This window comes from Citrus sinensis, chromosome 5, assembly GCF_022201045.2.
Source record: "Citrus sinensis cultivar Valencia sweet orange chromosome 5, DVS_A1.0, whole genome shotgun sequence".
Lineage (NCBI taxonomy): Eukaryota > Viridiplantae > Streptophyta > Magnoliopsida > Sapindales > Rutaceae > Citrus > Citrus sinensis.
This window is the reverse complement of record NC_068560.1, coordinates 21,355,787-21,412,895: the sequence shown is the minus strand read 5'-3', so window position 1 is coordinate 21,412,895 and position 57,109 is coordinate 21,355,787. Positions and strand designations below refer to the sequence as shown.

General features: G+C 35.0%; 5 protein-coding genes, 1 long non-coding RNA gene, 2 other non-coding genes and 1 pseudogene across 10 annotated transcripts; 4 read left to right on the top strand and 5 right to left on the bottom strand.

The window, feature by feature from the left end:
- Positions 1-8,128: 8,128 nt before the first annotated feature.
- Positions 8,129-10,416, top strand: LOC102613927 (protein BUD31 homolog 2). Of its 2 annotated transcripts, none has more exons than XM_006471532.4 (4): positions 8,129-8,291; positions 9,293-9,394; positions 9,507-9,694; positions 10,072-10,416. In XM_006471532.4, the coding sequence occupies exons 2-4, from the start codon at positions 9,301-9,303 to the stop codon at positions 10,225-10,227; spliced, it is 438 nt and encodes a 145-aa protein (XP_006471595.2). In that variant the 5' UTR covers positions 8,129-8,291; positions 9,293-9,300; the 3' UTR covers positions 10,228-10,416. The 2 variants fall into 2 exon arrangements, with proteins under 2 accessions (XP_006471595.2, XP_006471594.2); XM_006471531.3 differs by lacking the exon at positions 8,129-8,291 and adding an exon at positions 8,359-8,684.
- Positions 10,417-11,176: 760 nt separating this feature from the next.
- TRNAD-GUC (transfer RNA aspartic acid (anticodon GUC)) lies at positions 11,177-11,248 on the bottom strand. The gene has a single exon. It is a non-coding gene; the product is annotated as a tRNA-Asp (tRNA).
- A 4,229-nt stretch (positions 11,249-15,477) lies between these two features.
- On the bottom strand, positions 15,478-17,006 carry LOC102614414 (uncharacterized). 2 transcript variants are annotated; one of them, XM_015528276.3, is made up of 3 exons: positions 16,566-17,006; positions 16,436-16,480; positions 15,478-16,335 (listed from the first exon to the last, which is right to left on the bottom strand). In XM_015528276.3, exons 1-3 carry the CDS (start codon positions 16,897-16,899, stop codon positions 16,190-16,192), a joined length of 525 nt encoding a protein of 174 aa, XP_015383762.2. In that variant the 5' UTR covers positions 16,900-17,006; the 3' UTR covers positions 15,478-16,189. The 2 variants fall into 2 exon arrangements, with proteins under 2 accessions (XP_015383762.2, XP_006471596.2); XM_006471533.4 differs by having other exon boundaries at positions 15,478-16,332; positions 16,566-16,999.
- A 9,445-nt stretch (positions 17,007-26,451) lies between these two features.
- On the bottom strand, positions 26,452-29,455 carry LOC102614700 (uncharacterized). Its single transcript, XM_052441197.1, has 6 exons — positions 29,312-29,455; positions 27,853-27,920; positions 27,537-27,706; positions 27,133-27,424; positions 26,848-27,008; positions 26,452-26,760 (listed from the first exon to the last, which is right to left on the bottom strand). Exons 1-6 carry the CDS (start codon positions 29,453-29,455, stop codon positions 26,690-26,692), a joined length of 906 nt encoding a protein of 301 aa, XP_052297157.1. The 3' UTR covers positions 26,452-26,689.
- A 1,029-nt stretch (positions 29,456-30,484) lies between these two features.
- On the top strand, positions 30,485-32,767 carry LOC102615003 (uncharacterized). Its single transcript, XM_006471535.4, has 6 exons — positions 30,485-30,628; positions 30,736-30,868; positions 31,268-31,437; positions 31,680-31,962; positions 32,068-32,228; positions 32,323-32,767. The coding sequence occupies exons 1-6, from the start codon at positions 30,601-30,603 to the stop codon at positions 32,478-32,480; spliced, it is 933 nt and encodes a 310-aa protein (XP_006471598.2). The 5' UTR covers positions 30,485-30,600; the 3' UTR covers positions 32,481-32,767.
- LOC102619572 (uncharacterized) lies at positions 30,493-47,056 on the top strand (annotated as a pseudogene).
- On the bottom strand, positions 36,450-38,383 carry LOC127902091 (uncharacterized). Its single transcript, XM_052440559.1, has one exon. The coding sequence runs from the start codon at positions 38,256-38,258 to the stop codon at positions 37,296-37,298; it is 963 nt and encodes a 320-aa protein (XP_052296519.1). The 5' UTR covers positions 38,259-38,383; the 3' UTR covers positions 36,450-37,295.
- A 3,377-nt stretch (positions 47,057-50,433) lies between the features above and the next one.
- LOC127902099 (uncharacterized) lies at positions 50,434-52,985 on the top strand. The gene is made up of 2 exons (XR_008054577.1): positions 50,434-51,525; positions 52,803-52,985. It is a non-coding gene; the product is annotated as an uncharacterized LOC127902099 (long non-coding RNA).
- A 663-nt stretch (positions 52,986-53,648) lies between these two features.
- LOC112497805 (small nucleolar RNA R71) lies at positions 53,649-53,755 on the bottom strand. Its single transcript, XR_003064787.2, has one exon. It is a non-coding gene; the product is annotated as a small nucleolar RNA R71 (small nucleolar RNA).
- Positions 53,756-57,109: the final 3,354 nt, after the last annotated feature.

The window sequence follows — 57,109 nt, the reverse complement described above, 5'->3', positions numbered from 1 at the left end:
CCCCGCCGACAACCATGAATCTCTTGAGTTGGAACGTTTGGGGGCTGGGGAAAGACCGAACGTTCCGTAAAGCCCAGCACCTCTTGCAAGAGCATAAGCCGAAAATCCTTTTTCTGAGTGAAACAAAGATGACGGTGAAGCAAATGCAAGAGAAAGCGAATAAGTTACATTTTCAGAATTGCTTTGCTGTTAGTAGAGAAGGTTTGGGAGGTGGTTTGGCCTTATTGTGGAGCTCTGAGGTAACCGTGGATATAAAGTCCTACAGCAAGCACCATGTGGATGTAGTTATTTACGGTGAGAATGGCAGATACTGGAGATGTACGGGAGTGTACGGCCATCCGGAAGCAGAATAAAAAAAAGCATACGTGGGAGTTATTAAGAAGGTTAGCCGCTCTTTCTTCCTTGCCTTGGTTGTGTTTTGGTGACTTCAATGATGTGCTGGACCCAATCGAAAAATCAGGGGGGAGGGATAGGAGAGTGAACTCGGTGAATAATTTCCGGGAGGCAATGAGGGATAGTGACTTAAGGGATTTGGGAAGCACAGGGTATCCATATACATGGTCTAACCGGAGTTTCGGCTCTAACTTTATAGAGGAGAGACTCGATAGATTCCTCTGTAAAAGTAGATGGGGAAGTTGTTTTCAGAATAAGGCAGCAAAAAATTTGATCTCCTGGAGCTCGGACCACAACCCAATTCTGATAGAGGTAATAGAGAAGGGTGAAGAAAGAAGATACACAAAAAGGACTTTTCCTAGAGTCCATTACGAAGATATGTGGAGCTCATATGAGAAGTGCAAAGAAATTGTTATGCATGAGTGGTCGAAATCGTGCCGTTGGGAGGAAGGCAATCCAGCTGAAATGCTAAAAAAGAAATTAAAAGAGTCCCTGGCAGAGCTGAAGATCTGGAGTAAAAACGAATTCGAATAAAGGAAGAGGAAGCTGAAGCAACTGACGAATAAGCTAGAAGAGATAAAGAAGGGGCTCGGGCAATCTAGCGGGGGAAATGAGGTACAAAACATGGAAAACCAGATTGATAACATCCTTTTAGATGAGGAAATTTACTGGAGGCAAAGATCGAGGGCAGAGTGGCTGAAAGAGGGGGATAAAAACATGAAGTTTTTTCATTCAAAAGCTTCGGCAGGAAAGCGAAAAAACAGAATCAGTGGCCTAGAAGATGAAACAGGAAAGTGGATAGAAGATGCTGAAAAGATTGAACAGATGATTGGCGTTCACTTCACGAACATGTTTACCTCATCAAACCCTTCATCTAACCAAATCGAGGCAGCAGTGTCCGGGCTGAACTCAAAGGTCACAGTGGAAATGAAAAACTCTATGGACCAACCTTTCACAGAGGAGGAATTAGCGGAGGCTCTAGCTCAGATGGGTCCGACGAAAGCCCCCGGTCCGGATGGTTTCCCAGCAGCCTTCTTCCAAAAACACTGGAGCTCAGTGAAAGAAGGAGTAATCAGAACATGTCTGCACATCTTGAATGAGGGAGGTAACCTAGCCCCCCTTAATCATACTTACATTGCTCTAATCCCAAAGGTGAATAAGCCTAAGAAAGTGTTTGAATTTAGGCCCATTAGTTTATGCAATGTCATCTATAAACTTATTGCAAAAACATTGGCCAATAGACTTAAACATGTGTTAAATGACATCATATCACCCACCCAGAGTGCTTTTGTCCCCAATAGGCTCATTACCGATAATGTTATCATAGGATATGAGTGTTTGAACAAGATTAGACAAAGCAAGGGTAAAAAGAAAGGGCTTGTAGCTCTGAAATTAGACATAAGTAAAGCTTATGATAGGGTGGAGTGGGACTTTGTCAAATGCACAATGCACAAACTAGGTTTCTCAGAAAAATGGGTGAGTTTGATCATGTCATGTATCTCTACAGTAAGGTTCTTTGTGCTAATGAACGGAGCGGCAAAAGGTCTCATCCTTCCCGAAAGAGGATTGAGACAAGGATGCCCCCTTTCGCCTTACCTTTTCATTATGTGCGCAGAAGTCTTTTCTAATTCATTATGTGCGCAGAAGTCTTTTCTAACATGTTGAAGCAAGCAGAAAACCAGAGCCTCATCCATGGGTTGAAATTCAGCAGAGACATTTCAGTTTCTCATCTCCTGTTCGCTGATGACAGTTTGGTATTTTCAAGGGCCTCAACCACTGATTGTAAAAACTTAAAGAATATCTTTGATTGCTAGGCGGCAGCCTCGGGTCAGGAGTTTAACTACGATAAATCTTCCATGCTTTTCAGCTCGAGCACAAGTCAGAGTCAAAGGGAGGAGATCAAAAGCATCTTTGGGCTGAATGTTGTGTCAAAACATGAGAGATATCTGGGTCTACCTTCTATGGTGGGGAGGAAAAAAATCAGCTTCTTCAACGACATAAAATTAAGAGTGTTAGGCAAGCTGTCCAGTTGGCAGCACAAATGCTTCTCCAGCAGGGGCAAGGAAGTCCTTATCAAAGCAGTGGCACAAGCTGTGCCAGCTTACGCAATGAGCGTGTTCAGAATTCCCCAAGGTCTCTGTGATGACTTTGAAAAAGCTATAGCTAAGTTTTGGTGGGGCTCCTCTAATAAACACAAGGGCATACACTGGGCTAGGTGGGAAAGGATGTGCCACGCAAAGATTATAGGGGGATTGGGCTTCAGGGATTTTTCGAGTTTTAATCATGCTCTTCTAGCAAAACAGGGTTGGAGGTTACTGCACAATCCAGAATCTTTAATGGCCAAAATCCTAAAAGCTAAATACTTTAGTCACAGTGGTTTCATGGAAGCTAAGCTCGACTCAAAACCTTCGTTTGTGTGGAGAAGCATTATATGGGGTAGGGAGCTGCTTCAGGAGGGATTGAGATGGAGAATAGGCCAGGGAACCAAAATCTCAGCCTGCAGCAAAATTTGGTTGAGGAATGTAGGCAGCTGTACTTCAATACCCCCTTCAAACTTACTCAAAGATGTTGTGGTGGCTGATCTCATTAATGACATAAACCAGTGGAAAGAAGATAAGATTGCCCAGCTCTATCCCAAGGAGATCTCAGAAAGGATTGTAAAGCTCCCTCTCCCGAAAACCCCTCAAGAAGATATTTTGATTTGGAGATTTGATAAGCACGGAACCTATTCGGTTAAAAGTGGCTATCAATTGGCAGTCCAACTTAAGTTTCCGGAAAACCCAGGTTGCTCTGATATTTCTAAATCTCAATGGAAAGTCATCTGGTCAACCGAAATTCCAGAAAAGGTTAAGATCTTTATGTGGAGGGCTGCCAAAAATTTGCTTCCAACCGCCAATAACCTTTGGAAGAAAAAAGTGGTGCCATCCCTCATTTGTCAACGATGTTTTTGCAAAAGTGAAGACCCCTGCCATGCACTGATGGTCTGCAAAGCTGCGCGCAAAGTTTGGAAGCTGACAACATTTTATGATGATGTGAAACAGATGGCTCACCAAGACATGTTAAGTGCACTCCAAGAACTAGCCTTAAGCAAGGGGAAGGAGGACTTGGCACAGATTATTGCTGTTTGCTGGGCAATTTGGCGTGACAGAAATCTTTCAGTTTTGGAAGGTAATCAAAATAGCCCACAAATAACAGCTGCAAGAGCAACAGCCATTGTGGAATCTTATAGGAGGATCAAGCAGCCAAAAAACCCAGCCATGCTCACACAGAGGCAATCAGAGAATAAGAACTGGAAACCTCCCCCAAAGAATTGGTTCAAGGTAAATGTTGATGCTGCTGTTAAAATGTCAGATTTGCAAGCTGCTCGTCAGGCAAAGTGTGTGCCTTTCATTATTGAATCTGACTCGCTGGAAGTGGTGGATCTATCAAAGAACAGGAAGAGAAGCATGGCTGAAATAAGCTGGACAATCAAAGAAATACAATCAAGCCTGAAGAACCAGAGTCAATCCTCAATTCAGTTTGTTCCAAGACTGTGTAATTCCATTGCCCATTCTATAGCAAAAGTTGCTTTAGAATATGAGCACCCAGTTCTATGGCTGGATGATTTTCCAGCAAGAATCTTGTTGACTCTTTCAAAGTTTCTTTAATCGAAAGCTTTACTTTCCCATCAAAAAAAAAAAAAAACAATGAACTTTTCATGTTGTTAAAACATAGAACTTAAAAGACAACATCTTGATCAACAGCTTGCAGTTGCCTGTTGTTGAAAGTGTTTAACAACGTACATTACACGTTGTTAAATCTTATTCTTCTTGTAGTGAACTTAGATAACTATCATTTGTAAAGATTTCATTTTGCAAGTGTATGCTTCATTTTGTAAGTGTATGCTCTTACGATACATGAATTATATCTCCAAGTTATTGAGGTTTTGATCGTTTATATGAATCTCACCATGCGATAACTCAAAGATATAATAAATGAATGCAAGTTCACTACCCACTCAGAATTAATATCAATTAAGCTTATTTAAATTATAATCAATGACATTTATTGAATTGTAGTCCAGTTCAATATGTAATTCATATTAGATATACATATTAACTATTTTACTTGAAGTCTCTACTTTAATAATCAAGATAAAATCAATTACAATAGAAGTAGAAATGTTACGGCCTTAAATAGTAAATGTCCCTTCTAGTATTGACATCATATGCTCAATACATAAATCACATATTTTATAAATAACGGCTAATAATGTATACTCCAATAAATAATGAATATATAAATTTTATTGTGTTCAGTAATTATTATTTACCAGAGTTCTACAGACGTCAATTTGTATTTGATCGAGTTGTTACTTGTTAGGTTGGTAGTGGCTAGAAAATGAGTAGGTTCTTTCGTGTTACTTTGCAAAGATGCTTAGAATGCTAAAAAAATCTCATGAAGTTCATCAAAGGTGACGGGTATATCGAGCTTGAATAGCAAGAATCAGTTCTTTGTACTCATCTACTAATCCATCCAAAATCTTCTCTGTGAGATCATCGTCGTTTATTGGTGTTCCTAGTATAGGAAGTTCATTCACGATCATTATCGTGAATGCACTATAAAATTCATAATACTTATGAATAAATTGTAAATAATATAGAGTCGTCTAATTGAATATAGAGTGGTTTATAATTTTATAGTGCGTTCACTAAACAAGAATCGAAATTAGATAGAAACATAATGAGTTAGAATCAGAATAGTCAGAATCAAAATGAGAAATTGGAATCATAATAATTTATTTACGTGAACTACAGGAATCGTAATTAGAATGAGTTGTACTACCTTTTATATGTTTACTTTGTCTTAGAATAAAAATCAAAATGGGTTAAATTGTAACAAATTACTATAAAATCCTTAATTAATTTTTATCATAATTAATTTTTATTTTAATTATTGTTATGGTTTTTATTATTTAAAAATTAATTTTTAATAATAATTCTCGTTAATTATTATCATTAACAATTTAACAAAAGAAATTATTATTAATTATTGTTAATAGATTAATTAATTATAATACCTTTTACTAATGTTAATAATAATAATAATCTACTTAAAAATTATAATTATATTTATAATTATAATAATTAAATTCGTTTTACCGAATAATGTTTAGATTCTTTAAATATAATTATAATAATTATATTTATAATTATAATAATTATATTATAATAATTATAATTTATTTAATAATTATTATATTTTTTACTTCAATGGAGGTTGTTTTGGGAATTTAAAATTAGAGGGGGGCGAATTGGTACTCTCAGAGTTTTAATAAAATAAAACAGAGTACAAGGGGTTAAATGCAATTTTACAATTTAAAAAGTTTTATGATACTTATGAATAAATTATAAATAATATAGAGTATAGGAGGTTCAACGAAATTTTACAGGACAGTTGTAGGTTACATTAACGAGTGCAATGACTAAAATAGATAAATAAATAATTATTAGTTAAATTGTTATCTATTACAGTTTATAGGTTAAACTTATTATACCGTATAAACACAGGAGTTTTTATGTTCTTAAACTCTTTCATAACAGTTCAAATAAAAAAATAAGTCAATGTTGCAATGATGGATGAAGAAAAAGTATAAATGGAAGAATTTGGAAAAGAAAAAGTAGGTTTTTTTTTTATTTTATGGAGAAAAGAAAAAGTAGTTAATATTGCATTGATGGAGAAAGAAGATGTGCCAAGGGAAAAATTCCAAACGGAATTAGTAAGTTTAAGTTTTGTTTTTTAAAAAGTAAAATTTAATTAAAAAGTTGTTTGTTCATGTGGATTAATTTATGGTTTGTCTAGTTTTATGCGATCTTTTTATGGTTTCATTTAATAATTTTCTGTTGGGAATTAATTTTTCTTTTAGTGAAGTAAGTCAAATCTTTCTAGAGCATATATGTTAAAACTATTTTGAGTATTTGGCTACTAACGTTTTCGTAGGCATGATTTTTTTCTTTGATATGTTAAATTTATTTATTTAATTTATATATAATATTTGAAAATTTACAAAATGAAGGCTTTGATAACATGTTGGCCTATGAGCTGGTAACAATTAATTTTTTTAAGTTAAAACAAACAAAAATCTAGAAAAGAAAAAGAAAAGAAAATATTATAAATATTAAATAGACAAGGGTAATTTTGGTATTTATGGGGTAGGTTTACAAAATAAATTCATTTTAATTTTTTTTAATGGGGTGGGTTAATCAATGGGGTGGTCTTACAGAAAAGAAGGGGGAAATATCATAAACTTAGGCGGACCCAAATAATTAACTTAACGCATTAGATATTAGCTATTACTTCCAACTAGTAAAAGAGATATGCCGCGTTTGATTTTCTAGAGATTTTCCATCCACGTTTAATTGGAGACACATTAGATATTAACTATTACTTCCAACTAGTAGAAGAGATATGCCGTGTTTAATTTTCTGGAGATTTGCCATCCACGTTTAATTTTCTCCAATATTTTATCAATATTTTTATCTTCTATGGAAATTGTAAACGAAGAAAAGATGATGAAAAAAAGACTCAAGATATGCCATCCACGTCTAATTTTCTCCAATTTTTTATCAATATTTTTATCTTTTATGGAAATTGTCAACGAAGAAAAGATGATGAAAAAAAGACATGGAAATAGTTCTTTTGCAAAAATAAAGAGAACTTTTAATGATGTCTGATATGTGCTTCATGCAAGACGTAAGTAGTGTAGTGACTTTGTGCAAGAGAGATTATCGTGAAAATTTATTACATATGATTGAATCAAGGTATTTATTTTTATATAAAATTTGTATTGCTTTTTCCTTTCCACGTCTTAAAACAAAATCATATTAATGCGGATTGGAACCGCTGTTTTGCACATATCAAGGAGCCCCCTCGCCGATAATAACCATTAATTTATGATGATGTCATTAGGCTAATTTAGGCATTTTAGATGCTAACACCACACCAATGGACCTTTGGTCCAGTGGGAGAATCCTTGCACTTAGAATAATGAGTGTAAGGGTTCGAGCCTCCATGAAAGTATTTATGGGGCTTATTTACAATCCTTCCTCAATTATCAGATAATTGAGTGGAGCCAGTCGGACAGCCCTCGAATTTGGGCAGCGCTTCAGAGGAGTACATGCCACGATGAAGGTCCCAATTGTAGAATCTGTTTGTAAATATTAATTGTAATACCTACAGTCCTGTGTAACAGTATTCAAAAAAAAAAAAAAAAAGATGCTAACACCACAAATTTAAAACAACCACCATAAGCAATTCATTCTAGACTTAGTGAAAGATCGAAAATTACTTGAAACTTTGAAAATTATCGATCCATGTAAAATTACTTTAAATCTTATAAAATTATTTTTAGTTTACTTAAAATTTATAATGTGTATCAGAGGGTTCTTTTACTATTAGCAATATCATTGTTTAATAATTAGAAACTTGTAAAGAGATAAAATAATTTTTTTTTTAATTTTTTTTAAAATAATTAACTTAGTTAATGAAAATAATCAGTTGATTGATATAAAATTAAAATTTAAGATGGTGTCGAGGTATATCAGAAAAATCTCGGTAGCTCCTTGAGGTGATTTATCAATAATTTTCGTTAATTTATTATTAATAGAATTTTTAAACGTGGCGATATTTTTATTGGCGGTTTCATATGTGTCAATGTGTACTCGATTACACCTTAACAATATTCGTGAATACAGTATATACAACTTCTTAAAGGGAGCACCGCACTCTCATCTCATCGTGCTTGTGCGCCATCGATACGACACCATTTCATTCACTCATCCGAAAGTATTAATAATCGCCGCCGCCTCCGCCTCCGCCTCCATCCAGACTCGCCGTCTCCGACAACCGGGAAACTCAAGGTCAGATGCGGTTTTCCAATATTTCAATCTCTTTCATTGTGATCTGACGTCTGATTATTATGTATAGCTTTAACTTTGAGAAGATTCACAGAGAGAGAAAAAAAAAAAGAGTTTCGGGTTCGGTTCGGTTTAACACTAAACCCGGTCGGTTCAAACCAACCGAATTGAAAATATATATGCATCCATATAAGGCAAAAAACCGGAACGCAATCCCTAGTCCCCCTTCTCTTTCTTCTTCTTTATCGTGAAAGAGAGAGAATACCTGCGCCCACGCTGCAGCCGCTCCGCCGCCGCTAACAAACGCCGACGGTGACGCCAACTCCCGCGCTCACGGTCTAGTTTCTCTAACCCTAAGCTAACAAAACAATCCGAGGATAATACGTAGCTGAACAGGTTAGTGGAAACACCATATGTATAGTTTTGTCTTTTTAAAGATTTTTATTAGTATTTCCGATGCAATTGTTGGTATGATGAAGCAGCTTTGAAGGAAAATTGGATTCAATCAATTTCCTCGACCCTTTGAAACCTTTGAAACTAACAAGTTGAAATAATGTTAAATCACTCGCCAAAAATTAGCTAGATTGGGATTCTCCGTGCTTCATTGTGATCTTTTGATTTTTGAGGAACAGCAGCAGCCTTTGGATCTTGGTATTAATTGAGGTTGCGAATTCGACAACCACGGTTGTAGACTTTTTGGCTTGTATTGTGATTTTGAATGTTCGTGATTGAGATTGCAGTCTCTGCTAGTGTAGCAAAATGCTACTTTTGCTGTGAAATTCTTTTTGTGTTCTTATGTTCAAACTAACTCTGCTGCTTATTTCTCAGATATTAGTATCCCTTGATTTCTTGTTCGATTATACTTCGTATGTAACTTATATTTGACGGACACTTGCTTTGTCTTTGTTCTATAATCTACCTAATGGCATTAAGGACTTATTAGGAGAAAATCTTGGTAGTTGTATTAAATTTCTTTTTCTTCTGGTTTGTGGCTTTGCTGGCAGGTAGAAAAATGCCAAAGGTAAAGACAAACCGTGTCAAGATTCCGGAGGGATGGGAATTGATTGAGCCTACACTTCGTGAATTACAGGCAAAGATGAGAGAAGGTTGCTGTCTTCACACTCAGCAAAGTTTGCTGAATTTCTTTAAAAAATTTTAATAACTTTAATTTTCTGAATTCGTGAAACTTACAATTGTATGTCTAATCTTATTGGACAGCCGAGAATGATCCCCATGATGGCAAGAGGAAATGTGAGACATTGTGGCCTATTTTTAAAATAGCACATCAGAAGAGCCGCTATATTTTTGACCTTTACTATCGAAGGAAGGAAATATCTAAGGAGCTATATGAGTTCTGCTTGGATCAAGGCTATGCAGACCGCAATTTAATTGCAAAATGGAAAAAGGTTTGTTTCATAATCTCTCTCTGAATTCATGCTTATATGAAGTATGTTCTTGTGTTCATCGTCCATGCATGGGACTGCATAGTTTTCCTCTTTATAACTAACAAAATTTCTTGGTAAGAATTTACTTAGTAATTAATGCAAAAAGTTAAAAATTGGATTTAGTTAGTGATAGATATTCATGTCAGGAAATTAGAATCTCTTTTCCATTGTAACATTGATAGGAATGTCTGGAGAATTGTACAAGAAATATTTGCAAGCTTATAAATTTTTTCTTCGCCGTCTCTTAGAGATGTTTATTCTCTTACCTCATTTTCTATTGAAAATATTGATGGATTCCCATTGTTATTTACCATTGTGATTTCTATTTGTTATTGCAGCCGGGTTATGAACGTCTGTGTTGCCTAAGATGCATGCAGCCGCGTGATCACAACTTCCAAACCACATGTGTGTGCCGAGTACCCAAGAACCTGAGGGAGGAGAAGGTTATAGAGTGTGTTCATTGTGGTTGCAGGGGCTGCGCAAGTGGTGATTAATCAACTGGTATCTGCTTCTTTTAATCGGCAAGTTGATGTTCTGAGTTTAGACTGTTTGCTACTTGATGTCAAATATAGCATAACAATCTCTGTAACTTTAGGTTGGTTTTGCAGACTTTGCTATTGCAAATGATTATGATATATCTAATCAAGCATGAAATGTGATTCCAAAATTTGGTTCCGACTTTATCATTAGAGAGTGGACTGTTTAGATGAGTGATAGCGTAACATCATAGACAAGAAATTCAAATAGTTTTGCACATGCTACGGTGATTATTATTGTGCTGCTATACTGTGTAGTTCTTATGGATTGAACACTACCCAGATATCAGTTGTAAACTCATCTAGGTAAAAAATAAAAAAGAGCCTATTATTATCTTTTTTTTTTTTTGTGGGGGGGGGGGGGGGGGGGGGGGACCTGGCTAATGATTTATAAACTGTTTGTTCGAAGAGAGTTTATTTGTGAATGATTCTTCACAACCGTCAATTCTGATCACAAAACATTTATTTTGGTGTAGAAACTAGGTAACGGCATGAATTATGTGTCCATGTTATCTTGAAGCTCACTCAATTTTACCATCATAGCTGAAAACTCTCTGGAAAATGAGGCAGATGCTGAGATATCAAAATTCTCTTCATCAATGATGTCCATCTTCTTTGTTTTGCTTTGAGTCGAGATAATCTTGATAAATTTAATTAGTTAAATTTCGTCTTATCATCCTTTAAAAAGGTGAAATAATATACGAGAAATAGCTTCTTTCGATTAAGGACGAATGGAGTTAAAACATCTTCCTTAATAAGATACCATGTCACTAACGCTGTTCTACAATTTTCTAATTGATTTTCTCTAGTTCTTCACACTTCTCGTGATGCGACATAACAAAAAATGCAATCCGTAAATCAATTTTGACAATGTAAAGCAGATCTTCAGGACAAAATTTTTCAAATTCGCCGTTGCCGGGGATCGAACCCGGGTCACCCGCGTGACAGGCGGGAATACTCACCACTATACTACAACGACTGTTGGTGACTTTTACTCTCAACTAATTGCTTTCATAGGATAACAATGGGAAAACAGTAGCTATTCCAGATTGCACAAAGAGAGTTCAATAAATATTCGGTAAATAAATATTCCATAAACTAATAACCCCCTTAAATAATAAATTCTTCCGCTTCCAATTTGGGCCAATGTACGAAAATAATAATTTCACTGAATGCATAAGATGATAATTTTTTTCGAATCCTTTATGGCCCAACGAAAATTAAATTAATAATTGATCAAATATAAAAAATATTAATAATAAACAAAATATAAAATTCATATTATTAAGGATTTTTTTTCTTGATAACTTATATTTTATTTCTTTTCTAAAGTATGCATCTAAAGTTGTTTGTTTTTTCTTTATTTCTAAATCGAACTCAGTCTCATCCTTAATTTTTTTGTAAAGAATGCATTATATGTGACGTATTTTTTTCTTGCTGTATAAAGTAAGTATTTGAAGTTACTGCTGCTTGAAAAACCTCTTTTACAGAAATATTTGGTAAACTATAACTATCATATGGATCATGATCATTATCCGTGGATGTATTCATTATCCCTTGAATAATCTCTTCATCAGTAGGAGATTCCATCACTGCATCATTTTCACAAGAATAATTCAAAAGATGCTCAATATCCATTGCATTTCTATAGCGTAAACCAAAAATAGCTTCATGTAATACGGATGTCTTCACCTTCAACAACCCGAGGCCACACCTTCATCTAATCGAATTTTACATCGTCAAAAACATTTTCCAAAAGTTGTTGTCTTCATGTATGAATTATCTTCATGATGAATCTTAGTTAAAAGAATAATACATGTACCAAGAAAACTCTGTATAAATTAATAAATATTCATTTATCGATAAATTAATAAATTATTCATTTGTTGATAATAAATAACCTCGCTAAAATAATATTTTTTCTTGATCCTAACAATATTCGTTTATTGAAGTTTTTACTGTAATTGATATCAGGGAATTGGATAATGTTTTTTGAAAATTACGAAATGAAAGCTGGTAGTGGGCTCTGCCATCATCACGGCGAAGGTAAGATTGAAATACTATAGGTGACTTATTTAATAATTTTGACAAAAAATATGTTTGGTAAATGTCTTAAAAGATATTTGGTTCATAAGTTACTTCATATTGATAGTAGTTTTTAGGATCATTTTGAAATTATGTGACCGTGAAATAAGTTGTTTTTACTATGTGGATGAAATAAATTGTTGATTTAAAAACAGCCTGCTGTTTGGTAAATTATATTGTTATATTCGCTATGAATTTAAAAAGTATGTGTTTGATAAGTTTTATTATATATATGTTGTTTTGTTATATAATCACCAAAATATACATAAGTTTAAATTGCTTTTATTTCTATATTAGGATTTATAAAAAAAAATGAGACATAACACTCTTTATGTTAAAATATTAAGTTGTAAGATGAACTTTAAAAATGTGTGGTGACTTATTTGATAAACTGGTTATTAAAAGCAATCATTTACCTATTTTAATAAGGCTACTGTCTAAATGGAGAAACTTACGAAATAAATAGTTTTTAAAAAAATTACCAAACATCATTTTTATAAATTTATTAAAAAAACCCCGTTTATAGTGTTTCAACTTTAATTCTAAAAGGGACCTTAGAAGCAAGTAAGGGATTACTTTTTATTGGTAGTTTATTAAATAAGTTACCAAAATATTTTAACCAAAAAATTATATCTTATTTTTTTACAAACCCTAATATATAAATAAAATACAATCTAAAATTATATCTATTTTAGTTATTATATATTACAAATAATATTTTAGTTGTTATATATTAAAAACAATATTTTCATAATGAAAATTATCAAACATAAGTGCTCTACTTTTCAAACTCACAGCAACTACAATAATACAGTTTATTAAATATTAAGTTACTTTGTACTAGCAACTTATTGTAAAAGCAACTTATTTTATCACTTACCACTAGGGGTGTTCTTGGATCGTATTTTACGGATTGAATATTAATCTATATCCGATCCATGATTTTGCGGATTATAAGTTTTCAATCCAATCTAATCCACGGATTGGTGAAATTTAAATTCAAATCCAATCCATACTTCTGCGGATCGGATGCGGATTTAATCCAATCCACCAATTTACGGATTGGTTTGTGACTAAAAGTTTTTAATTTTGTCAAATCCACGAACTAACTAAATAAAAAAAATTTAATATAAAAATAATTTTACTACCGATCAAATTTAAAATTAAATAAGATTTAAATAAATAAATTATTTGGATAAAGCTAGAAAATACATTTAAATTTTTAAAATATAATACACAAAAAAGAAAAAAATCTCGTTTGTTTTAATCAGTATATAGAAATTAACTGTTTAGGAAGTTATATTTGTTTATTTAATTAGTTTTATTTATATTATTATTGGATAATGTATAATATAGTGTTAATATAATTATATTTTAACTTATTTATTTACTAGTAAGTACTAATGCCAATTTATCAGTTTTATTTTTTAATTAAATAAATACATTTTATTTTTTTGCAGATTTACGGATTTTTACGGATTTACAGAAGTAGATCCATATCAAATCCACCGATTGCGGATTATCAAATTTTCAATCCAATCAAATCCAATTCACCAATCTACAGATCGAATTTTTACAAATCAGATGAATTTGATTGGATTATGAACACCCCTACTTACTACAACTTTAAATAGTCTATAGTCTCTCGAAGGAGATTAAAAAAATTGATTTTTACTTTACCTACCTCCACTTTTTGAAAAATAAAAATAGAATAATCCAGAATGCAAATACATGCTTCCAGATATGCTAAATGTTTCAATTTGTGGGAAATTTAATATAAATAAAACTAATTTATCATTGCTTTCAACTTAAGTACTTTATACAAGCAAAATTAATCAAACAAATTTGATGAATTAATGACAAGTCAAAACGATAATGGAACAAAGAAAGTAACAAGCTTTGTACGAGAATATTCTGATTTTCACTTTCACGAGAACATGTCGTTAGTTAAGCTCTCCCTTCGGCTCCACCCGTGATGACGGCGGAGCCCACCACCAGGGACCATTGTGTAATTTTACAAGAACATTATCCAATTCCTTACATCCCTATTTTTGAAAGGGAAGGTGTGATGAATGATGGGAGGCAACGTAGTTGATTTGGATGACGATGATGATAATGCAAAATTATTATTTTTTAATCATACACTCAATGATTTGGATAAACTAAACTATTTCATAACCTTCCAAGCTAAGAAAATTCTCACTACAGAAACTCTTGTGACTCACTCTATTGCTTTAAATTAAATTAAAATTTTAATATATTCCTAAAGTCTTGAATTTTGAATTAGATCCCGACCAAATTACCTGATTAAACCATTTAAAATTTTGAACTTAGATTGCTGGTAAAATTAATCAGCAAATAAATATTTTTCTTAAAAAAATAATTTTTTTGAAAATATAATTTCAAGATGAAAATGAAAAAATCTTCTGTAGTGCTACAAGTGGCACGTCCCATGTATGCCATTGTAAATTTGTAATGAATGGATTGGAAAAGGTCACTACATGAGAGGCTAGACAGACGCTATCGAACCTTTTGTTTTTTCTTTTTCTTTTTTTCCTTTTTTCCCCTTTAGAATATTTAATCGACTATGAGAATTATAATACTTTATTTTATTTTATTTTTTGTCACTAACCGTTGGACCTACTGCAATATTATTACATTTATGGTTCAATGAAAGTGATTACTGGGGCCAACAAAACCAATCAATCAAGCCTTTTACAACGACACATACTAATGCAGTTGTTTACGATGACACCTGTCACAAAACGGTTGCATGTGATGCAATGATCGAATCATGTGCATTATCAGCGACCTCCAGTACTGATTTTACCGTTTTGCCCATGTATAAAGTCAAAAGAAACGAGTAACGTAAGCGAGATGATTCCATGATCACCGACACTTTTTTTTGAGCACCAATAAATAGCTTTTGCCTTAAAACATCCAAAGGGTAAGCAAAGTAAAGCAATTCTCTCGAGTGTTACACAAAATTGCATATAACAAAACCTTAATTAACAAATTCTAGGGTTCAGGTGCTGTACCTCTACAGTCCAAGCATTATCAAATAATAAAATAATTAACAAAATTAATAAAGTTTAGTCATGCTCAAACTGTGCGGGCACGTAGTCACAAACAAAATTCAAAGCCAAAACTGGCCTTCTTTCTATTGTGGGACCCTCAGAATAAATCATTGTGCAACAATTTTTTTTAATTTTTATACAAAAGGCATGAAACAAAATAATATAATAGTCGGCATTCTAGTACACGTGTAATCAATTGGTGGTGGCATCACCAAGGAAACATGCATTCGACTGTTAGATTAAAAGAATCGCGTTCACGGCTGGGCCTGGAGAGCGTTAATGCGCTCCGTAGCAGCTGATACCACCAGCACAGCTTTCCAGCTGGCTACCCCAACCTGAACCAGCAGAACTCGAGGCTTTGCAGTAACGGTCCGCGCAAACAAAACATACAGCTGTATCCCAATCACTCTAGCTAACTTACGCCCATACTCCACCCAGAGCACATTAGCAATTATTGAAAGAATGACAACAGCTTTCATCTTATTATCATCATCATCAGCGACCTATTTATCATCTCTTTTATTTTTTTTTTCCTGAATAAAAACAGCTGAACAACTAAACAAGCGCCACATAAACATTAACATAGCCATATAAAAATAAACAAATTGACGTGCCAATTGAATTTACTACACGTGCGGGAAAAAAAATCGACGAGAGAAGAGCGCACGTGCGAGCCGAGTCGCGCGTGTGAACTCAGGAGAGCGAGATTGAGAAAAGAATTAGCTGGATGAAGCAGTTGGAGCAGCAGAAAATGCGAGCTAGAAATCGGCGATTTTTCGGTGAGGCCGAAATTTCGGAGATTGTTTTTCAATTTCTTGGATGTTTCTAAGGCTTCGAATCGCCAAAAAGTCGCCTCTCCGCAGCTCAATGAACCGGTTGACATCATCGATTTCCCCGGAATCTACTAAGACATTATAAAAATAAATTAATAAATAACAAAAACGGGAAAAATACTTGTAAAAAACAGAACGGGTGGCAGATTAAGCAATAAAGCTGCATTGTACCTCTCCGGTTTGAAGGCCGCTGGAATGCATGAAACTGAGCCAAATCTGAAACAAAGACGCAACGGTGAAGATCAAAGAAAACAAAAAAAATGAAAAATAAAGAAACTAACTAAGCTGTATGTACACCGACCCGAAGGAGAGGGAGAGTGAGAGGAGAAATAGAGGACGAGGAAGCAGAAGAGAGTAAGGAGAGGAATGAGGTGGATGAGCTTCTCAGGTCTTGAATGAGTTGACAATGACGACGACAGCGCCAGCGGTGGCGGCGACAGTGAGAATCGGCGAGGCTTTGTTGTTTTGCTCTCGTCGTCGTCGTTGTAGACTGTCGGTGAAGTAGCAGAAGAAGAAGAAGAAGAAGAAGGATGTAGTTCTGTTAAACGAAGGTCTTCTTTTGATGATCCTCCGCCGCCGCCGCCGCCATGGATGTGGAGCTTGGAGACCGGTGAGCCTAGCGATTGCCTTTGCATGGTTAGTGAGAGAGAAATGGAGAGAGATATTTTAGTCGCTGCGGTTCTGTTGTGCTCTGTGTTTCTTAATGTGAGCAGAGCATTCCATTTTTTGTTTTAGGGCAAATTCGGAAATTCTAGGCATCACATTTTTTTAATATATTAATTTTTTACATAATTTTATGACGTCATTAATGTATTTACTTTTACGAATTTTTTTAATCAACTCGTAAAAAAAAAAAAATGAACTGAGAGTCTGAGACAGCTATGCTCTCGTATTTTATTGAACTGTGGTGCCTAGTGGATAAAAAAAGAAATGGTCAAAGAAGTCAAATAGCCTCGGGAAGGATCTTTCTTTACTTTTTCTTTGTTTTGTGCTTTTCAAATTCAATCATTTTTTTTAATCTTTTTGTTATTGTCGATATGAAAAAGTAAAAACATAAAGCCTTTAACTACCTCTGAAAATTTTACCCAAAAAAGTTACCGCACCATAAAAATTAAAAAACAAAAATTCTTGAAAGAAAATAATTGGGAGGAGAAATGCTCGTACTCAACTAAGTTATTACTTCCCGGTAATTTTCTTTTTCTTTTACTTAAAACGACTTCGTCCTGTCGAAGTTTTTTTAAAAAGAAAAAATTCGACAACTTTTTGGATAACTTTTGAAATGGAAAGTGTCTTTGTTAACAAAGATGGCATGCAGGTTCAACCTTTTCTCACCTTCTTAGAAATCAATATTTTTAAAATCATTTTCGTTACTTAGGGGAAAAAGCAGTTGAGGCTACAAGTGGTATTTACACATATATTAACGCAATTAAATTGAATTATAATGTTAGTGTATTATTAGTTAATGTTGATTGATTATTGCAGGAAACTTGTTTTGTACCCAAATGGCAATAAGAGCAAGAATGTGATAGGCCACATTTCACTCTATTTAGGACTTCTTTGGAATTAATGTTGAGTAGTTATAACTTAAAAAATATAACACTAAAATGTTTAATAAATATCACATGTTGTATTTTAAAAGTTAAATTGATTTAATTTTACATTTATATGTTGAAAAATCTGCTATATCTTTATTAATTAAAAATTATATTTACTACATATTATTATTATTATTTTATTATGATTACATTTTTTTTCGTAACAACCATAGTTTTTATAAGTTACAACACCTCAATATAAAATAGGACCTTAACAATTTACATGCATAAGTTATTTTTTATTGGAAAATCTATACATTTTTTTCTTGGGTTTTTCCTTTATCAAAACCAAAAAGATTTACATTCACTATGCTAGGAAATTGAATAGTTTAAGTTTAACCTTGATCATATTTTCTAATAAGTTTCTACATTTTATAATTTTGATGATATTATTAGGGAAAAAAATTACCCATACCTCCAAAATATGTTTAAATGGTCACATAGATCCTATTACTTTCATAAATAGTCACATGAACTATTTTTTATTGTCACGATAAATACAAATACAAGTGTGTGTACATATATAATACAAATAAAAATATTATAATATGTATAATTAATAAAATTTTTGTGTGTGTGTAAAGAATATTATTTTTAGTATTAAGCTATTATCAAGAATCCCGAGTGATTTTTATTAATACTAAAATCTATTAATAAAAAAGTTGACTTTAAGATTTATACTAATATTAACATAACTAAGAAAATATTGTAAATAAAATAAAATAAATATTGTAAATTATTTTGAATGTTAAATGTAATCAATTTAAAATTATTTATCAAAGTTTTTTTACTATTATTAAACAATATATGACATATCAAAAATATTTAAAATAATTTATAGATTTTTATTATTTATGTATTATTCTATTTTAATTTTTTTATTTGTATTTATTGTAGAAATTTATTTAAAGTCAATTTTTTGTTGTAATAATCAAACGATCTTGTAGTGAAAAAGGGATTGTGTGACTATTTATGGAATCAAAAGGTCTATATGACCATTTAAGCAAATCTTGAGGGTGTTGGTGGCTTTTTCCCATATTTTTTTGAAAAAGAAATTATAACCTTCATTAATTAGAAGATTGAAACAAATACATGATGTTTTCCAGGAATGAACCAGTCCAAATAACAGACTCCCATAATCTAAAGTTAATTTATCTAAAGAGTGGGCAATGACATTACAAAGTCTTGGAATATATTGGACTTTAACATTACAAAAATCTTTGGCTAGATCCTAAATTTTCGAAATCACCTAGAAGACTTCAGTTTTATTGCTCTTCTTTTTGTTTAGGAGATTAGAAGCACCTTGAGAATCAGTTTCCACCATACTTGAAGACATAACAATAGTTCTTGCAACCTACAATCCCCATTCTATAGCCTTAGACTCGGCAAAGATTACATCTCCATGGAACTTAGATGTCTTTACTGTAGCAGCTATAAAGCTCCCATTAAAATCTCTTAACACAACTCCCAAACCTGCGACTTGCTTCTTAATATTTGTGGCTGCATCCACATTGATTTTAAGCCATCTTTGTGGAGGTGGTTTCCACAACCGCTGCTTAAGGATTAATTTGTTCTTTAGGTGTGATGAACTTGGAATTTTGACTCTCTTGTAAGAGTTCAAAACTTCCTCAGCTTTTGCCATGGAAACTAGAGGGTCCACCTTCTTTCCTTAAAAAAGATAAAGGTTATTTGCATGCCAAATTCACCAAAAACAAGCCGCCAACAATTTAAATTCTGTTCGATTTAGCATTTTTGCCATGCCTTGCAGCACATATGACATGCTTTGCTCTGCAAAAGTATAAATCTTGTCTACAAAAGAGACCATTTCCCATATCTTTGTAGTTGCTTTGCAAGGCACCAAAGCATGAGAGATGCTTTCCATAGTCTTTTTACAAAGCTGATAGGTGGGATCTGGTATTACTTCTTTACTCCAAAGATTTTCAATTAATGGTAACATGTTCTGGACAACTCTCCACATGAAGATTTTAATTTTTTCAGGTAAAATACTAGTCCAAATAGCCTTCCATATACCAAGTTCATTAACTAAATAGCTAGGGGAGTCCTGAAATTTTACTTTTTGGGCAATATGATATCCACTTTGATAGAATAATTGCCTTACTTATCATAGTGCCAAAGGATCTGATCTAGTTTTGGTCTTCGCGGAAGTGGAATTCTAACAATAGAATCTACATATTCCTTTTATAAAATGTTCGTACACTTTAGTCACATTTCAATTTTGATTAGAATCAATCAATGCAAATACCACAACCTCATAAGAAAGATTTAGAGTGGAGATTGGTCTGAATGTTTCTATTCTTGGGATCTAGTTGCTGTTGTGAATTTGTACTTTGTTTCCTAAACCAATCCTCCATTTGTTGCCCTTTTGGATTACAAGTCTCCCTCACAAAATACTTTTCCAAATAAAAGAAGGATTGGACCTTAGTTTTGCATGCAAGAAATTAGATTACCTAAAGTATCTTACTTGCACAACTCGGGCTATTAGTGAATCTGGAAACTGTAGAATCCTCCACCCTTGTTTGGCTATTAAAGCATGGTTGAAGCACGAGAATTCCTTGAATCCCATCCCACCTCTACATTTTGCTTTACTTATTCTCTTTGACTTAGCCCAATGAATGCCTCTCTTATCATCTTTAGATCCTCACCAGAATCTAGTTATAACTTTCTGGATATCTTCACACAGCCTTAGAGGAATTTTAAACACGCTCATGGCATAGGTTGGAACTACTTGAGTTATAGCTTTGATGAGGACCTCTTTGCCACCACAAGAAAAGTGCTTGTGCTGCCAATTTGAAATCTTACTTTTCACTCTGAGCTTTATATCATCGAAAAAGTTTCTTTTGTTTCTTTCAACCATGGATGGCAACATTCAAGTGAAAAATTCCTTTAAGAGCAACCACTTGATCAGCTTTGGTTTTACAACTAAAGAACATTGAGGATTTGTCTAGGTTGAAAAGTTGTCCTGAAGTAATGGTGTAGCAGTACAAAATTGCCTTAAGATGCTTGCAATCATTTACTGTTGCCCTCGTGAAAATTAGGTTGTTGTCAGCAAACAACAAGTAGGATACCATGATGGTGTTTCCAAATTTCACTCCATGGATATGGTTTTTGATTTTTTGCCTGCATCAGTAAGCTGGAAAACACCTCAACACACGAAATAAAAAGATATAGAGACAACAGACAACCCTGCCTAAGCCCTCTTTGAGGTTGTATTAGCCCTTTTGCAACCCCATTAATAAGTATAGAAAAAGATGTGGTAGTGATACATCTTATAATTAATTCAACCCAACAAGAGGAAAATCCTAGATTAAACATTGTTGCTTTTACAAATGATCACTCCACTTAATCATAAGCTTTACTTATGTCTAATTTTAGAGCCACTAGACCATTTTTTCCTTTGCTATGGCAAATTTTATGCATGCATTCATACCCAATAACAACATTGTCAGTTATGAGCCTATGAGAATAAAAGCACTTTGAGTGGGGGATATGATTATATTGAGTAATTGCTTACGTTTATTTGCAATGGTTTTTGCCACAATTCTATATATTATATTACAAAGACTTATGGGTCTGTACTCAATCATTTTTCTTGGTTTCTTTGCCTTTGGAATGAGAGCAATATATGTGTGATTGAGTGAAGCAATAGTACCTTTCTCGTTGAGGACAATGTTAGAGAACTCCCCATATGTGCTATTTGTATTGATCAGGTTCCCATTTAAGAACAACAAATCGAGACAATGTTAGAGAACTCCCCATATAAAAAATTGTTCCAAAATAACAAATTCTACTACCTTAAAAACCTTTGCCATTAAGAAAATTTACTAGATAAATAGGAACTACGATGCTATATGACTACATTGTATTTCTCCAAGAGCATGAGGTAGATATTGGCATGATGGAAGATGATCCGATCAATTTCTGTCAAGCCATACAAAGCTCTAACTCTTGGAATTGAATTGATGCCATAAATGAGGAGATAAAATCCATGAAGGACAGTGATGTATGGAATCTTGTCTCATTGCTAGAAGGTGCAAAACTTATTGGTCGCAAATGGATATTTAAGATCAAGAGGGAATCAAAAGATAATTTGGAGAGGTACAAGGTGCATTTTGTTGTAAAGGGCTTTACACAAAAAGAAAGTATCGACTATAAAGAGACTTTCTCTCTTATTTCTTTAAAAGACTCTTTGCGGATCATAATAGTATTGGTTGCGCATTTCAATCTTAAGTTATATCGGATGGATGTAAAGACAACGGTTTTCAATGGTGACACTGATTAGACGGTCTATATGGGCTAGCCATAAAATTTTATGTTAGGAGACTTAAATAATATGATTTGCAAACTTAAGAAATCCATCTTTTGCCTCAAGCAAGCATCTTGACAATAGTATTTCAAGTTCATTAAATGATTATCTCATTCGGTTTTGAAATGAATTTGTTCGACAATTGCATATACCATAAGTTCTGTGGAAGTAAGTATATTTTTTTGGTTTTATACGTTGATGATATTTTGCTTGCCAGCAGCAATATATGCTTATTGCACAACACCAAGAGATTTATAATCAAGGATTTTGAGATGAAATATCTTAGTGATGCCTTTTTTATATTAGGCATACATATACACCATGATCATACCCCGAGTATTCATGGATTATCACAAAAGAGCTATATCAAACGATTCTCAAGAGATATGAGATGCAAGATTACAAACTAGTTTATACCCTTGTGGTTAATAAAGACAGGTTTAGTCTCAATCAGTACTCTAAGAATAATTTTGAGGTAAAAAATACAGATGATTCCTTATGTGTCAGAAGTAGGAAGTCTAATATATACTTAGGTTGTATGCAACCAGATATTACATATGTAACTAGGATATTGGGCATATATATAAGTAATCCAGGAGTGGACCATTGGAAAGCAGTCAAACGAGTCTTGCGGTACTTACAGAGAACAAAAGACTACATGCTCACATATTGGAGGTCAGATCAGGTTGAGATCATTGGGTGTGTTAATTCTAATTTTGCTGCATGACAAGATTGTGTGAAATCTACTTCGGGTTACCTCTATTTTTTGGCTGAGGGTGTTGTTTCCTGAAAGAGTGTCAAATAGTATTTTATAGTCCTTTCTATGGTGGCAGCAGAGTTCATAACATGTTATAAGACATATAATCATAGAATATAGCTGCGAAATTTTACCATAGAGCTACGCATAGTAGATGGTATTGATAGACCACTTAAGTTATTTTGTGACCATAAATCAGTAGTGCTATATTCCAAGAACAATAGTAGCTAGACGAAATCGAAGTATATAGACATCAAGTTCCTAGTTGTTAAAGAAAAAGTTCAGAGTGGACAATTGTCTATGGAGCACATTAACACAAACTTTATGATTGTGGATCTGCTTACTTAAAGATTGCCACCCAAAATGTTTTATGAACACACTACTTATATGGGTGTATGTCATTAAATGATATTCAGTTTTTGTAGGTGTTTGTGATTTTAGATACTTTTATAATATAGACATTTTAAAGTTATTTTAGTTTATAGATATTTCGGGTTATTTTTTGCAAAAATAAGGTTTTGCTATAGTCACACTTTGATTTTGGTATAGATTGATCTTATTAAGGTTTAAGATAGACCAATTAGAAATAGGAATGTTAAGGTCACATCGCATGAAATTTCTATATTACACATTCACATCATGATTTATATCATTTAATTGTATTGGCATAGTGACCATTAATAGGTTGAGTTATGACATTTGTAACAAGACAACTTTGATCCTATGTTAGTATTACTGATGGACCGAATTGGTTGTAAATACATTTCGGCAATGACAGTAAAGTTGAACTCATACGGTTATTTTTGTGCAAAACATAATTATAAGGTTACACATTAACTCAAGTGGGAGATTTTTAGATCTTTGATATAGTATTATTGAATTCTTTATATGTGAATAATTATGTGTTGCAAACTGTCATATAAGGTTAAGCCCAATTAAGATTCTGTTTAGAATTGAGGTGCTGTAGTTTTTAAGCTACATCTATTGTGGAAAAAAAGTTGTAACTATGAAATAAAATTAATAGTACACAGTAAATATAAATTTTAAAAAAATTGACAAAATTATTAAAAATATAATATATTTTCTATCATATAAGTAAAAAATCATATTAACATAATTTTCAAGCTACAACAGCTAATGTTTATTAAATACTTTAGTACTGTAAATTTTAAGTTACAGTTGCACAACCTCAATCTCAAATGCACCTAAAAGTGATCTATTAAAGTTTACAGTAACATGAGGTTCAATGTATCTAATAAGGTGTAGACCTTTAATACGTAGATATTTAAGGGTGTTTCTATTTCTACGATTGGCTGAAATAAGAATATCTAAAGACAATATGAAAAGTTGTCTATATAAGTAATTATAGTCCCAAGTCATAATGTATTGTTCTAGGAGATCGTGTTATTTTAAAAGGCTAACCACATGACTCAGGAGAATAATCGTGTATCATGGATTCAGGTACGCTTTCGCATATCTTTGTCATTGATTCTTGGTGACACAACATAAATATTCTGAATTATAGGGGATGCGTTTCACCAAAAATTTATTATTCTAACATAAACTATTTATTATTATTATTTCTTAATATTAAATAGTATAATATTATTAAAATTAAATAAATATATTAATATTATATTTTCAAATAAAATATAGTATATAGTAATATTATTAATTCTCTATGAATATAATAATATAATTCTTAAATAATTTTGACTTAGAATCAATGTAAATTATCATTTTTAACTAAACATAATCTAATATGTAAATGAGCTAAATACTATCGAATTTAATCAATGTGATATTATTAAATAATATAATAATATTATTTATTTTAATAAATATAATTATATTAAATTAAATAAGGAAAGGGTAAAAAAGAAAGAGGTGAGAGTTGATTCTCACTCTTATCTCCTACCTCAAGTGTTGAAATCTCATTTTTCACTTCAAAAGTGAGTGAAACTATGGAGTGAGACTCCGACTCTACTCCTTAAATAAGTAAGTAAATATTAGAGTGAAAAGAATTCACACTTCCCGCTCATACTCCAGTAATTAAGCATAGCCTAAAAAGATTGATTATTATAAGTTTTATTTCAAAGGGTTATGATTCTTTCAATTTTTATTATTTTTTTGAATAGGCTCTCTAAAAAATATTTCTTCTTAAAAATTTCTAGCGGGGACCACGATATACAACAAAAACATAAATGTTAAGGCTTAATGGTTTATACCACTTATGTAAGATAAGGATTTTATACGATGTTATATAAATTTTTTTCAGCATTGATATGAGATTGTTATGAACCTTTAGATTAAATGTTTTAATAATCATTATTGACTTAAATATGAACCACAATATAAATTTGATTATTTTGTCGTGATGCAGGTCGTTAAATGCTTTTTAACATATCTAATGTTTGTTTTCTACTGTGACATTGGGTTATTATTTTCAATTGTTATCATAAACAATCAACTATAACTCTTTTTAGGTTATAGCTGTGATTTTTTTTTAATTAATTAAAATTGTGGTATATCTGTTTGACTCTCTAATTCAGCATTGTCAGCTTGCCAAAATTAATTACTTATTTTTATAATTGGGACAATTTAGTAATTTTGAATTCTAACTAATGTAAGTCATTAACTAAATTTAACGTTACATGTTTATGCTATTATTAATGCTTTAATATAAATTACAGGATCATAGAACCACCCATATATCAATTTTTCATAAAAAGTTAGTATAAACATTGATATTCACTAAATTTTAGAAACTAAGTTAACACTTATTTATTTATCTTTTATATAAAATTTAAATATATCTGAATTTGGCTGAAGTTGCATCCGTCTGAATACAAATACTGGAATGACATGCTTATTTTTTATTTAATATATGAATATAAATGGCATCTTTATTGAACCTTGAATATATAATAGTTTTGAATCAAATCTCTTTAGAAAGATCTTTTGTCTCATGGTAGCCTGCTCAAGTCCTCTTACAAAACTTTCGTTATTGGGTTAGCCATATATTTTTTTTCTTTTATAAATTAAAAAATATCTTAAATATAGTTATTTAAAATTTATGTCAGTCAACTAGGAAAAGAGATTAGGTTTTATAGTTTGGGAAATAAGTATATTTAATAAAGGTATTTTTTTTTATACAGTATTTACTTCACATCCAGACCTTTTCCTATTCAGCAAAAACTACAAAATGAAAATTAGAAGTAAGTTATAAAAAAACAAACATCTAAATTTTTTAAAAAAATCTGAAATTAATAAGTTTTCAAATTTATGATATTTAACAATTTGTTATCAGTGTAATTCATTATCCTCAAATTTTGGAACTCCTTAGTCTATGATTCATTGTCTTCAGAATTTGGGTTACTCTCTCACACTTGCTTCAGTCAATGAAGTATCATGTTTCGCATATTTGGTATCCTTTGACTAATTATTCTTCCCCCCCTCCCCCCTCCCCCCTCCTCGTGGATGATATTTTTGTATATAATATTTATCAGCATCAAGCATTTTAAATATTTTGATAATTAGTGATTGTACAAACGGGATCGCACAAGTAAACCATGAAATAAATGAATAATTTCTTTCATGAGAATGCAAGAAGAATTAAAATCCCAAATTTCTTAATTTGTACCGATCTTCCAGTACTTACTTCTTGTTACATTGCCGTAGAAATTCCAAGCACAGCGACCTCAGCTTCCACCAAGCAAACGTCATTCACTAGGAACCCAGTCTCTGGCTCATTGAGCGCTCAATGAAACGAATCTTGGCCAGCCCCAGCTAGATTCTGGTGTCAGGAACCAGTTGCTATCTGCTCGGGAAAAAGGAGCATTTCCGTTATGTTATTTGGATTTGCCTCAAATACTAATTGCTTACAAACACAGACATGACACTTTACCTTGAAAAGATTTATGTTTTGCCCCCACTTGATCCAAGATTCGCAACGTATACCTTGCATATACTTTAATAGCCTCAAGCGTGGAATCTTCAAAAGCCAAGAACAGAGAAAGATGATCGCCATCACCACAGCCATTTCCCATGGGATAGAGCACTATCTTCCTGAAAACCAACGAAATGGAATATAATTGTTATTCGGTCACTAGCGACTACTTTGTCTCAAGAACTTATCTATACGTAAAATAATGATGATGGTGATAATAATAATAAAAATGATATTTGATACCATTTGTGTTCTCCAGCGCAAAAGACCTGTGATTCCTGACGTCGTTCGTCCAACTTTGAAAAGTTTTCGACCATCCAAACAAACTTACAACCAGATGTAATTTTTGCCATGGATAGGCACTCTCCTTCGATTATGTTTCTTTCTTTAACAAAGACTTCAGCTCCAAAGACACATGTGTCGTCGACGGGGTATCCATTCGAAGCGTCGTTGAAAGCTTCAAGAGGAATGAACTGATCAAAACCCCATTCCAGCTTCAATCCGTTAAACCGTCGTCTTTCCTTTCCCACAGCATCTATCACATTACGAGCCGCCATATTATTTTGTGCACACACACATTCTTAAATTAGGCCTCAAATTCTTTAGCAAAAAAAAAAAAAAAAGTCAAAATTATTGTGCAATTTAACCTTGAGCTACCGAGTAGCTGTCTTGGTTCTGATCAAGTAAAAACAGACGAGAAACTGCATTGACTTCCCAACCGAAGGTAAGTGAACTTGTGTCTGCCACTGCTAAATAGAGTGAAATGTGGTCCTTCGCATTCTTGCTCTTGTTTCCCTTTGGGTATATAACAAGTTTCCTGCAATAATTAATTAATCAACATAAGTACACCAGTTAATTTGATAATATGGGTAAAACTAAGACTCTGGTTCAAGAGTTGGGGTTCAAATCCTGATCACGTTAGGGTTGCATGATTGATGATTAAGTTTCGCTTATTTAATTGACTTTCCCTTAGCCTTATACTTCTGAGTTGAAACTGAGAAGTTAAATTTCGAAATCACGAACAAGAGAGCCTGAATTTGAAGAACTCGAAAAAATAGGACTTAGTAAACATGGAGCTAGAGCTTCGGATGTTTTGTAAGATGATTTTTAAGTGCAGAGAATAGCACTGGCGCAAATTAACTTGAGACCTCAACATGGTATCAAAATGCATGCAAATTAACTTTCAAACATAACTAGCTAATGTGCCTTGGTCTCATGCAGTGACGGATCCAGAAAAATGATTAGTCTAACTATGAGGAAACTAGAAATGATACCATAAACTTAACCTAAAGATTGTGACCGGGAAAGAGTATGATCATGAGGAATCACAACTAAATTAGTCTCAAATAGAATTCCAACACAAAGAGATGCATTAAGTGCGCACAGTGGCACGTGATTAAAGCGGAATAAGATTCCTCATAACGGAATGAGAGAGGACTAACTTCTCGTAACTGAATCTGGAAATTTCAATAATTCTGAAAAACATTCTCTTCCGAGAAACCTCTTCCAAACAGATCCTTCGTTGTTTCTATTTATTTGTCTCACTACTTATAATACGATCATTGTTTTTTTTTTTTTTTTTATGACATGAGACTATTGCTCAAATTACAATTCATATTACATGAGAGTATAACTGATATGTACAATCATATATATATACTGAGACCTGTTGACATCAATACTGATATGGCACTGCTCAGATTTGTAACCCTCTCAAATATTCGAGGGATATAAACTCTCAACCTAAGAGAAAGACTGCATTCACTCAAGTTTTGAGACTCTAAAAAAAAATATTTAAATTAAACTCCTACAATATATCTGCGGAGGCTCGAACCACTTCCTCACAAATGAGGGAGTGGCTTTATCCACTTGGGCTAATACGATCATCGTTAGTATGCTTTGTTTCTATTAAAAATTTTTGAGACTTTGTTTTGGATTGTAGTGATAAGTTTTCGGGTTCCACGTTACATGATTTTAGTATGCTTTGTTGTATTTTCACGTCGCCCAAGCGGTCGCCTTTTTGTCAGTCAATTTGTGTTCGTAACTTTTAATGATTATCAAATTGATGCTCTATTCATTTGTCAGTGCGATCAGTAGGGATGGGTTAGATTAATTCGGGTCGGATATGAACCCAAAAAGTTTTAATGTTGAGAGCCGATCAATTTCAGAGATAAGTCCCGTATCAAATATATTTTACGTTTGTGTTCAAGAATCCGAACTCAAAATATTTCTTATTTTAAAATTAAAATATTTTTTAAATTCACACAATTGAAAAATATTTAATTTAATCAAATAATTAAAAAAATTACTAAACGCACTTTCCTAATAAGCTTAATCACATAATAAGAAAAAAAAAATATAACAAAACTAAAACCCAGAGTCCAAACTTACCTCTCTCAAAGCGCTAGTTAGACGTCGCCACCTCAAGTCTCCGGCGGAGCTTCCCTTTCCCGGCCGTCGCGTCCAACACCAAGATACCAAGCTTCACCGCCAACGTCGCTCTCCTCTCTCGCTCAAAGACCAAGCTTTGCCGCAAGCCGCTAACCTTTCTCGCCGGCGCTCTCATTTCTCACCGGACTCAACACCCCTCGCCGCCTTCGCTGCCATTTGATCAATCAAGGTAATTTTAGAAACTGCCGCCTGCGCTTGCGACGAGGCCGTAATCTGGGAAACTTGGTTGAATATTACCAAGTGGTGTGTTCCATCCATTAGCCTTAGAAATTATTATATAAGTTTGTTCAGTGATATTGGATTTGTTATTACGGATACGCTTGATGGATGATCATCAATTCGTTTTGTGATGAATTAATCTTGTTATTAATTGCAGATATGGTTGATGGCTGAATTTGTCCGGTTGAAATGTTGTTTGCGCTATTAATTTGCTCATTTGTAATTTTATTTTCAAATCTATATATAGTCAAAATAATTAATTTTCCTTGAAGGACCCGAATATATAAAATTATTAAATTTTTTTTTGAAAAAATAAATAAATGGGGATAGGTCCCCGTTTTAATCACCACCCAAATTCGGGATATCCCCAAATTATCCCTAATTAAAATTTTTTGTTTCCAGTTTGGGTTCGGGGATCCCGCCCGAACCTGCCCATTGACATCCCTAGCAATAAGTGAGCTAGTGATAATCATTGCTCTGTTTTGGACTTCAGTAACTTTGAAGAGCCAGCTAGCAGCTTTTGTCGTTGTTGCTTGACATTATATACTAGGAAGGAAGGTTATGTTCTTTTCTGGTATCATTGCTACTTATAGTTGATTTGATTCTTCTAGCTTCTACATTAACACTTTGCTCTTTTAAAATTTCAATTCATGCCAAATTTTTATCAAACAGAGATCTTTTTTATGCAAGGGATAAGTAATCATTGTTCTGTTTTGGTAAAATTATATTACAAATTATAATTAGTCAAATTGGTTGTATTTTGAGTTGTTTTATAATTTCAGTTTAGTTAGGATTTAATTTATTTTCTTAATTTTTAGGATTATATTTAAGGTAAATTTTAAGCTACCATATCTTCATTGAAAAAAAAAAAAAACCTACCCGAATAAATAATATTCCATTTATTTCCCTACTTACAGTGACAAAGCCTTGCGCCCTGCTCTTGCCAACGGAAACAGTACTGTCCGCAGCTGCCGGCGTCAGTTTAATTGCCAAAAAAAAAAAACAAAAATCAACAATTCTTTTGAGAACTTGTTAACAAAGATGGACAGTGCCTTTGTTAACAAAGATGGTATGTATGTTCAAACTTTTCACATTCTTTTGGTCAATATTCTTAGAATTTTCAGTTTATTTTATTTCTAATCAATCAGTGTTAATTAAAATTACTTGAACGTATAGCCATTGCAAGATCCACTTCACATGTATCACCGGCTCATTACGTTGTCAAAATAAAATCATTTTCATTTCTTGCGGAGAAAGCAGTTGAGGTGAAATACGAATCAGCAGCATTTGAAGCTGGAGGCTACAAGTGGTATAAATATACATAGATAAGTATTTTTTGTTTCTTTATTGCTGTAAGTTAAATAACTTATGCTGCCACCTTTCTTTTGTTATTATCATTATTATTATTATTATTTTATCTTGATAAATAATCAAACAACTTATCAACTTGTGGTTCGAGCGTCATGTAGTGTAGTTGGGTAAAATCTCTTGTGCGGAAACATGAGATCTGGGATTCAGATTTACTTTGAAAAGAGGGGGAGTGAATTCGGTTGTTGTTAAGCTATAATAATAATAATAGAAAGAATACTATAACTCCTCAACCCTAAGCTCTGATGTGATTAGGACTCGAGCCTCACTCTTGAACCATAGTCTTTGCTTGGTAGTATCATATATCAGTGTATTTATGTTGATTAATTAATTATTGCAGGAAACTTGTTCTTTATCCAAATGGAAATGAGAGCAAGAATGTGAAAGACCACATTTCACTCTACTTAGCAATGGCAGACACAAATTCACTTAATTTCGGTTTGGAAGTCTATGCAGTTTTTCGTTTGTTTTTACTTGATCAGAACCAAGACAACTACCTGGTAGTTCAAAGTTATATTATATTCTACTTTTGAAATCTTAACCTTGATCATATTTTCCAATGATCTACAATTTTATAATTTTGATATTATGATATGTTTGTAAATTTTATCTAGTGTGATCGTCAGTATTTTAAAAATTAGATACAGTCTAGCTAGTTCATATAAAGTTGTATAGAAAATATTGCAGCAAAAGTTTGTTCTAGTCTTTTAGATAAAGAATTGCATAATCGGTGGTCGCTTGTAATGTGACAGATGCCAAGGAAAGACGGTTTAATGGATTGAAGCTTGAATGGGGTTTTGATCAGTTCATCTCTCATAAAGCTTTCAAAGAGGCTTCAAATGGATACCTTGTCGAGGATACATGTGTTTTTGGAGCTGAAGTCTTTGTTAAAGAAAGAAATATAGGCAAAGGAGAGTGCCTATCCATGGAAAAATTTACATATAGTGCTAAATATGTTTGGAAGGTTGAGAACTTCTCAAAATTAGATTCAAGATATGAGGAATCACAAGTGTTTGGTGCCGGAAATCACAAGTGGTATCAAAGATTCTTTTTTTTTTAAATCAGATTTCAGATGTAAATACATTCTCAAGGCAAAGTTTTTTGTGAGTGTACAATTAAAATCCATATCATTCTTTTCAGGAAGATAGTGCTCTATCCCAGGGGAAATGGCTGTGGTGATGGCGATCATCTTTCTTTATACTTGGCTTTGGGAGATTCCACAGTTGATGGTATTAAAGTATATGCAGAGTATACATTGCGAATCTTAGATCAATTGGGGGCAAAACATAAATCTTTGCAAGGTAAAATGTCTGTCTTTACATGCAATTAGCAAGTCAGCTTAATTAATTGAAGGCAAATTCAGATAATATTACAAGAATGCTTGTTTTACTCCAGCTGCTAAAGACTGGTTCCAGACACCAAACCTTACCTGGGGCTGGACAAGATTCATTTCATTCAGTGAGTTAAATAAGCCAGGGACTGGGTTTCTAGTGAATGACGTTTGCGTGGTGGAAGCTGAGGTTACTGTGCTCGGAACTTCCAAGCCATTATAACAAGTACTTAATTGGTTCTTTTATTGTGTGATGCTGACTGCCCGGCTATTCTAGTAAATTTACTTTAGCTATTAGCAATAAGCTGCCGTTTATTGCTGTTGTGGTTTTCCAAAATGTAGCTATTTGTTTATTGTTTCTGCTGTTCGGCTAATTTTTCAGTGTGATTTTGGTGTTCTAGTTTTATGCATCTCTTTACGGGGTATATGGTTTGTTACGTCCCCCAGATTGTAATTCTTCTCTCTTCTAAGATTTTGATATATATATATATATATAGAGAGTCTTTAGTATGGGTGTCTTATTATTATTTTTTTTTCATATAAACACACTTTTAAATTTAAGAGAGTTAGTTTTTAACCCCTTTAAACCGTGCGGTTTAAGAGCGTGTCTGCATTAAAAAGGACGTGTGTGTATAAATATACATACAAAGAAAATTGGGATGTAAGAGAACTAATAATTCTGCTTGTTAAGAGCATGAAAACCGAGTATATAATCATTAGTCAAAGCAATTGCTGGCAATTAAACCAACGATTGTGAAGCACTGTCATGGAGGAGGGTAAAACAAATTCTGAAAAAAAAAAAAAGAGGAGGATTACGACCCACTTAGTTAAAGTGCTGATCATTCACCAAGCCATTAGTGCAGCTGCTTTGGGAGCTTTATGTCACGGGATGAGTGTTTTGCGCAGCTAACCTGTGCGGCACTTAGACAACTTTGCCGAATGTTGCTAAGTAAGCCTAGAGATTCTCGAACAAGAGAAGAGAGCAATTGAGCCAAAGAAACTTGTATTACACCAAGAGAGATTACAATGCTTGTTGGATACAAATGCTTAATGCCACCCCATATTTATAGGGGAGGCTTTGCCTAACTTTGCCTAACTTCACCTAACTTTGCCAAACTTGGTCAAACTCTAGAGTATTTTATAATTTCCTAGCTATTTGCATGTGCTGGAATTGTATAAAATATTCTAGAATATTTACATGTTCACATGTGCTAGAGTTGCCTAGAACCTTCCAGAATTGGGCCAAGCTAGCACTCTTGGCCTTTGTGTTGGCTCTCTAGCCCAAAATTGGGGCAATTGGGCTAGCGAATTGGGCGGTCCGCAACATCCTCCCCCATCTAAGCTCGCGGCGTCCTCGTCGCGCTCTCGTGCTTGAAGTGCTGGATGTGCTCAGCGAATTGCCACAAATCATCTTCCCGTTCCCAAGTGGCTTCGCTCTCGGGGAGGTTTTTCCACTTCACCAAGTACTCGCTATGTGCTGGCACACCCCTCCTCGAAACCGTTCGGTCCGCAATGATGTAGTCCACATCTTTGTCGAACGCGGTGACAACGGCAGTTGGCGCGCGCCTCGATTCTCCGCGACTTGGTTCTCCCATGTCTTCATGATATGGCTTGAGAAGGCTCACATGGAAGACCGGATGGATCTTGAGTCTTGGCGGAAGTTGGAGTTGATACGAGACGTTGCCTACACGTCGAACAACTCGGAAGGGTCCCTCGTAGCGCCTCACTAACCCCTTGTGAACTTTCCACAAAGTCTTGAATTGTTGGGGTAGGAGCTTGATCATGACTTGATCTCCTTCCTTGTACTCAACATGCCGTCTCCTTGTATCAGCCCATTTCTTCATTTTCCTCGCGGCTTTGTCGAGATAGGCTCGTGTGATGTCCGCTTCCTCATGCCATTCGCGGGCGAGCTTGTGTGCCGCGGGGCTTTTCCCTCCGTAAGTCGAGGCTATGGCATTGGGGGTCATGGGCTGGAATCCCATGATGATCTCGAACGGACTCTTGCCTATAGCCTCGCTTCGCTGCAAGTTATAAGAAAATTGGGCGATGTCAAGTAGCTTCGCCCAATCCCGCTGGTGAGCGCTCACATAATGCCTCAGGTACATCTCGAGGAGGCCATTAATGCGCTCGGTCTGCCCATCCGTTTGTGGGTGGAAACTTGTCGAGAACTTGAGATCGGTCCCCAACATCTTAAAGAGCTCCGTCCAAAACCACCCAGTAAACCGAGGGTCTCGGTCGCTCACAATGCTCTTTGGAACTCCCCAAAGCTTCACAATGTGCTTGACGAATAGGCGGGCTGCCTCATCCGCTTTGCAATCGACGGGTGCGGCAATGAATGTAGCATACTTGCTGTATCGGTCGACAATGACCATGATGCTACCGCAACATTCGGACTTGGGCAGCGATGTGATGAAGTCCATGGAGACACTCTCCCATGGCCTTGTTGCTAGTGGTAGCGGCTCTAACAATCCCGCTGGAAGTTGATGATCCACCTTGTCTTGTTGGCACACAAGACAAGTTCGCACATATGCCTTGATGTCATCCCTCATGTGCGGCAAAAAATACGAGGCTTGAACTAGTGCGGTGGTGCGCTCGATTCCTGGGTGACCAGCCCACTTAGAGTCGTGGCACTCCTTGATTACTTCCTTCCGCAAGTTTCCCCACCTTGGCACGAACAGCCGATCTCCCTTGGTGAGGAGGATGCCTTCCTCTTGCCAAAACCGCCTTGTCTTTCCCTCGAGCACCTTCTCCAGCAAATCCTTTGCTAGCGGATCTTGTTGGAGACCTTCCTTGATGCGTGAGACGAGGTCGGACTTCGGTTGGCTTATGCTAAGTGTTGCCAATTCCGCCTTGCGGCTTAGAGCGTCCGCAACAACATTGGCTTTCCCGGTTTGTACTCTAGCCGATAGTCGAATTCCGCAAGGAAATCTTGCCACCGTGCTTGCTTCGGACTCAACTTCTTTTGAGTTTGAAAGTAGCTTGTCGCCACGTTGTCCGTCATGATCATGAAGTGTGAGCCAAGCAAGTAATGTCGCCACACTCTTAGACAATGGATGATGGCTGTCATCTCCTTTTCTTTCACTGTGTAGCGGCGTTCCGTGTCATTTAGCTTTCGACTCTCGAACGCTATTGGGTGGCCTTCTTGCATAAGGACTCCACCTATGGCAAAATCTGAGGCATCTGTTTGAACTTCAAAGGGCTTGGTGTGGTCCGGAAGAGCGAGGACTGGTTCCTCCGAAATTGCCTTCTTCAACTCCTCGAATGCACGTTGGCACTCTTCGGACCAATGCCACGTTTTGTTTTTCTTGAGCATATCTATCAAGGGTGCCGCCTTGGCTGAATAGCCCTTAATGAAGCGGCGGTAGTAATTCACCAGCCCAAGGAATGAGCGAAGCTCGGGTACTTTCGAGGGAGGCTCCCAATTAAGGATGGCCTTTACTTTGTCATTCTCCATCATGATCTTCCCGCCCGCAATCTTGTGGCCAAGGAACTCCACCTCTTGTTGGGCAAACGAGCACTTCTCTAGTTTGAGGAAGAGCTCATTGTCTCGAAGTACTTGGAGGACTTGTTGCAAGTGTTGGGCATGATCCTCGAGTGTGGTGCTATACACCACAATGTCGTCCAAGTACACGACCACGAAGCGGTCGAGGAATGGTTGGAGTACCTTGTTCATGAGTGTGCAAAATGTGGCGGGTGCATTAGTAAGGCCAAAAGGCATCACAAGGAATTCGAAAGACCCGTACCTTGTTGTGCACGCTGTCTTCGGTTCGTCTCCCTTGGCGATGCGCACTTGATAATACCCGGAGTGCAAGTCAAGTTTGGTGAAGTACCGCACTTTGCCAAGCTGGTCGAACAAGTCCGCAATCAAGGGAATTGGATACTTGTTCTTGATAGTGATCTTGTTGAGCGCTCTATAGTCGATGCACATCCGCAGCGATCTATCCTTTTTCTTTTGGAAGAGGACCGATGCACCGAATAGGGCCTTTGAGGGGCGAATGTAGCCTGCATCCAGCAAGTCTTTGAGTTGTCTCCGCAACTCCTCTAATTCGGGTGGCGCCATGCGGTAGGGTGCCAAGGCCGGTGGCTTCGCGCCTTGTTCCAGTTCAATCGCATGATCTACCTCTCGCGGAGGTGGGAGCTTCTTCGGAAGTTCTGGAGGCATCACATCTTTGTAATCTTTGAGGACGGCTTGAATTCGTGGAGGGACTTGGCTTGGCGACGTTCCGCTATTTCCTTCCTCATTTAGTTCCCGAATGGAGACCAAGAAGCTTGGGTCCTTCTTGAAAGCCCTTTTGAATTGCATGGCGGAGAGTGTCTTCTCCTCGAACTTGCCTCGCTCCGTGGGTACCATGCATGCTTTACTCCCGTCGAGGATGCTTAGGGAGTTTGTAGCGGGCAGTGGGAAGGCATGGACTTGGTCGAAGAATTCCATGCCGAGGACCATCTTGAAGTCGTCCATGGGCACGATGGAGAAGTCAAGCTTTCCGCTCCATGTACCAAGTGTGATGTGCACACCTTGTGCGATTCCCGCAATTGGCTTGGCGGGTGAGTTCACAGCCTTCATTGTGCCTCCTTCCTTGGTGGCCTTGAGGCCTAAGCGCTTGGCCTCGTCTACGGACACGAAATTGTGTGTTGCTCCCGTGTCTAGCAGCGCGCGAACGGACTGACCGTTTACCTTTGCGCTTACATACATGAGCCCTTTCTTGACGAGTGCGGGCTGTTGGCGATTGAGTGCGCCGAGGCGTTGGAGAGAACCCATGCTGAGTTGGGGTTCCTCCGTGGACATTGCGGGGTTGCTCTTGAGTTGGGCAGCAAGAGCATTAAGCGACCTCTTCTCCGGACAGTCGCGTACCCAATGAGGACCATTGCATATGAAGCATGGGCTTCGCGGCTTTGGCGCCTCCTTCTTGCCCTCCGATTTTCCTTGCCAACTCTTGTTGCTAGGCGGCTTTTTCTGCCCCCAATCTTTGCGGTTGTTGCCCTTGTCCTTGCGACTCTCTCCCCCACCTTTGCCTTGGTTGGCCTTTTTGTCCTTGGATTAGGTAGAGTATTCGGTGAGCGACTCCGCAACGGCAATGGCGTCGTCAAGTGTTTGAACACCACGCCTATCAAGCTCGGTCTTGGCCCAATCCTTGAGGCCATCTTGGAAGTAGAAGAGTGAATCCTTGTCGGACATGTCGCTTATCTCCAACATGAGGGTAGTGAACTCGTTGATGTAGTCCCAAATGCTACCCGATTGCTTGAGGCGACGTAAGCGCACTCGCGCTTCCTTCTCCGCATTGCTTGGGGCGAACTGCTTTCGGAGTTCTTGCTTGAAGTTGGCCCAAGTGTCGATGGCGCAAATGCCCTTGCCCATCTCGCCATGCTTGCGACGCCACCATAGTTGTGCAGCGCCTCTAAGATAGGTGGGTGCAGTGCCCACTTTCGATGCCTCATCTCGAACACCCATGGCATCGAAGTATTGATCCAGCCCAAAGAGGAAATTGTCCACGATGGTGGCATTGCGTGTGCCATCGTAGGTGTCGGGCTTTGGCACGTCAATGCGGCGCGCATCACTCGAGTTTGCGGAAGCTGGACTTGTGGAGAGTGTGCGCTTGTGCCATGCCCAATCCGAGCTGACTTCATCCACTTCCGCACGGACAGCACGTAGTTCGTCTTGAACAAAACTACGAAGTTTGAGCAACTCATCATGGAAAGAACGAAACTCACCTCGGAGAATGTTCGCTTGCTCATGGATGAGAGCTTTTGTGGCCACCGTGAACTCGGCGTATTCTCCCTCGAGACCATCAACTCTTTCCTCCAATCCCACGAGGCTATCTTGAGCGGCGGACAATGCTATTTCGAGAGTGCCTACACGAGGCTCCAACGCATCCACGGATAGGGCCTTGGACTTGCCGCGAGTCTTGCCTTGGGCGCGTTCTCCCTCTCGGCCACGGCTTGGTTCCGGTGGAACATCCACACCAACAACACCCTCTTGTGCTACGTTCGAAGGGTTGGCCATTGCTTCGTGAGCTAATTTGCGTGCGTGCAAACCTTAGCTCTGATACCACTTGTCACGGGATGAGTATTTTGCGCAGCTAACCCGTGCGGCACTTAGACAACTTTGCCGAATGTTGCTAAGTAAGCCCAGAGATTCTCGAACAAGAGAAGAGAGCAATTGAGCCAAAGAAACTTGTATTACACCAAGAGAGATTACAATGCTTGTTGGATACAAATGCTTAATGCCACCCCATATTTATAGGGGAGGCTTTGCCTAACTTTGCCTAACTTCACCTAACTTTGCCAAACTTGGTCAAACTCTAGAGTATTTTACAATTTCCTAGCTATTTGCATATGCTGGAATTGTATAAAGTATTCTAGAATATTTACATGTTCACATGTGCTAGAGTTGCCTAGAACCTTCCGGAATTGGGCCAAGCTAGCACTCTTGGCCTTTGTGTTGGCTCTCTAGCCCGAAATTAGGGCAATTGGGCTAGCGAATTGGGCGGTCCGCAACATTTAGCCAAGTTTGAATCAATATGGAAATGAGAAAATTAAAAATGATCAGATCATAAAAGTTAGCAAAATTATAAATCCAAGTTGCTGACATGACTTGTTTCTACAAGAAAATTAGGATAAATAGAGTCAATTTAATTAACAAATAATCCAATCACACTGAATATTATTATATGATTTTCTTTCGATTTATCTACCAACCTTATTTATTGTTATTATTTTTCTTCAATGGACTTACAATCAATAACAAATTGCTGACGCGGTTTCAAAAATGTGGTGAATGTCAATGGTCACACTAATTCACTTAATATTCAGGTTTCCTTATTTAGGAACTATCATCTAATATCTTACCGAATTGATAGTGGTTGTAAAAAACTTATGGTGTGTTTACTTATTACAAATGAGATTAAAAATCAAGAAATAAGAATGAATGATGTGTTTATTAACTTAAATAAGAAGTAAAATGAGAATTAAAATGACATGTCTCATCTAAAATTAGGAACGGTTTCCATTTCCATGAGAAGATGTGGGAATCCATTCCCTAAAATGACTATATATTATCCTTCTCAAATTTTAAAATTCTCATGCTGTCCTTCTTTTATTATTATTATTATTATTATTAAAATAAATAATTATTACTATTTATTTTAATAATATTAATAAGAATTTTTATTATTAATATTAATTAAAATAATTATATTAATAATAGTAATGATTATTATAATAGTAATTTTATTATTAACATTAGTTATAATGATCAACAACAACAATAATAATAATATTATTATTAATAATAATTACTATTATTATTATTATCATCATCATCATTTTGATAATAGTGATTACTATTATATCTATTCGGGAAAATATCACTCGTATACCCTTAAATGACATTTATATCAAATGTATTACAACACTTTTAACATGTATCACTCGTATACTCTAAATTGACAAAATGTGTCTACCGTTAACAAAATTGTGACAAATTAACTATTTCACCCTTGAAACTCAAAATAAAGTAAAAATATATATTTGCATAAAAAATTAACGTAAATTTTCAATACACAATTTTTTTATTTTGTTATTAACAATATAATTTTGTGATTAAAAAATATGAATTATTAATGGTACATATTATTAACAATTATCCGTAAAAAATCATCCATATTATATTATAAAAATTTATTAACAACATGTTATTTATAATTATACATACTATAACATAAAAAATTCCAATTGGAGCTTGGAGGAATATATCTTCAAAAATTCAGGTTAAATTTTAAAGTAGATTCGGTTGTGGAGTAGCATTTTTTGTTTTTTTAATCCTATTGAAACAACGTTGTTTCACATAAATGACGTCATCTTTTGATAAATGGAATGACATGTCATTTTTTGTTCAAGCAGAACATTCCTGAAGCCACATCAGACTCAGCAAGAACCACCGTTGCCTCAAAACGCCGCCGTTTCTGCAGCGAAACACCACCCTAGAATTCCCACGAGGCAGCATGTATATTCAACAATTATTTGGAAGAATCTTTTCCATGGAATGTATGTTCTCTCTCCTTCTCTTCTTGGTCAAATCAATGTGCATAAAATATTCAGCTCCTTATTTAATTTTCTAATTAATCAATTGGTGTCTGAAAGAAATTTAGTTTTATAGTGTTTGGCAAGCTAGAAAAAGAAAAAAAGTGAAAAGAAAACTGTGGTTAAATGCTGTTATAACACGAGCAACTCACGTGAGTTACTGGGGGATTTCTGGGCTCGTTATGAAGCTGTTATGAAGCAGCTGGTTTGCGTGCAACGGATTGGAATGGAAAGAGAGCTGTAGAGAGAGAAAGGACTAGTATAAATAAGCAGTCCATATCTTGTGAAAAAAGCTCATAGCATTGCTCTGTAAATCATCTTGTGAATCAATATAACTGATATTTCCCTCCCGTGGATGTAAGCTAGAGAAATCTAGCTGAACCACGTTAAATCTCTCTTGTTCTTTGTTCATTCTAAATCTTTTGTTTTCTTAAATCCAGTTGGTTAATTGTCACGTTCCATTGATCAATCTTAGTCAATTTATTCAATCTTTAATCTTGGAGCATCTTTGTTAGTTTGGTTGGTGATCTTGGGCAGGATCTAAGGTTGCTTGATCTGTTTATAGCACCTCAGGTTCTACAATAACGATGATGGTGATAATAATAGTAATGATATTTGATACCATTTGTGTTCTCCAGCGCTAAAGACTTGTGATTCCTGACGTCGTTCGTCCAACTTTGAAAAGTTTTCGCCCATCCAAACAAACTTACAACTAGATGTAATGTTTGCCATGGATAGGCACTCTCCTTTGATTATATTTCTTTCTTTAACAAAGACTTCAGCTCCAAAGACACATGTGTCGTCGACCAGGTATCCATTCGAAGCGTCATTGAAAGCTTCAAGAGGAATGAACTGATCAAAACCCCATTCCAGCTTCACTCCGTTAAACCGTCTTTCCTTTCCCATAGCATCTATCACATTACGAGCCACCATATTATTTTGTGCATACATTCACACATTCTTAAATTAGTCATCAAATTCTTTAGCCAAAAAAAAAAAGTCAAAATTATTGTGCAATTTAACCTTGAACTACCAAATAGCTGTCTTGGTTCTGATAAAGTAAAAACAGACAAAAAACTGCATAGACTTCCCAACCGAAGGTAAGTGAACTTGTGTCTGCCACTGCTAAATAGAGTGAAATGTGGTCCTTCACATTCTTGCTCTTGTTAATATAACAAGTTTCCTGCAATAATTAATTAATCAGCATAAGTACACCAGTTAATTTGATAATATGGGTGTTGTAGCAAACAAATAAGCTGCTGTCTTCTTCTTCCTTGTTTCTTCCTCTGTTTGAGTTCTTGAATTTCTTTCCTGCCTTGGCTTCTATGAATTGAATTCCCCCTTGGCGCCTTTAACTTCTATGCTTCATCTTTTCTTTATTTTCGTTGTTGCTGCTCTTCTTCTATGCTTCATCTTTTCTTTATTTTCGTTGTTGCTGCTCTTCTATGTTATTTGCTGTTGCTGCTGTTCCTTGTGTTTGCACTTACCGCTTCTTGTTACCTCCGTCTTGGCCCTTCATCCTTAGCCTTTTATAGTGAATCTAATAGGAGGTGTCAACCAATACAGGTGTCAACCATCTATAGCGATATTTATTACACCTGTCCAGCGACTATCTTTAATTAATATTATCCACTTCGATAATAACCTTACTTATTTTATTCAATAACAATGGGTAAAACAAAGACTGTGGTTCAAGAGTTAGGGTTCAAATCCTGATCACGTTAGGGTTGCATGAGAGTTGAAGAGTTATAGTATTAGTACTTTTTTTTTTGGTCATTAAAACCTAACGGCAATCCAATTTTCTATTTGAAAATCAACAAACAGGCTGAGAACTTGTTTGATTGGTTTATAATGCAAATCGAAATAATAATAATAACGAAATAAAGATTGTGGCATAATAAGCTATTTAATTTACGGCAATTAAGAAAATAAATATATGGACCACTTGTGGCCTCTAGCTTGAAACGCTCCTGATTCGTATTTCTCCACAATTGCTTCTTCCGCAAGTAATGAGTATGATTTTATTCTGACAATGTAATCAGCCGGTGGTACATGTGAAGTGGATCTTCCAATGGCTATACATTCAAGTAAATTTTAATCATCATCGATTGATTAAAAAAAAGAAAAAGAAAATAAGCTGAAATAAAATTTTATGAATAAAATCATATTAATTACTTGCGGAAGAAGCAATTGCGGAGAGGCTATACATTCAAGTAAATTTTAATCATCATCGATTGATTAAAAAAAGAAAATAAGCTGAAATAAAATTTTATGAATATTAGCCAAGAGAAGGAGACAAAGAGAGAACATACCATCTTCGTAAACAGAGACACTGTCCATGGCAACAATTTCCTCCAAAGAATAGTTGAATTATTTCTTTTTATTACTATTATTTTCTTTCTCGTTGAATTATATTATAACATTGGTCTGTAAATATACAGCTCTTTATATATTAGTACTCAGTAGCTAACTTAATTATATTCTCAAACATATAATTAAGGAGACAAAATTAAATCCTAACGGCACTGGAATTATAAAAACGACTCCAAAACGGCTAGCTAATTTAACTGAAAGACTATAATTTCTAAAAATACAAACCAATTTAACTGACATTATATATGATGTCCGAGGGCAATGAGATAATTAGAATAAAGTGATTTCAATGCGGCAAACTAACAATCTTTCGGCTCTCACCTTTGGATGATATTTAATAGCCAGTACTCTATTTGCAAGAAATTTAATTAAAAAAATAATTATACTATGTTCCACCATGTTGCCAAGGAATCATTTTCATTCTTTTGAGAGTAATCATAGGCATTCTAAATATTTTATCCCAAATTTCATCCGAAATGACGTGGCATATGATGTATCCTTAATTAAATAGTTGATAACTATTTACAATATTCAAGTAAATTAATTGTAATGAATGAACAGCACATCGTTTAAGATAGAATTTTAACGTGTGGCATTATTTTCTTTCAGCTATTGCCATTGGATGGTATTTATTCTAGCTTTCAAATGAGCAATACTTCCAAAAAAAAAAAAAAGAGAAATAAACTCGTTTGAATTCCAATGTCTGATTAATTTTTATGTTACCATGTTAATTGTTAATTTCTTCTTTTTACGCTTTTAAGTTGGTAGCTTAATCAAATACTTCAAATTAATTTGTCTTAAGCCTTTGCCATTAACACCAACCAATTTGACCTTGCATATTAACAATGACATAGATCTCTTTGTTTGATGAAAATTTGGCAGGCATTGAGAATTTGAGATTCAAACATTGGCAAAGTGTTACTGTAGGAACTAGAAGAATTAATCAAATCAAACTATATAAGTAGCAATGATACCAGAAAAGAACATAACCTCCCTCCGGGGTATATATTGTCAAACAACTACTAGACCGCTTGCTCGTCAGATTGAGGTCCAATGCAGAGCCTTGATTATCACAAGCTCACTTATGACTGTGCTTTCTGTCTTCAATACTTCTTCTGATCCTCAGATTTCAATACACTGCCTCCAAATTCATTAGAATCTTGATCGATCTTTATAAATGTACCAGGGTTGGATAGCGTCAGCCTTTAAGAAGACTGATCAATAGAGGGTCTTTCATGATCTCTTGTTCATTCTATACATGATTACTGACAGAAGAGGGAGATAACTCCTTTAATTCTCTGATATTTTTACTGTAACTCATCACTTTGTTCTCTTGACAAGTGAATAAAAGCATTTGCGAGTTTCCTCAAGTAGAATTAAGCACAATTCCAAGTGAGCGTCTACTGGCAATCCTGAAAAACTGTTTCAGCCTGGATTTTTCGACGAAGCGGCGGTGGCTGCTAAGGATGCAACTTCCAATGAATTATTTATAATCTTAACTTGAATGAATTACTGAAAAATGATTGATGATCAAGTTTCGGTTATTTAATTGACTTTCCCTTAGCATTACACTTCTGAGTTGAAACTGAGAAGTTAAATTCGAAATCACGAACAACAGAGCCTGAATTTGAAGAAATCGGAAAAGTAGGATTTAGTAAACATGGAGCTGGAGCTTCGGATGTTTTGTAAGATGATTTTTAAGTGCAGAGAATAGCACCGGCGCATCAACATGTACAGTATAAAAATGCATGCAAATTAACTTTTAAACATAACTAGCTAATGTGCCTAAGTCTCATGCAGTGACAGATCCAGAAAAATGATTAGTCTAACCATGAGGAAACTAGAGATGATACCATAAACTTAACCTAAAGATTGTGACAGGGAAAGAGTATCAAAATGCATGCAAATTATGAGGAATCACAACCAAATTAGTCTCAAATTGAATTCCAACGTAATGAGATGCATTAAGTGCGCACGGTGGCACGTGATTAAAGCTAAATAAGATTCCTCATTACAGAATAAGAGAGGACCAACTTCTCGTAACTGAATCTGGAAATTTCTGTAATTCTGAAAAACATTCTCTTCCAAGAAACCTCTTCCAAACAGATCCTTCATTGTTTCTATTAATTTGTCTCACTACTTACAATACGATCATCGTTAGACTTTTATTCTGTTTATGTTATGCAAATCTATTTCTATGGTATGCGTGTTCAAACGTTTCTCATTCTTTTGGTTAATATTCTTAAAAATTTCAGTTTATTTTATTTCTAATCAGTCGGTAGTAATCAAGATTACTTGAATGTATAGCCATTGCAAGATCCACTTCACATGTGCCACCGGCTCATTACATTGTCAAAATAAAATCATTTTCAGTACTTGCTGAGAAAGCAGTTGAGGAGAAATACGAATCAGGAGCATTTGAAGCTGGAGGCTACAAGTGGTATGTATATACGTATATAAATTTCTTTTTTCCTTTATTGCTGTAAATTAAATAACTTATGCCACTACCTTTTCTTTTGTTGTTGTTGTTGTTGTTGTTATATCATCTTGATATATAATCAAACAACTCCTTAACTTATGGGTTGAGTGTCATTGAGTTCAATTGGTAAAATCTTTTGGGCCGAAACAGAAGATTTGAGGTTCGAACCTACTTTACAAAGATGGAAGAGAATTGGGTTGCCATTAGGCTATAACAAAAACAAAAAAAATACCACAACTCAACCCTCATCCCTAATGTGATCAGGTTTCAAACCTAACTCTTGAACCATAGTCTTTGCTTGATAGTATCATATATTAGTGTATTTATGTTGATTAATTAATTATTGCAGGAAACTTGTTTTATATCCAAATGGAAATGAGAGCAAGAATGTGAAAGACCACATTTCACTCTACTTAGCAATGGCAGACACAAGTTCACTTACTTTCGGTTGGGAAGTCTATGCAGTTTTTCGTTTGTTTTTACTTGATCAGAACCAAGACAACTACCTGGTAGTTCAAGGTTATATTATATTCTACTTTTGAAATGTTAACCTTGATCATATTTTCCAATGATCTACGTTTGACGATTTTGACGATATCATATCTTTGTAAATTTTATGTAGTGTGATCGTCTGTATTTTACAAATTAAATACAGTCTAGCTGGTACATATAAAGTTTTACAGAAAATATTGCAGCAGAAACTCGTTCTAGTCTTTTAGATAAGCAATTGCATAATCGGTGGTCGCTTGTAATTTGATAGATGCCATGGGAAAGGAAAGAAGGTTTAATGGATTGAAGCTTGAATGGTGTTTTGATCAGTTCATCCCGCTTAAAGCTTTCAACGATGCTTCAAATGGATACCTTGTCGAGGATACCTGTGTTTTTGGAGCTGAAGTCTTTGTTAAAGAAAGAAACATAGTCAAATGAGAGTGCCTATCCATGGAAAAATATGCATATAGTTCTAAGTATGTTTGGAAGGTTGAAAACTTTTCAAAGTCGGACAAAGGACGTCAGGAATCACAAGTGTTCAATGCTGGAAATCACAAATGGTATCAAAGATTCATTTTTTTTTTATTTAAATCAGATTATAGATGTAAATACGTTCTTGAATCTTGAGGCAAGGTTTTCGGTGAATGTACAATTGAATTCCATATCATTCTTTTCAGGCAGATAGAGCTCCACCCCATGGGAACCGGCGTTGGTGCTGGCGATCATCTTTCTCTGTTCTTGGCTTTGGGAGATTCCACAGTTGAGTCTGTGAAAGTATATGCAGAGTTCACATTGCGAATCTTGGATCAAGTGGGGGCAAAACATCGATCTTTTCAAGGTAAAATGTCTGTCTTTACATGTAATTAGTAAGCCAGCTTAATTAATTGAAGGCAAATCCAAATAATATTACGAGAATGCTCGTTTTACTCTAGCAGCTAAATACTGGTTCCGTAGACCAAGCGATGGCTGGGGCTGGCCAAGGTTCGTTTCATTGAGTAAGTTAAATGAACCAGGGACTGGGTTTCTAGTGGATAACGTTTGCGTGGTGGAAGCTGAGGTCACTGTACTTGGAATTTTCAAGCCATTATAACAATTAATTAATTGGTTCTTTTATCGTGCGATGCTGTCTGCCTGGCTAGTCTAGGAAACTTATTTATCTTGTGGTTTGCCAAAATATGGTTATGTAGTTTACTTTTTCTGCTGTCCAGCTAACTTTTGGGAAATTTACACCAATAGCCATAAAAATTTTGGCTTTTTCCATCTTAACCCCCCAAATAAACTTCTATCAACATTAGCCATAAAAAAGCATTTGAGACTAAAATACCCCTCTCTCTCATCTCTCCCCCAACAATCTCTCTTTCTCCCATCTCTCCCAAACCGAAGAACCTCCCATCGTCAGCGCCTAGCGTGAAGCAACCCATCTTAAGGGAAGGAACTTGGCATAATCTGTTCAAACTGCAAATATGTTCCTCAACAGAGCCAAATATATACCCTATTTGCGCCATCTCTTAGTCTTTTTCTTCTCTCTCACTCAAAATACACTACCCCTGCCCATGCCCATGCCCGTTCCCATAATGCTTCTAATTAAACTCGTCCAGCTGCACAAGTTGTGTAATGTTTTATATAGGTGCACAATAATTTTATTTTTTATTTTATTGGGGTGAGAAAGGGTATAACTTCAATTAACTTAAACATGTGGAACTGGCAGTTTCCATATTCATTTTACTTACATGCACTCGATGAATGAAGGTTGTGTTGAAAAAGAAGAAAATTTTGAATCTTTTGTTTTGTTTCTTTGCATGTAAAAGAAGCAATATTTTGACCCTCATTGAGTTAAATGTATGAATAATTGTAAAATGGCTCATTCCATCAGACGCCAAGACTTCTGTAATAACTTGGGGGTGTCATAAGATAGCATTAGACTTTAATTTCATCTGTTTCTTTTTGTCCTTTGGCAACCAATAGGAGATATATTGAACGACAAAGATCTGGGAATTGGGGCGTCAATAATTGGTTACTGGAGTAAGCGGATGTCTCTAGTCGCAGTTCATTAGCAGGCGGGAAGGCAGAGGAGGATGATAAGGTCATAAGGATGACTAGGAGACTGCACTGAGAGAGGCAAAGGAGAAAATAAGGGTTGCATGTCGCACCAAGGCTTGGTGCGACAGGTAGCTTGTTGCCAAATTCATCCCGACTCGCAGTTCACTGAAACTCTCGAGCAAGTTGAGAAAATAACCCATACCACTATGTGATGCCGATTAGTGTTGGATCCGGATAGATTATTATCGGATTTCACTTTTATCGTTGCCTTTTGCCGTCGCCGTTGGTTGATGATTCAAGAGTGGAAATCTGCCTTTTGTTTAACGAAAGGGGAGAAAGGAAGTTGCTTTTGGTTTGTAAAGAAGGGTAATTTGGGGAGAGAAGCGTGTGTTTGGCTAATGTTGATAGAAAAAAGTTGAGAAGGTTAATTGTGAAAATAATAAAAATTTTATGGTTATTTTTGTAAATTTTCCCTAACTTTTTAGTGTGATTTTAGTGCTCTAATTCTATGCATTTCTTAAGAGGTAAGCTTCATTATATCCCTAAAGCCGTAATTCTTCTCTCTTCTAAGATTTTATTTTATTTTAATTTTTTTAAACGAAGTAATTGGTACAAAGAAAATTGGGATGCAAGAGAACTAATAATTCCACGTACTAAAAGAATGAAAACCAAGTATAGTAGAACTTTGTTAAATCAATATTCAATAAATTGATAACCTTAATTAAATAATATTTTTTATAGGTATCAGCTTGGAGCCTATATGATAAATTAATAATTTGGTAAATTTATTAGAAATATAGTTTCAAAAAAAATCTTATTTTCGTACAACACTCAGTTAATACATAATTGAATAATTGATTAATTTCCAGCTAAATACATTGATATGTTTATGATTTTCTTTGTTGTGCTAACATAATGTTTTATGCATTTTATCAATCATTATTGTTTTTTAACACCTTTAAGATGTGTTGTACTAAGAGAAATAAGACAGTGATAATTGCTTTCAAAGAGTCTCTTTTGATGAGTTACCATATAATCATAATTCATTTAGCTAAAAGTTTATTGATTGACCGATTTACTCAATTAAAATCAAATCAAAATCATATCACACAACATGACAGAATCACTAAATTCTTTAATAGGTTACCTATATACTTCATAAAAAATCTTATTATGAACGTGATAATATTTTAATAAAAGTAAATTGATAATTTATTAATTTATCGATATATTAATATTCGTTAAATTAATATATTTTTCATGGTTTTAAATACTATTAATTTACGAAGGTTCTATTTTATATATCATTACAATAGAGTATCAGCCACTTTGTTACCTATCCATTGAGTGAAGCAGCTGAAGACAATTAAACCAATCAATGTGAAGCCCTGCCATTGAGGAGAGTAAAACAAATTCAGATCATCAAAGTCAGCAAAATTATAAAACCGCTTGTAAGACAACTGTTTTTTTTTTCTTTTTTTTTCCTAGGATTCTTTATATTTAGATGTTAGTTGACTTTTTTTTTCAAGCAAATTGCTCAAATGACTTGATTCTACAAGAAAATTGGGATCCTGGTTGTAGTTTGAGTTCGAATTAATAGAGTGGATTTAATTAACAAATCCAATCACATGGAATATCAGCTAATCAATGATTTGGGGTCATCTTCATGTAACAGACGCCATGGGAAATGAAAGAAGCTTGAATTAGGTTTTGATCAATTCAGAATTTAACGATGCTTCGAATGGATATCTTGAAGGACATACGTGTGTTTTTGGAGTTGAAGTCTTTGCTAAGAAAGGAACAACTTCTATGCACCTGGTATTTGGCTGACTTCTCAACTGTAACTCGTGGTTTTAAAACTACCTTCGTTTCACACTGCAAATCCAGGATCAAGTGCATCCAAAGCATAATCATAAAACTTTACGCTTGTTATTATTAACCCAAACTTTAATAGGTATTCAAGTTCATCAATAAGCGTAGTAGCTAAATACAGATAACTTCAGGTTTCTATTGTTGTTCCTGCAGCCAGTACATGGTTTAGGAACTCAATCGAAGATTGGGGCTGGCACTAATTTGTTGAACTCAGTTACTTGAACAAGGCAAGAAATGACTAGTCATCCTGGTCTGCATTTTCTGTTTTTAGTTTCACTATCAACAAAAAGAATGAAAGACTCTTTAAATAAAATATAAAACAAGCCTCAAAGATTGTACAAATTAGATAGCTCAAAGAGAATTTTAAATTGTCAAAATTCTAACTTTAATATAAGAATAAACCCCATCTCTCTTTCAATTTTTATAATTCCCTAAATCCTCAGCTTTTCTTTGAATAAAGAAAAAGAATACGTCAAATTAATCTCATTATCTTAATCTCTATTTTTTTTTATACAGGCATTTATGTGTATTTTGTTTGTATTTTTCTTTTCAACATATTCATATATATATATATATATATATATATATAGGGTTAAGAGCTTTCACTCTACTCCTTATGGTAATCTTTTTTCTCAATGTAAATTTTCCTCAATATACTAATGGTACAAAGACCAAACTACTAAAAAATAACTCTACTCTTAATGGTTAAAGGTAACCATTTCCGACTATAGTACCTTTTATGCTACATTTTATTGTGGAGGTAAGAATCGATGCATGATTACAATGCTTCGTCTCATTCATTATGGAACTAAATTATTCTTCGTTTACCTTTTATGTTTGCATATGGAGTTTTTTTCGTAGCTGTAGCATTTTCCTTTGTTCAATTTCCGAGAGGCTTTGCATTCGGAACAATTCCTCTTTACCGTTTTGAATCTTTGCTTTATTGCTTTACAGAATTATTTCCTAAGCTTATCACGACTAGGGAATTATTCCTTTAAGCTGAGAAGGGATCATTATTATTGGGGAATTATTCCCTTAAGAATATAAGGAATTATTCCTGTAGGGGAATTATTTCCTTATGATTATGGGGGATAATTTTTGCTGGGGAATTAATCTCCCTAGGGAATTATTTCCTGAAGCTTATAGCATATTATTCATGCCGAGGAATTATTTCCCTATATGTATAGGGAATAGCTTTTGCTAGGGAATTATCTCCCTATGCTTATAGGGAGTAATTTTTGCTTGCGAATTATTCTTGCTATGGAATTGTTTCCTTATGCTTATTGGGAATTATTCTTGTTGGGGAATTATTTCCCTATGCTTATGGGGAATGATTTTTGTTGGGGAATTATTTCCTTAACCTTATAGGGAATTATTCTTATTAGGGAATTATTCTCTAAAGCTTATAGGTAATTATTCTTGGTGGCGAATTATTTCCTTAACCTTATAGGAAATTATCATTGTTGGGAATTATTCCTTTAAGTTTATAGGGAATTATCATTTTGATAAAATGGTGTTGCATTTGAATGTATCAAGGATTTTCTGAATAATGTAAGCATTCATCATTGATATATCAAACGGCAAGCTTGGAATAATGTTGATATATACAATGGCATAGATTTCGACTTCGGACTTTTGACTACCATATCATCAATGTAAGCTTCCACAGTATTCCTCAACAATCCATTGAAGATTTTGGTCACAAGCCTTTGATAGCTGGAACTAGCTTTTTTCAACCTGAAAAGGCATGAGTTTGTAGCAAAATAGAGCTCTTGGAGTGATAAAGCTTATTTTTTCCACATCCTTTGGATGCATTGGGATTTGTTGTTTCTGCTGTATGCATCCAAAAGGGAAAGCCTTTAGTAGCTAGTGGTAGCATCCGCTAATTGATCAATTTTTGGCAAGGGAAAGGATCCTTCGGACAGGCTTTGTTAAGGTTTGTGTAATCTATGCATACTCGCCATTTTTTTTTTCACACCACAACAACATTAGAGTTCAATTCAGGGTATTGAACATCCCAAATGAATCAAACCTTGAAGAGGCGTTCCATTCCATTTCTGAGCAAATCTCCCATGTTTTTGTTGCACTAGTTTTACCATTGGGTCAGTTGTTAATTGGTGGTATGCAACTTCTGGATATATTCAGAGCATGTTTGTGTGACCATGCAAAAGCATCGTACTTCCTCTTGAGTAGGAAAATCATATGTGTCTTTTCCACTTGAGCCAATTTGCACCCTTTTTTCTGAGGCTAAAGGATCAAGGGATATTGTTTCTAGTTCTTCAATGACAAGCTCCTTGTAGTGCAAGCATCGAGACATTCAATTTGGCATTGGATCTTACAGTTGTTATTTAGCCCATCCTCCACCAATTGCTGTGGTGAAGGAAAGGTTCCTCCATAAGTCTATGTTCTAAAGATGAGAACTATCTCATTTCCTCTATTGTCAGCTTTTTCTTGTTCTCTAGAACGAGTTCTGATCTAAATGTTCCTTTGCAAGGTTTGGTGGTGACAATTGCCATCGTTTGATCTTCTTCTATATCAAATGTCCCCCTCCCTATTTGAGAAACACCACAGGCACTTAGTATAGTGTTGAGGAAACCGACTCTATATAGTAAAGCCAACGTCTCTTTAATATTGCAAGGAAGAGTATTGGACATTAATGACCATAAAATCAACTGAAATAGTCTTATCTCTAGCTTTTATTGGGAGGTTGATTATTCTTTTTGCCGTTAGCCTTATTCCCTCAAAGGCTATAAAAGGGGCATAGCATTTTTGTAAATAGTCTCATTTTTTGAAATCATCCCAATAAGGAATCTTTGCCGCTACTTCCCTCATTAATAAAAATAATTTTAACCATAAAATTGGTGACTTTTAGACTTACCACCAAGTGGTCTATATGAAGCATGTCAATTCTTTCAAAGTCTTTTTGAGAGAAAGTAAGTTAGGCAGACTCCTTTGAATGGACATAATAGCAACTATGAAAGTTTTAATGATTTCGTATCACTGTATCTTTTGTGCCTGATAACTCTATGAAATGAGAGTTATCATGAAATTTTTAAACTTAAACCAATAGTATTTAGAGAGTAAATGATCCATTTTTATTGCATTATTAGTTACATTTTGTATGAGCCTGTATTTAAATTTTATTTTGATAAATTGGTTGTATTTTAGATTACTTTGTGCTCTAATTATGTGTGATTGTGGGGAACGAAAAAGCTTAAGCTTTATGGATGGAAAGCTGCAGCAGCAGACTTGCAGAGATGACAAAAAAACTTGGCTACAGAGGAAATAAAACAAGTCTCGAACATAGAAGATGTTGTAGTCGTTACTGGGGATTGGTTGTTTATTGTGATTTATGAAATCAGTTTTAGTTGGTGACAATTTTTATTTTTCTTTTAATTTGTTTACTTTGTTGACAGAAGTGCTCTAGCAACCTTGCATGTGCAAATATAAACTTGATGAATTCCAGTTTGATCTAGAAATTGAAAGAAGTGCAAGGAGATTGAGAAAAAAATAGAGAAATTTAAAAGCTGCTGTTGACATGGATGATTTGCAAGATATAGGGAATTTCAACCATCGAGGAGAAATAGAATCAGTTAATGCACAAGGAGGTAAAGAAGGTCATAATGGGTCTATTATTCATGGGCAACTAGGGAACAACAATATTATCTACATGGCATATGATAGAGACATAGTCATAAGAGATTATGTTGTGCTAACTCCTCAAGCCATAAATCCTGAAATAGTTAGACCTAAAGTGCAAGCTGCTAAGTTTGAGCTCAAACCAATGATGTTTCAGATGCTTCAAACAGTAAGGGTAAGGTAATTTAATGGTCTACCATAAGAAGATCCTTAACTTCACCTTAAGCTGTTTTTGGAAGTAAATGATACTTTCAAGATTGCTAGAGCATTACAGGAAGCATTGAGACTCAAACTTTTCCTATTTTCTCTAAGGGATCAAGTAAAAACATGGTTGAACTCTCTGCCACCTGACTTCATTATATATGGAATGATTTGGTTTACAAATTTTTAATGAAGCACTTTACACCAACCAAGAATATAAAATTGAGGAATAAAATCACATCTTTCTATCAACTTGAAGATGAAAGCTTGTATGATGCATGAGAAATATTTAAAGAGTTACTTAGGAGATGTCCTCATCATGGTATTCCTTACTGTATACAGTTGGAAACATTTTACAATGGTCTCAACCCAAGCACTAGATTGATAGTGGATGCTTTAGCAAATGGGGTCTTGTTATCCAAGTCCTATAATGAGGCCTATGAAATTTTGCAAAAGGATAGCTAATAACAACAGAAGTCCACAATATAGACTTCTTTACAGCATTATCAGCCCAAGTAACCTCATTAACAAATTTGGTAAAGGCTATAACTACTGCTCTAGCAACTGTTAGCTAAATTGCTGATGTATCTTGTGTTTATGGTGGAGAAGGGCATCTATTTGATAATTGTCTTTAAAATCCAACCTCGGTCACTTATGTGGGCAACTTTAACAGACAAAACCAAAACAATCCTTGCTTAAACATTTATAACCCTGGATGGAGACACCATTAAAATTTTTCATAGAGCAATCATAATCAACATGCTGTAGTATCCAGTGGACAGAACAAGCCTGCTCAACCATTTGGATTTCACCAGCAAAATCAAAGGCAAAGAAACACCAGCAATGATTAACTAAGTTCTCTTGTAGCTTTGACTAAGGTATATATTGTGAAGAATGAAGCAGTTGTTTAATGTCAACTTGTGTCTTTAAGAAACCTAATAAATCATATTGAACGACTTGCTACAACACTAAACAACAGACCTCAAGGCAGTTTACCCAACAATATAGAGAATCCCTAAGAGGAAGGAAAAAAACATTGTAAAGTGATTAATTTAAGATTTGGAAATGATGTTAATATTCCAGTATGTGCACTAAAAAGAAGAGTTGAACTTTTTTCAACCCAAGAAAAAACTTAAGTGGAAGAGGAACCATAACATCCCACTTTCCAACCCACTGATGTGAACAACCAAGCTACATGATCTACAGAAAATGATGATCCAATGCCTGTTATTAAAGATGATGCGGCACTAACCACATCAATCCACAACATGGCAAAAGAGAAGTAGTCTATACAGTCTGCTACAACACAATAGTTTACGCACCCACCACCCTTTCCACAAAGATTTCAGAAGCAAAAGTAAGACAAACAATTTAGCAAATTCTTCGAAATGTTGAAGCAGTTACATATCAACATTTCTTTTGTGGAAGCCCTGGAATAAATGCTGAATAATGTAAAGTTCTTGAAGGACATGTTGGCGAGAAAAAGAAAGCTTGGAGAGTTTGAAACAATTGCTCTTACAAAAGAATGCAGTCATATACTTCAGAATAAAATCCCTCAGAAGCTAAAGAATCTAGAAAGTTTTACAATTTTATGCTCTATATGAACTAAATATAATGGTAAGGCACTTTGTGATTTGAGAGCTAGCATCAATCTCATGCCTTTATTAGGGTTCAAGCAATTGGGAGTTGGAGAAGTTAAACCAATAATAGTGACTTTACAACTTGTTGACAGATCTTATGCCTATCCAAAAGGCAAAATTAAATATGTATTGGTAGAGGTGGATAAGTTTATTTTTCCATAGATTTCATAGTATTGGCTTTGAAGTTGATAAAGAAGTGTCAATCATTTAGGTAGACATTTCTTAGCCACAAGAAAGACTTTAATTGATGTGCAAAAAAAAAGAGCTGACTATGCGGGTTAATGATTAGCAAGTTACATTTAACGTGTTATATGCCATGAAGAGTCATTATGATGCTGAAGACTGTAATTTTATCAGTGTTGTAGATATTATTGTAGCAAAGAGGTTGAATAGTTACTGCAGCAATGAAGAAATCAAAGTTATAACACTTGAAGAACTAGAAGATAAAGATATTCAAATAGCTGACATAGCATAGTTAGGAGAGAAGCAACTCGTGAGAACTGAGAAGCACTTTGAATCTATAAATATCTCAAATAGGGAAGTAAAATCGTATGTTCCCTCTATTAAATGACCTCTTATTTGAGAATTAAAAATTCTACCTTCACATTTGAAGTATGTTTATCTTGGTGACAATGATACACTTTCTGTAATCATTTCATCTTCTTTGAATACAGAACAAAAGAAGAGTTTGGTGGATGTATTGGAAAAATACAAGAACAACATTATTTGGACCATGGCAGATATCAAAAGAATTAACCCATCTGTATATATGCACAAGATCTTATTGGAGGATTGTTACAGCAACTCTACAGAGTAACAGAAAAGATTAAATCCTATCATGGAGGAAGTTGTGAAGAAAGAGATCATTAAGTGACTTGATGCTGGAATCATTTACCTAATACTAGACAAATCATGGGTAAGCACAGTACAATATATTCCAAAGAAAGGTGGAGTAATAGTTGTAGCAAATGAAAAAAATCAGATTATTCCTACAAGAATAGTAACCGCAAGGGGGGTGCTGAAGGCTAGACTAGTGATTGGAGTGAAGTCGTAACAAGGTAGCCGTACTGGAATGTGTGGTTGGACTACCTTCTTTTTAGGGAGAGCTAATGCTTGTTGGGTATTTTGATTTGACACTGGTTCACACCAAAAAAGAAATGAGCTACGCCTGAGTTAAAGTTAAACAAAACCATAAAGAAAGATCACTCTCATTACCCTTTATAGACAAATGTTAGACATACTTGCTGGAAAAAAGTACTATTATTTCTTTGATGGATACTTAGGCTACAACCAGATTGCTATAGCACTAAAGGATCAGCAGAAGACAACATTCACTTGTTCTTATAGAACCTTTGCCTTCAGAATGATGCATTTTACCTGTGCAATACTCCAGCAACTTTCCAGAGGTGTATAATGTCTATTTTTTAAGATATGGTCGAGCAAACACTTGAACTATTCTTGGATGGTTTTTCATTGTTTGGGGGATCATATGATGACTTCTTGCATAATCTAGAAAATGTGCTCAAGAGATGTGAAGAGACAAATTTAGTATTGAATTGGGAAAAGTATCATTTCATGTTACAAGAAGGGATAATCCTAGGCCATAGGGTATCTAAAAAAGGAATAAAGGTGGATAAGGGAAAAATAGAGGTGATTGATAAACTTCGACGACATACTTCAGTCAAAGGCATAAGGAGTTTCTTAGGACACGCTGGGTTCTATAGACAGATCATTAATGACTTTTCCAAAATAGCCAAACCTTTATGCATTTTTCTGATGCATGACAGACCCTTCAATTTTGATAAGCGTTGTTTAAAGGCATTTATTGAGTTAAAGAGAGCTCTTGTTATGGCATTAGTTGCTGTAGTATCTAATTGGAGTATCTCTTTTGAGTTGATGTGTAATGCTGGTGACTATTTTGTTGGAGCAGTGCTGGGGCAAATGAAAGACAAGATTTTTCACTCCATTTATTATACCAGCAAGACTTTAACTGATGCACAACTCAACTGCACTACCACTGAAAAAGAGTTGCTAATAGTT

What these genes read in the sequence shown, in the direction of transcription:
- LOC102613927 (XM_006471532.4), top strand. Translation starts at nt 9,301, where the DNA reads ATGCCAAAGGTAAAGACAAACCGTGTCAAGATTCCGGAGGGATGGGAA. An exon ending in ACAGGCAAAGATGAGAGAAG is followed by an intron (nt 9,395 to 9,506) that starts GTTGCTGTCTTC and finishes CTTATTGGACAG; the next exon opens with CCGAGAATGATCCCCATGAT. An exon ending in TAATTGCAAAATGGAAAAAG is followed by an intron (nt 9,695 to 10,071) that starts GTTTGTTTCATA and finishes TTGTTATTGCAG; the next exon opens with CCGGGTTATGAACGTCTGTG.
- LOC102614414 (XM_015528276.3), bottom strand. Translation starts at nt 16,899, where the DNA reads ATGCAAAGGCAATCGCTAGGCTCACCGGTCTCCAAGCTCCACATCCAT. An exon ending in TCACTCTCCCTCTCCTTCGG is followed by an intron (nt 16,481 to 16,565) that starts GTCGGTGTACAT and finishes TCTTTGTTTCAG; the next exon opens with ATTTGGCTCAGTTTCATGCA. An exon ending in GCGGCCTTCAAACCGGAGAG is followed by an intron (nt 16,336 to 16,435) that starts GTACAATGCAGC and finishes ATAATGTCTTAG; the next exon opens with TAGATTCCGGGGAAATCGAT.
- LOC102614700 (XM_052441197.1), bottom strand. Translation starts at nt 29,455, where the DNA reads ATGAGAGCGCCGGCGAGAAAGGTTAGCGGCTTGCGGCAAAGCTTGGTC. An exon ending in AGCTCCGCCGGAGACTTGAG is followed by an intron (nt 27,921 to 29,311) that starts GTGGCGACGTCT and finishes CTTCAAATTCAG; the next exon opens with GCTCTCTTGTTCGTGATTTC. An exon ending in AAGTATAAGGCTAAGGGAAA is followed by an intron (nt 27,707 to 27,852) that starts GTCAATTAAATA and finishes TAATTATTGCAG; the next exon opens with GAAACTTGTTATATACCCAA.
- LOC102615003 (XM_006471535.4), top strand. Translation starts at nt 30,601, where the DNA reads ATGGACAGTGCCTTTGTTAACAAAGATG. An exon ending in TGCCTTTGTTAACAAAGATG is followed by an intron (nt 30,629 to 30,735) that starts GTATGTATGTTC and finishes TTGAACGTATAG; the next exon opens with CCATTGCAAGATCCACTTCA. An exon ending in CAACTACCTGGTAGTTCAAA is followed by an intron (nt 31,438 to 31,679) that starts GTTATATTATAT and finishes GTAATGTGACAG; the next exon opens with ATGCCAAGGAAAGACGGTTT.
- LOC127902091 (XM_052440559.1), bottom strand. Translation starts at nt 38,258, where the DNA reads ATGGCCAACCCTTCGAACGTAGCACAAGAGGGTGTTGTTGGTGTGGAT.